The sequence below is a fragment of the Mixophyes fleayi genome, chromosome 8 (genome assembly GCF_038048845.1).
Source record: "Mixophyes fleayi isolate aMixFle1 chromosome 8, aMixFle1.hap1, whole genome shotgun sequence".
NCBI classification, from domain to species: domain Eukaryota; kingdom Metazoa; phylum Chordata; class Amphibia; order Anura; family Limnodynastidae; genus Mixophyes; species Mixophyes fleayi.
Genome location: NC_134409.1, coordinates 12,865,345 through 12,918,713, shown reverse-complemented (window position 1 = coordinate 12,918,713; position 53,369 = coordinate 12,865,345). Strand labels below are relative to the sequence as shown.

At 41.6% G+C, this 53,369-nt stretch overlaps 1 protein-coding gene across 1 annotated transcript; it reads left to right on the top strand.

Annotated features, from left to right (window-relative positions):
- The first annotated feature begins 1,120 nt into the window (after positions 1 to 1,120).
- Positions 1,121 to 35,912, top strand: LRRIQ3 (leucine rich repeats and IQ motif containing 3). The gene is made up of 9 exons (XM_075181909.1): positions 1,121 to 1,161; positions 5,714 to 5,992; positions 12,510 to 12,833; positions 15,746 to 15,879; positions 20,174 to 20,312; positions 22,530 to 22,619; positions 28,981 to 29,113; positions 31,748 to 32,456; positions 35,617 to 35,912. Exons 2-9 carry the CDS (start codon positions 5,738 to 5,740, stop codon positions 35,819 to 35,821), a joined length of 1,989 nt encoding a protein of 662 aa, XP_075038010.1. The 5' UTR covers positions 1,121 to 1,161; positions 5,714 to 5,737; the 3' UTR covers positions 35,822 to 35,912.
- Positions 35,913 to 53,369: the final 17,457 nt, after the last annotated feature.

Sequence of the window (53,369 nt, the reverse complement as noted above, 5' to 3'; positions counted from 1 at the left end):
TTCTGTATATTTGCTATGTAGTTACATTTAAACCATGACTGCTAAAATTCCCAATTGAATTTTTTTTAGATAAAAAATGCCACACCCCTCACCAACACATCGAGAAGATCTGACCAAATCACAACCACTTTGGGTGGGACCACTCCCAATGACTGGCATACCACACCCCTTTCCCTCTCCAAGAAACAGGACTGTCCATGAGAATTGGCAGATATGACATAAGCTATTGTTCCCTGTTGTTAGCCACCAAAAAGTGTCTTTCAGTAGGTTTACTGGTTAAATACAGGAGAAAACTAATCCCAAAGGGGAACCTAAAACTCAGATATGGTTCTGATAATTACAGGAGATTCACTTTTTATGTATATCTAGAATATACAACAAATTATGTTGCTTTCCAAGCACTGAAAATATCCATCACTGCTAATTGTACCAGTCGATGCTTGTGGCTTGGAAGTTTACTTTTCTTAAGAATAAAATACAAATGGAGCCTTCAAAAAGAATGTTAATTATTATTGTTGCAAACATTTGGTTAAATAAATAAGAGGTCTGAGGTAGAATTAAGCAAGAGATGTCTCAAAGATATGTATCTCATACGAGAAAAAAATCAGTATATGAGTGAATGTTGGGTGCACAATTTATGTACACAGATGTAACAACCCATCAGTGTGCTAGATAAAAGCAATCAGCGATCACTTTGTATGTATATGTATATATATATAAATATATATATAAATATATATACACTAATATTAAACACACACACACACATATGTGTATATATATATATATATATATATATATATATATATATATATATATATATATATAGCATTGCAAGAGTGCAGAAATAAGCTGCATGTACATAGTATATTCAGCTTTAACACCTAACACCTCCATTTCTGCTTAGTAATTGTTGTACATGAATACATTGTAACACAAATTGTTTCACAATTAGATAACCTCCTCTTCAGACATTAGTACATTTATATTAACTGTGAGTGTACTGGCAGCAGTGTGAGAATGGACTGGTGCGTTCTGTCACACTGGTTCTGCCACTTTAAAGCTTGTGGTTTCCATAGGAGCAGAGTGTAACACACATCCTGTCTCTCCACCCCCCCCCAGTGAGAGGCAAGCAGGCTGCACAGGAGCTCAGTGCCGCAGGTAATTGTAGCCAACACAAGGCTGCCACTTGGGACTTACTAGCTATAATGTATCTACCTAGCTTTCCTAGAATGGGTGCCCAGGACATGAGGGTGTATGTCTTCCTCTACCATAAGAGAGTGCTAGAATTATGTTGCAGACCAGAAATGAGGAACACTGAGCCTTGCAGAGGTCTCTCTGCCCCCTTCTCTCCTGTTCTCGCTGTCTGCACCCCTCCTCTCTCTCTGCCTCCTTCTCTCCTGTTCTCTCTGTCTGCACCCCTCCTCTCTCTCTGCCCCCTTCTCTCTCTCTCTCTCTGTCTGCACCCCTCCTCTCTCTCTGCCCCATTCTCTCCCTCTCTCTGTCTGCACCCCTCCTCTCTCTCTGCCCCCCTTCTTTCCTGCTCTCTCTGTCTGAACCCCTCCTCTCTCTCTGCCCCCCTTCTCTCTCTCTGCCCCCCTTCTCTCTCTCTCTCTGTCTGCACCCCTCCTCTCTCTCTGCCCCCTTCTCTCTCTCTCTGTCTGCACCCCTCCTCTCTCTCTGCCCCATTCTCTCCCTCTCTCTGTCTGCACCCCTCCTCTCTCTCTGCCCCCCTTCTTTCCTGCTCTCTCTTTCTGAACCCCTCCTCTCTCTCTGCCCCCCTTCTCTCTCTCTGCCCCCCTTCTCTTTTTCTCTCTGTCTGCACCCCTCCTCTCTCTCTGCCCCATTCTCTCCCTCTCTCTGTCTGCACCCCTCCTCTCTCTCTGCCCCCCTTCTTTCCTTCTCTCTCTGTCTGCACCCCTCCTCTCTCTCTGCCCCCCTTCTCTCTCTCTCTCTGTCTGCACCCCACCTCTCTCTCTGCCCCCTTCTCTCTCTCTCTCTCTCTCTCTGTCTGCACCCCTCCTCTCTCTCTGCCCCATTCTCTCCGTCTCTCTGCACCCCTCCTCTCTCTCTGCTCCCCTTCTTTCCTGCTCTCTCTGTCTGCACCACTTTTCTCCTGATCTCTCTGTCTGAAACGTTCCTCTCTCTGCCCCCCTTCTCTCCCTCTCTCACTGTCTGCCCCCATTTTCTACTGTTCTCTCTGTCTGCACCCCTCCTCTCTCTCTGCCCCCATTCTCTCCCTCTCTCTGTCTGCACCCCTCCTCTCTCTCTTCCCCCTTCTCTCCTGCTCTCTCTGTCTGCACCCCTTTTCTCCTGATCTCTCTGTCTGAAACGCTCCTCTGTCTGCCCCCCTTCTTTCCCTCTCTTGCTGTCTGCCCCCCTTCCATCCTGCACTATGTCTGCACCTCTCCTCTCTCTCTGCCCCCCTTCTCTCCCTCTCTCACTGTCTGCCCCCATTTTCTACTGTTCTCTCTGTCTGCACCCCTCCTCTCTCTCTGCCCCCTTCTCTCCTGTTCTCTCTGTCTGCACCCCTCCTCTCTCTCTGCCCCCTTCTCTCTCTCTCTCTGCCTGCACCCCTCCTCTCTCTCTGCCCCATTCTCTCCCTCTCTCTGTCTGCACCCCTCCTCTCTCTCTCTGCCCCCCTTCTTTACTGCTCTCTCTGTCTGAACCCCTCCTCTCTCTCTGCCCCCCTTCTCTCTCTCTCTCTGTCTGCACCCCTCCTCTCTCTCTGCCCCTTCTCTCTCTCTCTCTGTCTGCACCCCTCCTCTCTCTCTGCCCCATTCTCTCCCTCTCTCTGTCTGCACCTCTCCTCTCTCTCTGCCCCCCTTCTCTCCCTCTCTCACTGTCTGCCCCCATTTTCTACTGATCTCTCTGTCTGCAACCCTCCTCTCTCTCTGCCCCCCTTCTTTCCATCTCTCTCTCTCTGACCTCCTTCTCTCTCTTCTCTCTCTCTGCCTCCCTCTCTGCACCCTCTCTTTTTCTCTAGGTAATTATATATATATATGTATAATTTTAGATTGTATATAGATTGTTCGCTCCTTTGAGCAGGGCTCTCCTACCTCCTGTTTCCATCACTTTTAACTGCGCTCTCCAGCTACTCTGCTCACCCCCTCTCGGTCCCTCTGCCCTCTGTCTCCTCTCGCTTCTCTCCGCTCCCCTCAGTGACTCTCAACCTGTCATCCGTGCCCACCCTCTTGGGCCATAGTTACCTGCCTGTACTCACTTTTCCCCTCCCTCCCTCTCTTTCATGCTGTGCCTGAGCCCCCAGAGTTATAGTGCTTACTGTTACTTGTACTGTGCTGTTTCACCTTGTACTGTGCCATTGTTTGTCCTTGTACGGCACTACGGATACTTTGTGGCGCCTTATAAATAAAAATTAATAATAATATATATATATATATATATATATATATATATATATATATATATATATATATATAATGTGCCATTAGATTCAGTAATATAGACAAAAATAGTAACAGTGTTTCTGCATGTGGTAGATTCTGACCACCTTTCATTTAACACAATTGGTGCATTTATACTAATTTGCTAGGTAAAAGGACATCATATACAGTGTGTGTACTTTTTATTTTTATCACAGTCGCAGGGACAAAAAATAGTATTAAAAAATGAGAAAACAAAACTATAATAATGAGTCATTTTTTATGGCTTAGATTGCAGACCAAAGGAAGTACTCTGCTGCTTATATTGTATATTACTCATGTCCTGATTTGTACCACATTTCCACTAAATTCATTTTTGGGATATGAATGTATGACAGTAGAGGCAGTATACAAATAACCAATAAACATTGAGTTGTCTATGATTTTACAACTGGACGCTGACCCACAAGATTTGTAATATAATTAAAACAATATATCCTTTTAAGTACACTCAGTTCTATCTCTGGATACAAGGTTTGGATTTCAAATGAACATATCTTGAATTTAAATAGATTCAGGGCATCGTATCTTGTTACAAGTATGGAAAAAAAATCAGCATACACAGCAGGACTGGTATCTGGAGGATTGTAATTCAAAAACAGTTGGAAAGCTGATGGGGGGACAACATAAATTTGTTTTTGATCATTTTTATTTAATTCTTCTTCACTCTTATGGTTTTCTATCGCTCATTGGTCTGTGCCAGTGGCCTACTTTTCAGTGAATTTATATGGATTTGGGGCATTGGGCAGCGCATCACTTTTGTTCACTTTTTACTAAAATTATTGGTCTAATTATGACCCCAAGTCGAGGATGATTCCTAAACATTACATTGTGATTCTCTGGATGTTCTATGAATGTGCTTCCTACTACCCCAAAAATTAAGGGATATATCATCATCATCATCATCCCCATTTATTTATATAGCGGCATTGTTTCCGCAGCGCTGTACAGAGAACTCACTCACATCAGTCCCTGCCCCATTGCAGGTTAGAGTCTAAATTCCCTAGCATACAGAGAGACAGAGACTAGGGTAAATTTTGATAGCAGCCAATTAACCTACTAGTATGTTTTTAGAGTGTGGAAGGAAACCGGAGCACCCGGAGGAAACCCGCACAAACATGTGGCGAACATACAAACTCCACACAGATAAGGCCATGGTTGGGAATTGAACTCATGACCCCAGCGCTGGGAGGCAGAAGTGCTAACCACATAGGCACTGTGCCGCCCATATAAATATAATTTAACACACAAAGGGGGGTATTCAATTGTCCGCGGGTTCGAGCGCGGAAAAACTAATACCGTTAATATGGTAAGCTCGAGCTGAAATCCAGCGAGTAAATTACCGTATTAACGGTTTTTCCGCGCAGGATTACCGTAATAACGGTAATCCTGCACAGACCGCGGGATTTTCGGCAATCCCGTGGACAATTGAATATGCCCCAAAGGAGGGAATTCAATTGGCCGCGTTACTCTCGAAAGTAACACGGCCTGCGCACTATTACCAGTCATACGGTAATTTTAACCTGGATTTCAGCAAAAATCAGTGTTAAAAATTACTGTACTAACGGTAATAATGTGCACTATTACCGTAGTAACAATAATAGAGTGCAGATCGTGTTACTTTCGAGAGTAACACGGCCAATTGAATTCCCCCCTAAGAGAAGGTATTTTCTTTCTCATAACTAGTTTATCCCACAAAACATGACCGTTTATCATCATCATCAGCTATTTATATAGCGCCACTAATTCCGCAGCGCTGTACAGAGAACTCACATCAGTCCCTGTTCCATTGGAGCTTACAGTCTAAATTCCCTAACACCCACACACAGACAATTTGATAGCAGCCAATTAACCTACCAGTATGTTTTTGGAGGGTTGGAGGAAACTGAGCACCTGTTGGAAGCCCACGAAAACATGAGGAGAATACACATACTCCACACAGATAAGACCATGGTTGGAAATCAAACACATGACCTCAGTGCTATGAGGCAGATGTGCTAATGCTAACCACTGAGCCACCGAGCTACCCCAGGTGGCTTACTCTCCTGGGAGGAACTACTTAAATTTCAGGAGTTTCTTGGACGTTTTGGGAGAGTAGGCTTGTATGCCCTAAGTATGACATCAATTAGGGCAGTTTTGATGCAAATTGAACAAGATCTAAGCAATAAGTTTGGTTAGGATTCAAAAATTGTTAAAATGATTGACGTCTTCATACACACAGCTGGCGTGATTTCATTTATTAATAACGTTATATGAATATTTTATTTTAGGACACTGGTCAATGATTTGACAGCATGGAAGGAAATTATCTGGTATCTGCCTCGAAAAGTATTCTGTTTGATCACGGACTCGCTGTTAATAATGGACGGACTAAGCAGCTTGACGAACTTGTCATTTTACGCTTGAGCAAACTGCTCTTAAAGGAAGTGGATCTTATACAGTATTGTTCATCTCTCACATTCTGCACCCTGGCGAACAACTACATCACAGACATCACAGCTCTAAGGGGATGTGTGCATGTCATAATGTTAGATTTGCATGGAAATCAGGTACTTCATTTGTATTCAATGTATTTTTAGGTACTTCTTGGTATGTCAGTGAAACACAATGATATTCTACTTCCGGTCGAAATCAGAAAACCCAGAAAGGGTTTATGTTTCAAAAAGCACCAAATTTAAATTGTATCCATAATCACACACTGATTTTGCAGACTGAACCAATATTCGTGACTTGTTAGATTTATGAACTGCATTCTTAGGAATAATGGTTTAGTACACAAAATTGTTGCCTCTGTAATGGTTTAGTACACAAAATGGTTGCCTCTGCTGTGTGTAGACTATGGGGTATATTTACTAAACTGTGGTTTGAAAAAGTGGAGATGTTGCCTATAGCAACCAATCAGATTCTAGTCATCATTTATTTAGTACATTATACAACAAGACAGCTAGAATCTGATTGGTTGCTATAGGCAACATATCCACTTTTTCAAACCCGCAGTTTAATAAATATACCCCTATTCGTACACATTAAATAAAATATGTGTTAAATGCTGAGGACACATTACTATTATTGCACATTCCCTCGGTCACAACTCCATTGTATTTCATACCTGACAACTCTCTCGGAATGTTCAGGAAACTCTAGAATTCCGAAGACTTCTCACAGACTCCCAGGAGATTACACCACTCTCCCGGATCCCGCCTCCCCTTCAAGTAAAACGGGCGGTGCTTTGATGATGCAACACTCGTCATGGGTCTCTCCGGCGGGTCCGGTTTACACAATTTGTGTCATCATATCCCTATCCATTGCACGGCAGGTGGCGCGGGCTGCAATGACATCAGGCTCCCCCACACTTGCCGATTTGGAACTCCCCCATTTGGTTGTGTAAGTACCTGTTACTTACACACGGTGAAAGCCACTCATTTTCATGAGACTGCAGCCTATCAATTCACTGGGAACCAGTACCTCTGCCTCACTGGTGTCACTGGTTCCTAGTGAATTGCTATGCGGCATTCTTGTGAATGTTCATCTAGCCCACAAAATGGCTCCTTCCACTATCTGTAGGCTTTGGGTACACCTTAAAAAAAAATAGAAGTTAAAAGCTGAGCACACGCTACAATTTTAGTCATCCATCACTACTCAGATTATAAAGCGTTATCGGTGAGGGACAGAAAGAACTGAGATACTATTCAAAATGCTAAATCTACACTGTTAATTTAAACTAAACTGGTGACGTAACAACGAGGCATACGAACATTAGGAGGTCTGTGCCTGTGGTGAGTGATCCGTTTGATGAACAGAATATTTGCATGGATTTCATATTGCCTGTTTTTAAAAATTCGCAATCAGTTTTTAAAGATGTAATATCCCTTTGTCAGTCGCAGATAACATTTCATTATCCCTGCATCCAACTGTGTGATTACAACGGAGCTGTTACAGAGGGAGAGCCTCTAGTGCGAGGTCACTCTTAAGAATTCCTAGCTTAAAGTATAAAACATACCAACATAGGAAAAATAACAAGTTCCTTTTATAGACATATTAAGGCATGATTTATATTTACAAGCGCTCCAATGTCAGTCCCCACAACAATAGTTTATTTTTATAGTACTTCAGATTAGGTAAGACATTAGGGGGTATATTTACTAAACGGCAGGTTTGAAAAAGTGGGGATGTTGCCTATAGCAACCAATCAGATTCTAGATATCATTTCTTTAGTGCATTCTACAAAATGAAAGTAGAATCTGATTGGTTGCTATAGGCAACATCTCCACTTCTTCAAAGCCGCAGTTTAGTAAATCCAGCCCTTGGGGTCTTTGCATTGTTACTAAATCAGGTGGGGCAGGGGGGGGGGGGGCAGCCATTTTGTGAATCCGGTCTAGCAATTCTCTAGGAAGCAACGATATCACTGAGGCAATTAAACCTAACCTAAATTGTACCCTAAACTATCTCAGTAATGTCAAAAGATTTTAATTAATTAATTAACTACAGTCTCAGTAAGATCGCTTAGACCTACTGAATTAAATACATTCTTTTCTTTTGAGGAGGTGTACCTGTAGAGGGGGCGGGACACAGCAAGGTTTGTCATTTTAGCCCCTCCCTCATTATGAAATGCCGTGTGTGGGGGGAGGGGGGGACGGTGCAACATGAAATGTTTTATTTATTGGAGATCTGCTATGAGTTATTGCAAAATTCTAATACTTTTGTGAAAATGTCCATGTGCTCCTCTGCACTACGAGGAATAACCCTAAAACTGTACCCTCTCCTCTGGTTTATCTCATTTCAATAATCTCAGTGTGATGACAAACACAGATTCCTAGAAGAAGCCTCTAGAACCAGGCTAGTCATGGCCTATAGCAGCACTCTGTCCCTTACAGCTGAACACACTCACCAGGACTTGGTTGTCCCCATGTCTTATTCAGTGGAGGGGCTGACACAGGAAATAGAAGACACTAGATAATTACGTAAATGTCAACTGGCCAAAAGGTATGATATAAGAAGTAAACTGTGCAAATATAAGGAAAATAATACTGATGCTCACAGATGAGAGTCCAGAGTCAAAAACATCCATGTAGAGGTCAGAGAAGATGGCTATCCACAGAATGGTCAGATTCCAAGCAGGAGTTAAGGCAGACAGCTATCCACAGGATGATCAGAGTCTGAGCAGAGCTCAAGGCAGGCGGCTATCCAAAGACTGGTCAGAGGCTGAGTAGAGCCAAGGCAGGCAGCTATCCACAGAATGGTCAGAAGCCAAGCAGTGTTCAAGGCAGACGACTATCCACAGAATGGTCAGAGGCCGAGTAGAGGCCAAGGCAGGCAGCTATCTACAGAATGGTCAGAGGCCGAGTAGAGGCCAAGGCAGGCAGCTATCTACAGAATGGTCAGAGGCCAAGTAGAAGCCAAGGCAGGCGCTATCCACACAATGGTCAGAGGCCGAGCAGAGGTCTAGGCAGGCGGCTATCCACACAATGGTCATAGTCTGAGCAATGGTCTAGAAAAATGCATCTCTCATGGGCAGGCATACAGCTGCCTGCACTATAAGGGTACGGACGACCAGTCAGAATGCTCCCAAGGAGCCCGGTACCCACAGCCATTTGGGCCGTAATTCAGTCGTGTGAAACTTAAACTACTTGCCCAGTCACTCGAAAATGTCCACAGCGTCCGGCAGGAAAGAACTACATGTTGTGGTGGTTCTCGCCTGTGCTACTGACACACGCAGCCAAAATGTTTGTACTGCTCCCCAAAACTTTGCCCACTAGTGTTCTTACTCTGTATTTTGTAAGGAATGCCCTCAATATGCCCAACTCCAAACCTCAACTTGTGCATCCTTCTGCTCTTCAGCGAACGAAGCTTTGGCAGAAATCTAGATGCATGACGCATCATTCGTATTGCACTTTACAAACGACCTCACTTGATACAAGTACAAAATATTTTATTAGACTCTAGAAAAAGTCATATGATAACTACAACATTTCTCTAACTTCTGGGCATAAAACTCACTTAAAAAGTAGATGATGAAAAGAGTTCACAGCATCTCATTTTTTTTTAGAGAACTAACTGGAGAAGTTCCCTGTGTAACTACAATAAGAACTATTTAATTGCAACAGCATAATTTATTATCCCTCAACTTTCTCCCAGCTGACAGTACTTTTAATCAGGTCCATAAGTTTGATTAGGTGACCACATTGTCCATTGTTGCATGAATGGAACAAGCTAAAAATAAAGTCATTTAATTGAAATATAAATTATCTTTAGAGAGCCCAAGTTCTTTCTGCTTAAAGAGGATTCATTCCCAGAATATATTTTTTAGGTAAATTAAATTTAATTAAACTTTAAATTTTACTTAATTAAAAAAAACAAAACTATGGATAATATTTACTGTTTCACATCTTGGATGGCAGCTCTTTGTAATCCGCAAAGAGTCACTTCATAGTTGTCCGCGTAGAGGTTTAATCGCTGACCAACAGCTCTCCAAAGGCGCCTACAGCAATAGTGGCCTACAGACAAAAAGAGTTTGTACCTCATCGAATAATATATCAACATGTGTAATATATATATACAGAAAATTACCAGATATTTTCTGTAATGTGTTTATATATTGTAAGAAATCGAAAATAGTTCTGCTATTTATTTTAACTGGTGCCCTTCTGCTATTCTAATTTAAGGAACATGTCATATTGATAAGTAATCAATGACTAATGTGCGTTTTACAAATTAAATTGTACCCTTGTGGTCAGTGTTGCACATTATCAGGTAATGAACTGTTTCCAGAAGAGTGATGAGCAACCTGAAACATTTAGGGGGCCGCATTGTTGGGACCTGTAACCTTGAAAAGGGCCGCACACTACCCCAAATCTCAATAATAAGTTAAAACAATACATTTAATCAAAGAAAGAGACGTCTACATGTAATACCATATCAGCAGGCATTTTACACAAGTGTTGAAAGCTGTAACAAACACATCTGACAATAAAGCAAGAAGTAGCCCCATCATTGCATTAAAACTTCTGTTGCTTATGTGAATGCCACTGGGCAGCACGGTGGCTCAGTGGTTAGCACTTCTGCCTCGCAACACTGGGCTCATGAGTTTGATTCTTGACCATGGCCTTATCTGTGTAGAGTTTGTATGTTATCCCCATGTTTGCGTGGGTTTCCTCCAAGTGCTCCGGTTTCCCCCCACACTCCAAAAACATACTGGTAGGTTAATTGGCTGCTATTAAATTGACCCTAGTCTGGGGGCCATGATGACATGATTCGTTGCGAATTGCGCCATCATGACCACGTCCTCTGCTGCCTGATGTTCATCGCGCAGCTGGGAACGGAGCAATGATGGCGTGAATCACATCGCCACACCCTCCGGCACTTACCAATTGGATTTTGGGATAACTTGGTGTAAGTATGCTTCGAAAAATGGCTGCCTTTAGTGCTTGTAGGTAACAGGTCAGCACGGTGGCCTAGTTGTTAGCACTTCTGCCGCAGAGCGCTGAGGTCATGAGTTCAATTTCCGACCATGGTCTTATTTGTGTGGAGTTTGTATGTTCTCCCCGTGTTTGCGTGGGTTTCCTCCGGTTGCTCCCGTTTCCTCCCACACTCCAAAATCATACTGGTAGGTTAATTGGCTGCTATTAAGATTGACCCTAGTCTCTGTGTCTGTCTGTGTGTGTTAAGGAATTTAGACTGTAAGCTCCAATGGGGCAGGGACTGATGTGAGTGAGTTCTCTGTACAGCGCTGCGGAATTAGTGGCGCTATATAAATAGATGATGATGCCATGTTTCATTTTCTTAAAAATGTTGTGTTCAGAAGCACGGATGTGACACGCCCCTATTGTATTGCTCCAGTAGTTAAGTGAGGGAAAACACATGTTTTAGTAGGTGGGAGAAAGTAGGGACACAACTACAAGGATCACTTTAGACCAATCCCAGGGCCCCAAAGGCCTAAAACTGCAGCCCTCATATGCATGTTATTAGGCTGATATAGAAAGAATTTTGATTTTTCAGGGGTGTTGAATACCCCAGTCAAGCTCTTAAAGTATAAGTCCACCCGAGACTTAAGATGTAGTTGTGGGTGGAGTTGAATAAGTTATGCTATATCTGAGGTCCAGCATTCCTTCGGGGGCTCCAATGATTCAGAGACGCTCTCCTGTCTATCATCAAGACAAGCTCCGTTCAAACACACCCCAATGTTGTCAATGCCCCTCCCTTTTGGTCTTTCCTTCCACATGCATGGAGCGTTCAAACTTTTTGAAGACCCATAGGATCAGAAAAAAGACCAAGGAAGTAGAATTATGCTCTCTTCATTTATTGAGCTTTTCCCAAAAATAAGGCCCAATTCCCCATCTGTTTTAAATCTTCCTTTACTTAACTGGAAGCGAGACAATGGTTTTTCACCAAATTGTCCATGCACACTTAGGCTGGGTACACACTACAGGTTTTTCACCCGATTATCGGACAATTACACTATTCACCGTTCAGCTCGATATCGCAATAGTGTGTGCTCTCCAACGATGAACGATTATCGTTCCAAAGCACATCGTATTGTTTCATATTGATTTTATAAACCGTCTACAAATCTCCGTCAACAATGGAACATTGTCGTTCCAATTCTGCAATGTGTACGCACTCAGGACCGGCAGTGTCCATTGATCTCCATAGAGTTTATAGTCATCATCTTTTCAGCCGATGGTTATGACAGATGAAGAGCACAGATCTGAAGGTAAATCTTGTAAAACGTGTATATTGTGTACACATGAATCGGCTGCTGATCGGGACTTTCAGTCGTTGGTAAAATCGTTAACTATATCGCATCAGGAGACATTTTCTCTAGTGTGTACCCAGCCTTAGTTCAGAAAAATGAAAATGGAAAAAGCATGATGTCAGTGGGCAAGAAAAATTGAATACTTGATAACATTTTAATAATAATCATCAGTTGATTGTACAGGTCCTTTAAATGGTTCCTGTTTAAGCGCTATGAAAACCTTTTCCTTGATTACTGCATACAATATAATATATACTCCCAGATATGCTATAGAAGCCATTTTGTTTAATGGCCATAATATTTCTCTATTTCAGATACAGAATCTTCCAGGACAGGAATTTTGGAATGTATTAAAAGACCTGAAATTGCTTTATCTGCACAATAATCAGATCAGAATGTTGGATAACGTTGAATCATTGTCCTACTGTTCAAAGCTTACGGGGCTCACACTATACGACACTCCACTGAGCCTGCAAAAGAATTACCGGCACATTGTAGTAAACAGTATATGGTCATTAAAAGCCCTTGATAACTTTGTTGTTTCTGATGAGGAAATCATTGAAGCTTGGGTGCTCCATGGCCGGTTCAAGGCTCTAAGTCCTGATTTACACATCACCCTATTACCTGTGCCCAGCAAGGTAAGAATCTTTTTTCAGCTTAGTCTTTAACTCTGAATATGCAAAAACAGTATGACCTCTGCAGCAATGAAGTCATTTATCTAGTACATTCCAGAAAATGATAATTAGGGGCCTGATTCATTAAGGATCTTAACTTAACAAACTTCTTATTTAAGTCTCCTGGACAAAACCATGTTACAATGCAAGGGGTGCAAATTAGTATTCTGTTTTGCACATAAGTTAAGTACTGGCTGTTTTTTCATGTAGCACACAAATACTTGATAGTTTATTTGTACACTGAAATTTAAAGTTGATATTTGTGTGCTAAATAAAAAAAAAGCCAGTATTTAACTTATGTGCAAAACAGGATACTAATTTGCACCCCTTGCATTGTAACATGGTTTTGTCCAGGAGACTTAAATAAGAAGTTTCTTAAGTTAAGATCCTTAATGAATCAGGCCCTAGAATCTGATTAGTTGCTATGGGCAACACCTCACTTTTCCTTTTAACAAGTTTTAGGAAACATATACTTTAGGAAATATATTCAGCATACTTGCCCACTTTCATGGAATCTCTGGGAGCTCCCGAATTCCAAGTAGGTCTTTTGGACTCAACATCATCATCAGCTCTTTATATAGCGCTACTAATTCCGCAGTGCTCGCTCACATCAGTCCTTGCCCCATTGAAGCTTACAGTCTACATTCCCTAACATACAGACACAAAGACAGAGACTAGGGTCAATTTGATAACAGCCAACTGACCTATTAGTATGTTTTTGGAATGTGGGAGGAAACCGGAGCACCCGGAGAAAACCCACGCAAACGCACATATACAAATTCCACACAGATAAGGCCATGGTTGAGAATCGAACTCATTACCCCAGTGCTGTGAGGCAGAAGTGCTAACCACTGAGCCACTGTGCTGCCCCAGAAGAGCAAGCAATTCTCCTGCATCCATCCCACTTCCTAGTGAAGTGAGCGAGATATGAGGGCCTCCATGACACGATTAGTCGCAAATCATTTAATATTGGGACTGCCGGCCATGACAGAATGATGCGATTGCAATATTGCTTTACAGGGGTGGAGCCAAAATATGCGTTTCGCGACACCACACTCCCTTACGGACTTGCACTTTACCTCCCCTCCGGATGTGCTGGAACGGAAAGAAAAAGTTGAGAAGGATGATCTACATATATGTGGCTAACTACAGCATCATAAAACTAATCTGTAGGTGGTCAAATATTATTATTATTATTATTATTATTAATTTTTATTTATAGGGCGCCACAAAGTATCCGTAGCGCCGTACAAGGACAAACAATGGCACAGTACAAGGTGAAACAGCACAGTTCAAGTAACAGTAAGCACTATAACTCTGGGGGCTCAGGCACAGCATGAAAGAGAGGGAGGGAGGGGAAAAGTGAGTACAGGCAGGTAACTATGGCCCAAGAGGGTGGGCACAGATGACAGGTTGAGAGTCACTGAGGGGAGCGGAGAGAAGCGAGAGGAGACAGAGGGCAGAGGGACTGAGAGGAGGTGAGCAGAGTAGCTGGAGAGCGCAGTTAAAAGTGATGGAAACAGAAGGTAGGAGAGCCCTGCTCAAAGGAGCGAACAATCTAAAGGGAGGGGAAGACAGACAGACACATGGATGAGACGGAGAGACGGGAGAAACGGATCCCTTCATCTAATTCTCTCTTGCTATGTACTGTGTACGGTTGACTTAACATCATTTTTAAATGAGCTTGAGTCAACAATTACCAAAGTTAATGACAAATATCTTCACATTTGTTTGGAGTGTTCATGCCCTCTTGAAAAGGAGAACAATTCATACATCTTCCGACCTGCTTTAAAATCATCCATATTTGAGTTATTATTATATTTTATATATTGTTACATTGATATATATTTTTTTATGTTATTTTATTTATTTTCCCCACTAATTTGCACCAGTGCTATTAGTCACTTTTTCTTTTTTATGTATGTTCTCCCTGTCTTTGCGTGAGTTTCCCCCGGGTGCTCTGGTTTCCTCCCACACTCCAAAAACATACTGGTAGGTTAATTGGCTGCTTACAAAATTGACCCAAGTCTGTGACTGTGTGTTAGAAAATTTAGACTGTAAGCTCCAATGGGGCAGGGACTGATGTGAATGAGTTCTCTGTACAGTGTTGCTGAATTGGTGGCGCTATATAAATAAATGGTGATGATGATGATGATGATTGCCTCAAAGATAAAGATGGCCATACATGTTAAGATTTCGTATAATAGTTCGAAAATCAAAGCGGACGTGGGTGATAATAGATTAATAAATTAAATGCTATCAGATATCACATGTCTGAAAGACAAAATCTGTCAATCTTTCAAAAAATGCCATCAAAATTTCTGTACTGTAATTAAAAATGGTATTGTATATACAAACTTTTTTAAAACATAAAGATGTGTCGCTCTATGGCCAGCCTATGCAAAAGAAAAGACAAATTAGATTGACCAAATGGTCTTTATTTACCAACAACAGTTGGTACATAAATAGAAATATAACATTTTGCTCTTAAAAACATACGTTTGGTCCATCAATTGTTCCCCTTAATTTTTGCCCAGCTCATCCAGTGGACTTGTTATAGGAACGAGACGTCGTTAAGTGAAACATTAGCACGTGGGTAATGTCTGGTGTAAAGGTTAGAATATCCCCTGTAGACCTTACCAGTAAATTGGTTTGTCCTTTCAATAATCCTTTCTCGCCTTCGTTTATTGCTCACATGCTATAGGCTCTAGGCGTAGCACATTAATGGCACCATACTTTATTAGGAACTTAAAACCCATCGAAACTGAAAGCTGTCTGTGTTGCATCTTCAATATTTCATGGTTAAGTCTCAGACGAGCATCTGTGCGCTGATAAACATCACGTGTCCCATTGATTATCCTCATGTTTTGTTGCAGGATCTCAGCTTGCAGAATGGAACGAAAGTAGTCAACGAAATCATTAGAAAAATCAATTGCATTCTGGCAAGTTGTTCCCCGGTGCTAATTGTCCAGAAATGGATACGAGGATATTTAGTGCGCAGGAGATTGGGGTGCGTATAATACTTTCAGCTCATTTTATGTTTGTCTTGAGCGAGACAAAAAAAAAAACAACAACCACATTTCAGAAAGTGGTTTATGTCCCCATAAAGCATTCGGGCCCTGGTGTCTCATGAACATACCACTGTATAACAATAATAGCCTTCTATAAAGAGCCGGAAGCTTCCCTTAGACCCATTCTTTTGGGTGAAATAAAGTCTTAAGTAGCAAAGTCTGGAGGGCATAAGCACATTGAAAAATATTCATTCTCTGTTGTATGTGGACTATAACTGGCTGCAAGAGCAGAAAATGCTGCCTCAGCGTTCACCTCGCTCTGTGCCATCTTACAGGCTATGAAAGATGGTTATTGGGGTTACCAACGGAATGAGGTGCACCATTTCACCAAGTGTTTCGATCCTCTGCAGATCACAATGCATTATTTTAAAGGCCCACTGCCACTGACAAATGTATTTGCCATCCCTTTTCTGTTTATTTGAGAAAAATAAATAATTAAGGCATAATGTTTCTTTCCCTCTTCTTCTAATCCCCAGGGCAGTAACAAGCTAAACTCTGTTGTGTTACTAATTGTCTGCTTCTCTTCCTTTTTGAGTTTGCTCATCTCCGTCCCCCTCTCACCCCCTAAAGAAGACACTGGGGGGGGGGGGGATGACTAATGTCAACAAACAGAATTATTCATCTAGGGCCTGATTCATTAAGGATCTTAACTTGAGAAACTTCATATTTCAGTCTCCTGGACAAAACCATGTTACAATGTAAGGGGTGCAAATTAGCATTCTGTTTTGCACATAAGTTAATAAATACTGCCTGTTTTTTCATGTAGCACACAAATACTTGATAGCTTATTTGTACACTGAAATGTAAAGTTGATATTTGTGTGCTTCATGAAAAAAACGTCAGTATTTAACTTATGTGCAAAACAGAATACTAATTTGCACCCCTTGTATTGTAACATGGTTTTGTCCAGGAGACTGAAATAAGAAGTTTCTCAAGTTAAGATCCTTAATGAATCAGGCCCCTGATCATATAAACGGTGAAAGATATAATCAGCTGCACTCATAGTCTACACCAGTGGTTAAAGTGGATTTAGAATTGGTGGTATGGAAATTTAAAGGGAGATTCAATTTAACGTTAACCAGAACAGTCCACGGAAACACATCACCTTGATATTCGGGATGGAATCTCTGCTAATTTTTCCTCTGGTCCAATAGAGGTGCGCAGGAAAATGAACCGATGCAGGCGGTAATATGCGCATCCGAACATCGAAGAGATATATGTAATATATCTGTGTATTGGCACACAATTTTAAGATTAAAATGAAAGTAGCAGCCGCAGACTTTTGCACCTAAGATCACCCCGCGATAAAGTCGTCGGGTGTCCCTCGTAGAATCGAGAGTCGAACAGGTTCTACGATTCCATGGATCTAACTAACCGAACCAAATAAAGCAAATATTTATAGTTTTAAAAATGTAAACGTTTAAAAGTTAAAGATGCAACTACATTCTTCTTTGTGTATTTTGTAAAGGGTTTTGTTTATATAATCACATTAAAGTAGAAAGATAATAATCTAATTTACAAATACGGCAAAAGAGAAATCTTTAAAAGAGAACATTGACCTGGATACCAAGAGTGTGTCCTAACTTAAACAGCACATAGGAAAACCAATCTGGTCAACAAAGCAAAAAGTATCTGGTCCTGAAGGGGTTAACACGAGGCAGAACTTGTTTATTTATGTATATTGTAATCAGGAATAACAGGAATAAGTTTTTATTATGGAAAAGTACCTGCTGCATTCTCTTCTGTCCATTAAATGTTTTTGGTTTTTTTTATTAGATTATTTCAACTGTTTTGTTTAATTTAATCACGCTGACTGCGGTTTACTTGCAAGAGAAAAAAACAGAACGATGACAAAAAAACCTTATTTAAATGCATTTTGTCTCTACATTGCCTTGTTGTGGTGTTAGAACAGAAACGCAGCCAGCGCCAACTGGCGAGATGTATAGGGTCAAGGATACCAGCTGGGACACCTACAACCTTGCTTCCGTGGTTCGTCTCGTCCAGAAAAAAGTTTACTCTGCTGCTTAATCCTTGAAGCTCTAGTGTATAATCAAAAAGAGTATAAGGGGCAGATTCAATTAGCCGCAATGTTCCTGCTAACACCGCGGCTGCGCATTGTTACCGTTACTACTGTATAATATCTGCTCATTTTTCCTCGCTGTAAAATATCAGCCACGAAGTGTCTCCGCAATGCCCGCGGGACACTTTGTAGTGGGCTAATTGAATCTGCCCCACAGAGTACACCGTGTGATAAGTAGATTACTTTTTAGTAATAAAATGTACTCACCCAGTGTTGACAATATCAATTCTTTAGACAATCTTACACCAATGTCCATCTGTGTTTGCTAGACACAAGGAAGCTGAATTCCATGCAACGTTCGTCAGGGCGGGGGGGAAGGGGGGGGGGGGGGTTCCCCCCCGCCGACCCCCAAAAAAAACAACAAACAAACCCCGAGAGAGAGCTGCTGTGCATGCGCAGCAGCTCAGTTTCGCCAGCGCTGTACTATACAGCAGCCACGGCGCTGTCTAGGAAGCGTCTGCGACGGTGCTGTATACAATACAGCACCGCCGCAGACGCTTCTTTGACAGCGCCGCGGCTGCTGTATAGGACAGTGGCCACTTAGTTAGCGCAGGGGGTGGGGTTTCTAGAGACTCAGAAACCCCCCCTGCGTGTGCCACTGAGGTACCAGGATCACAGTGTCTCTTTTTGTTATATCATTTGTGTTCCAAAAGAAAAAGAAAACATACCCATAGTGCACACTGTGTGATAATTAAGGACAATTTGAAGTCTTTGTGTAACCTGTGCCAAAGACAAAAAAGCTTTGGACATTTATTTTACCAATGTCCGTCGCTATGTGCGATACCACTCGTGTACAGGAAATAGGAAATATATTCTCAGAGGAAAATACATATCAAATTTAATTTGATGCACAAATTAATTTTATTGTCTAAAATGTCCAAATGGTTAACCGCAAGAAATACAACACACTCTTAATCAAAATATTTCAAACACGAAATGAACATATGAAGGGATGGGGGGGGGGGGGGGGGTTTCAATTAGCCACAAAGTGTCTCCGGGACGTCCGTGAGACACTTTGCGACGGAGATTTCACAAAAGTCTCCGATCACTTTTCCTTGCACCCCATAGAGGTGCGAGGAAATTTGAGAGGAGATTTCTCCCGTATTTGGCAGCAACGTTCGACACATCGCCGGCAATTCTATTCCCCCTATAAAAGAATAAGACTATTGCAAATACCTCTTTTCCACTACAACAGAAGCAACGAGTTTCCCAGACCTCTGTCTCCTTCTTCTGCTAAGTACCTGATGAACTTCGCATGAAATTCAGCTTTGTTGTGCTGACAACCACCGGAGGACATCGGCGTTTGTCCAAAGCATTGATATTATCAACACTGAGTAAGTGCTTTTCATTACTAAAAAGTAATCTACATACCACACGGTGTATACTATTCATAGGCAAACCGATGTGGGGTTTCCTAGTGCCTGGAAACCCCCCTCCAAGCCTGGGACACTGTATAATTGAGGTGGCTGGACCCTGCTCTTGCTTCACACGGCTCTACTTGAAAAGGGAGAGCTGCCTGCACCTAACAGTAGTGCACGCAGCATTGCCCACGTATATTATGGGGATAGGAAGAGTTGGAGAGCAGCCAAGCATCTAAAATTATATCCACGCCCCCATGCATGCTGGTCACGCCCACTGGCGACGTGGTGTGGAAACCCCCCTCTACAAATCCTGCGTTTTCCCCTGCTATTATTTTGTATTTGATACCACACTAGAGTTTCAAGATTAGGCGCCGGACTAAAGTTTTTTTTCTGAACTTGTTGTGGTCTTGTAGTTTTAGCTGATAGCCAGGCCGTACGATGTAGTGTCATCTCCCTGCCCATGATCTGGGATAATACTCATGAGTTTTCCTGCGAGAGACTTAGCAGCTGAAGGGAAAGTACAGACAGGGAAGGTGGCTGAGAGATAGCTCACAGCTAAATAGAGCATTGGGAGTTAGGGAGAACTGATGGGGACATAAAAAAGAAAAATAAAGTACCCATATACAAAATAAAATAAGATACAGAAAATCCAATCTTCAGTATGGCTGCAATACGAATCTCCATCATTAATGCACAGGGTCACAATGCGACTTTTCATCCTTCATATATTACCCCGGGCTTAGAATATTTGCAGACTATACTAAAAATAATATGTTGTGTGTAAATTTGCAGTCTTATTTCTCATCTGGAGATGCAGAGGAAGAAATTATATTACCAGCATAGAGGAAGTCTGGAGGAGGGGGAGAACATATTGATAAATACGTTTTCATCCATACCACTGAACAATAGAAAACTCCCTGCGATTAAACAGGTAACTCCGAATCCAACACCCATAGATCACTTAGTACTGAAAAGGACTGCTAAGCCTAAATTATAGACATATATATATATATATATATAAATACAAATAAACTGTCCATTACTGTCAAACATTGTCTGCAAAGAGCCGCTGATTATGTCATTGTTTGTTATGTTGATGATTATGTCAACCCTTTACCTGAAATATCTTCCATTCTGCTAAGCTGCTGAAACTCATACACACACATATTAATTATATACTACATATTAATTACATAACATAACTATACATATATAAATCTCTCTCTCTCTCTCTCTCTTTATATATATATATATATATATATATATATATATATATATATATATATATATATATATATATATATATATATACACATACAGTGAGAGAGAGAGGGGAGAGAGTTATGTAGTTATATATGTATAGTTATGGTATGTACTTAATATGTGGTATATAATTAATATGTGTGTGTATGAGTTTAGAAGTGGCGTCATGGTAAATGCGGCCGAATGACCCTAATTTTAGATAATACTTAATGGATCTCATTTAGAGTCGGACGCAAAGACCAACAAAAAAACACTACCACGCATGTGCAGAAAGCACCAAATCCGCCTGCATCTTGGACGCAATTAACACTTGCGACTCACTACGAGAGAATGGGAGGAACGCGGAATTGTGAAGGCGTGACCATGTAAATACATCCTAGTCGCAGTGAGGCGCAGACACAACCCACATCAAAACAGGGCTAAAGCTGTGCGGCAGGAATTAGGTGGCGCAAGCGGTTAGCCAGCTGCAGGAACTGCTCGCAGCTCGATAGGGTATTAAGAGTGGGACGCAACTGGGGTTTCTTGCCACTCGTAATACCCTACCAAGCTGCGGCACACTCCCACTCCTACACTTCTTACACGGACTTTGCGTCCGACTCTAAATGAGGTCCAATATGTCTTGGTGGTTTACTAGATAGTGTTAAAAATGCATATGTAAATCAGAACATCAGTGAATTACCTTCAGTCAGGAGAATTACCTGTTATTTTACAATGTGTCTCTATTATTGACTAACTTATGCAAGCAGTAGCCATTTTTCTGGAGACCAAAATGCACTGGAACATAGGTAAATAAATCAGCCAATATGTTTTCTGAATTGGAGACAAATTTGATTGTGGCAACTAAGGAATTTTATATTTAACACTCATTGTCTGTTTAAAGTGTTCCTGTCATTTACAAACTTGGCGGCCATTTTGTGGTTATGTGCGTTATGTGGTTATTGACTGAATTTTCATTGATGAATAAATTACATAAATACATTCACCTTAACTGAAACAGCTCATATTTGTGGGATGTCAGTGTTCTTAATGGGGTATATGTAGCGTTCCCACCATTTTTAAATGTGTGTCACCTGTGTTCAGGACATAAAATCCACCCTATGCTTCGCTCTGGGTAGCAAATGTAGTAAAACAGTTATAAATAGCTACCCTGCGAGTTTCCGGCAGGTTTGAAAAGTGGAAATGTTGCCTATAGCAACCAATCAGATTCTAGTTATCATTTATTTAGTACATGCTAAAAAATGATAACTAGAATCTGATTGGTCGCTATCGGCAACATCTCCGCTTTTCAAACCCACCGGAAACTCGCAGCTTGATACATTTACCGCTGGATGTATTATACGTGTTGCTCTTTTAAATATTTAAATAGGAGAAGGTATGTAGTCCTAATTAATATTTAGTACAAACGCTCTATTCGGGGCTGACACTAGAAATTGAGGCGTAGAATATGAAACAAGAGGGTGTTCTGATATTCAGATTTCTTAAACCACCATAAAAAATATATATAAATTTCACATGCAATATTATGTAACAATATTGAAAAATATAGAAACAACAGACCCAGACCAATGCCTTGAAAATTCTATGTGTATTGTTTAATTTGCTCTTTGTTGATGTAATATTTTTTTAAAATATGTATGTTATAAGCTTCCTAATAAAACACAAAATTGAGTTCCATATAAACAAACAAACATAAGTTATTGTTTCTCAAGCACAGCATTGATTTTTTTGTTTTAGTTAATTTCATAGGCGAATGGGGTTTTTTTCAGCTGTACTTTAACATAATATGTAAACGGTGTGACCTTGGCAAACTCATAACTCTGTGTGACATTGCGGAGTGTAAGGACGCTGTTTCATGAGGCCCTTTTCTATCATAAACACTTAACAGCCCGTGAGACGAGTAAATAGCCTATCGGACACTCAGCCAGTGATGCATATTACAGTGGATCTGTGGAAACTACAACAGGACGTTCTGCAGGTGAGGCGATAAGCTAAACTGCAAATGTGTTTTACTTTTGTTGGAGCTGGAAAACAAATGTTGCTTCATATATTAAATATATTTATAATATATATATATATATATACAAATATATTAAAATTAGAGACGTTCACTAACCCCAGTGTTCTGGTTTTAGTTTTGGTTTTGGATCTGGATTAACTTCGTGTTTTGGTTTTCGCAAAATCGCCCTTGAGTGTTTTGGTTTTGGATCCCTATTTTTTTTCTAAAATCCCGTTTTTTGTTTTTTTTTATAAAATCACGTAATTTTGCTTTTTTTCCCCCCTTCATTATTATTAACCTCTATAACGCTAATATCAAGTCATTTGCAGTAAATTTTGACCATCTCACAGGTCACAATATTATTTTCATACACTTTCCAACAAAGACTGCAGCGACCTGGCTGGATGCTAAGTGATAGAGCAATGACACAAACACACGGCAGTTCCTAGCACATCTAGGACACATTGGCACACAGCAGTGGCAGAAAAGAAAAGTGGTGCAAGATGGAATTGTCCTTGGATCATGAAATCAGTTATGGTTCACTTGATCGCTCCACCTGTTCCTTGGATAACTGTGGTAATTCTACAGCTAATACATAGCGACGAGTGCTGACCCCCCCCCCCTCCTGGGATGCGTGCTTTTATCAGATCCAGACCAATTCAGGGGGCCAGACAATGCACTAAGAAGAGTCATTGTAATTCACAGCAAAAAGCAAGTTCATCACTGAGCTTCGAATCAGTCCCAATTCCCAAAAAAGTATAATATAGTTAGGTACCTTTGACGTAAAGTGCAGATTACAAACACTTTGTGCAATACTGATGAAACAGCAGCAAAGTGAAAGGTAATACATATACACATCTATATAGACATCCTTGCTTACATTACTGTGACTTTACAAACGATACAAATCGCTAGACAACTGTTGTCAGAATTTGGGTAAAAATAATTCCACACATAAGAGGTGGATTTTTTGGTCTTATGCCCAGGCATGACAATGGCCTTCTTCTTATCACGTGCAAGAACTGCTTCCACTAGTGCAGGACTTACACAAACAACATCATCCTCATCAACATCCTCATTAGCGCCCTCATCAGCTACACAAATATCCCCCTCATCCAGTTGCAACTCCAAAGTGGCATCCTCAATTGGTGTTTTACCGGCTACACTTGGGCTGTTCATGCACACATCTGCAGAACTGCTGAAAGGGGCCTTCTTTATGGATACACTATCAGACAGGTCAGGATTACACAAAGCACTCGTGGATAGACTCTCCTCAGGAATTTGTGTCATTTCTGAATCTGAGCATACATTTTCCTCTAATGCCTTACTGTTTTCTTCCAGCTTGGCTTTTACACGTAAAAGTATTTGTGCACAACTTTTGGAGTCCGAATGACAAGGTCTTGCTTGGTCATGACTGACCTTACAAGAAGATGCCTCAGTGAAAGTTGCAGAACTAGCACTCATAGAGAAAGGCAAAGGCATCATCCTTACCTTGCCACTGCATGTGTAGATGTTGGCAATTTTATTTTTTTCTGCAGATAACTTTCCCTGGATTACAGGTCTTTTTTTCTTGACCCAGGTAAAAGGTGTTTTTTTACATTTTTGTTTCCCTGACTTAAAAACACTATGCACTTTAACATAGGCTTTAGCAGATAACGTAGAGGAATTACTATCATCATGACTGGTGCCAGCAGCTGCTTGGTGCTCCTGGTCTTCTGTGTACTGCTGTGAATCCATTTTGATAACACAGTACAATGTGACTGCAGATTTATAAGACCATGTCTGCCAGACCTATTAATTGTATTTCAGCAATGACAATTAGCATTGGAGCAATGAAGCTCTCCTCTTTGTATGTTACCTATATAACACAGTACAATGTGTGACTGCAGATTTAGAAGACCAGGCCTGCCTTTCTTTTTCAGCAATGACAATTAGCAATGGAGCAATGGAGCCCTCCTGAATGTCACTGACGACTTTGAAGAACACTGCTACCCCTCCTCTTTGTTTTCTACCTTCGATGCTACCCAACTGCACTAGAGACTGCCAAGAACTGTGCTACCCCTTCTGTGTCCCTCTGTGAAATGGCGCTGGATCGCCATGGAGGGTGGTACTTATAGAATCCAAAACTCGTGAGATCCGATGACGTAGCGATAACGTTTTGTCTTGTTTTCAATTCCGAGGGCGCGCAAAAGTACTGAGCCGGCTCGGTACTCGGATCTGCTAAGTTCGGGTGTGTTCGGTTATCGGGGAACCGAGCCTGAGTATCTCTAATTAAAAGTCATCAACACTATTGATTAAGGACTGTTTGCACTGTGGCTCCATTCCATATATTGTCTATATTTTGGGTATTTACTTGACAAACTTTCGTATCTATAACTGTACTTTACCTTTGAGGTACTAGGCATACTTGCCTATTCTCCCAGAATTTCTGTGAGGCTCCTGAATTTCAGGGAGTCCTGTCTGACTCCCGGAAGAGTAGGCAGCCCTTCCGTATCCTAAAAAATGCAGAAATTCACGGCATTGAATATCGTGGGTGGGGCTTAATCATATAATTAAGCGCCGCCCCCCCGTTATTCAATGTCGTGAATTTAGGCATTTTATGGTGGGGTATAGCTATGGTGACGCAAAGACGTCACCACACCCCCTCCTACCTCTGTCCTCCCGGAGGACAGGTCCACAAAGTCAGGCGACTATGGTATTAGGTAATTAATACATTTGTTAGCAACCAATCAGATTCTAGCTATCATTTTCTAGCATGTGCTCTAGAAATGATAACTAGAATCTGATTGGTTGCTATGGGCAACGCTTCAACATTTCCTTTTTAGAATGTTTCATACTATTATCCTTAAGTTTGAGACTGCCACATTGATCTCTCCCTGCGGATAGCCTAGAAAAGGGTTAGCATACAAACAGGACAGATGTGGATGTTCTGTGCTCTACCCACAAGTCGGATCCCATGGTTTGCACTCTAGTAGACCACAGATAAGAGATGACCAGATCTTCCTCCAGTTCCCTCCAGATCTTCCATTTTCTTCCAGTTATCGCATCGATAGAAATCCTCTTATCACTACTGGCCTCAGAAACCCTGTAATAGATAGGGGAAGACATAATTCTCGTTTTCGCGGCAGATAGAGTTTTTCTCCTTATAATAAATAGACCCATCTAGATCATATTTGCCAACTCTCCCTGAATGTCAGGGAGACTCCCTGAAATAGGAGTGATCTCCCTCACTCCCTGAAGAGTCTGGCATTCTCCCTGATGCTGAGCCAGTACAAGACGTGGTTGGCTTCGCCATCTGTGGCATGATGACACAGTTCAGAAATTGTGTCCTATGTCCATGTATTGATTCCTATGGAGGTGGCCATTTTCATGGAGACCAAGATTTAATCAAAGAATGACAGGTAAGACAACATGACTTCAGTAATGGAGACAGAAATGTAAAAGACACTTCAGTCTCTAGAGATTCATTAGCTGCTTTTCTTTAACGCATAGTTGCCTATTCTCCCAGAATGTCTGGGAGACTCCCGCATTTCTGGGAGACCTCCCGGGCTCAAGGGGAGAGAAGGGAAACATCCCGGTTCTCGCCCCGCAATAGATAAGTGGTGGGGGCGGGGCTTAATGTTGCAAATATCGCGTCATCTTAGCCCCGCCCCGGTTTAATTGTCAAAATTGTGACAATCGAGCCAAAATGATGCGATTCATCAAGCCCCGCCCCTGTACGCCCACCTGCCCCGGGGTCTCCCTGATGCCAATGAGGAAAAGTTGTCAAGTATAATCTAGTTTAGCTTCTTCATTGTTATCTCACCAAAGGAAACTTAAATATAAGACAGAGCCCGTGAGTCACACCGAGCAGCCACAGACTGTTCTCTGCAAGGTTTCTTACCTGTCTCATCTCTCACAAATATCTTTGGCTGAGACGTATGTTTATACTTCTCTATACTAATGCCTCAGAGAGGGACTATTAGAAAACATTCTGCATTGTCTAACCTGACATTATGTACAGCGCACTACACAATAGTCACTCTATATACATTAAATAAACATAAACGTTCAAGCATAATGCCATTCTGTCCATCAGCCATTGTCATGTCGTGGATTAATTCACAAGATTCTGTCTGTATCTTATTGCTAGATACTGATTCACTACTAATATATTTGCTAGAGTTTTTATGCTTGCAGCAGTAGACAATTTAGATGGCAATGAATGGCTTAAAAGCATACAGAATTCATTCTGTGAAAGCTATTTAAGCTTCTTGGATTTAGCAGCTTAAGTTTAAATACGCATTCTGCTTGGTGAAGCGGAACCTGGATTCAATCTATAAACAATAAAATTATGATGAGAGTAAGAGTCATAAATTCTGCATTGTACAGTAAAAACAAGAAATTAATGCATTCTGCATATCTATAAATGATCTCCCGTAACTGCTCCCCCCCTCCTTGGTAGCGCGCCATGATTCTTGATATTGACATAAAAATACATATATATGCATCCTGTGCATTTAGTTAATTTCCCTTTAAAGGGGTTAGAAATCTCTGGCAGCTTCACAATACTCAGTGCTAAGTGTTCCAGGGGATCACATGATGCACAATCACATGATGTTCACATCCAATCCTGGAACCCCCTTTTGTATGCCCCACTAAATGCATATGTAAACTAATGTATTTTAAAACATAAAAAGAAAACATTAATCACTTGAAATAAATGCAACTCTGATGCCCAGTTACTGTCACAATTTATAAGACACTTGAGAGAGGGTTATACAAGCAGCAAATTAAGAAAACCACCCAGATGCGTTTAATTTTAATGGGGTGTCACTTTTGGAAACCCCTCTTTAGTAACATGCTCCTCAGTAAGAATCAGCTCAATCCATTAACACCTCTTCTGTGTTGCTCTATATAACTGTATTTCCTCTTGCTGTTAGTGATGTCATCAGTGTTATCATCATTAGCTATTTATATAGCGCCACTAATTCCGCAGCGCTGTACAGAGAACTCACTCACATCAGTCCCTGCCCCATTGGGGCTTACAGTCTAAATTCCCTAACATACACACACACACACAGACACACACACACACAGACCGACCGAGACAGACTAAGGACAATTTAATAGCAGCCAATTAACCTACTAGTATAATTTTGGAGTGTTGGAGGAAACTGGAGCACCCGGAGGAAACCCACGCAAACACAGGGAGAACATACAAACTCCACACATATAAGGCGATGGTCTGGAATCGAACTCATGACCCCAGTGCTGCGAGGCAGAAGTGCTAATCACTAGACCACCATTTTTTTTTTTATTACATAAAATCCCCCACCCTCCCTCCATGGTCTATGCCAGGGAATCCAAAGTGTTCCAAAACTGTAGATTCCAGCACTTAATCCTTGGGGGTGAAGCTATGTTATTACTGCTTAGGGTATATAGCTTTGTTTACTGGCAGACTCAGTAATCAGTTTGTCCCTAGTGATGGTTTGTATACTTTAAAGCAACAATTGAATATAGATTTTTTTTTAAAAAAATACCAAGTTGAGAACCTTTTAAGCATTCATCTGATAGTCATTTTATTCTTGGCTATCCTACTACTTATTACCTCCTTTTCAAAATCTCTCCAGTCTGCAAACAAAAATGGCTGCCAGACACAGACACAGTCAGTCTGCTACACAGACACAGGCTCACAACTCTCAGCATGTCATGTGATGGCAGGGGGTGGCAAATGTCACAGTGCATAAAAAGCTCAGAGGATTGCTCCAAAGTCTCTCTGCTCACTATATCATGTGCCATGTGACTGTGGTCGCCACGGTAGTCCAAAATCATAAATAATTCATAGCAGCCTGACAAGAACTAACAAGGGAAATGGCAAATACCAACATTCTTCTTATAGCCTGGCATAGTGGTTTATGTTAAAAAACACACTATAAATTTTCATGGGATTACTGCTTTAACTTTATTTTTATGTATGCAAGTTTGTAACTTTTCCTTTTTTTGTATAATTCAATGGTTTCTCTCCTATGTATGTATTATAAATCAAGAAAAATAGATTTGTTTTCATTGTTTGCATAACATTTCCATGCTGTAGGAGAACTGATCATTGTCTGTGGCTGCTTTAGTATTTTGCTGCTCATTAATATTATTCCTCTGTTTACATTTTGATGCTAGTAGCTAGTTATGCAGAATTGTTCTTGCTCTTGGCTACGACCTCATATCTTTGTAAAGAAGTATAAGTCCAAATAGATTTAAAAAAAAAAAATGACATTGATAAAGTTGGACTCCCAAACGTACAGAGTGAGATTATTTAACATTGCGTCTAAAGATGAAAACTGAGTGTGATTTCTGGAAGTAGGTTTTGCCAGAAGCAGAAATTGTTTATGATCTGAGAAACCAGAGTCAGCCACCTGCACACGTAACAGTTTTTGTACAGGAAGAGAAAAGAGCAAAGGACTGCAAATTGAAGGTTCCTGGACAGAAAGATACAGGTTAGTGCTACTCACACAATCTACTTTACTTACACTTTTGTTGTTTACTTAGATGTTTTAAGGTAAAAGAAAAAATCTTATTGGGAGTTTGTAAAAAGTAGTACAGCGGTACACCCAATAGATAGCTGATGAAAAACATCCAACCTTGCTATTGTCCCAATATTATTTATTTTATACCTTTATCTATGATAGGGCATACTTGCCTACTTTTCTTTTGTTAACTCTGGGAGACCCCGGAAAGGGGGCGTGGCTGGAGGGTGGAAGGGGGCGTGTTGTGGGCAATCATGTCACTTTGGCCCCACCCCCAGGACAAAGATTTACATTTTATTTGGGGGGGGGGGGGGGGATATGACTCAATTCCCTGCGGATTGCGTCATTGAGGCTCACATTCTGCCCACTTCACTAGGAAGTGGGCAGGATGCAGGAACATTGCCAGGAGTCTGGGAGACCTACCTGGAATTCGGGAGTCTCCTGAACATTCCAGGATAGTTGGAAAATATGTGTTAGTACAGGGCTTGTATATGCAACTAAAAAATAACCAAGTTGTTGGCTGTTATAAAGTACTAATCTCCAAATAATTGTATTTGAAAGTGTGTGTGTGGTGTAAGGATAAATGTGTTATTTTTGTATATGTTCATGTGCTCATCTTAATTTGAATATGTTCTGGTTGTGTGTGAAACAATGCATATAGTACTGTATGTAGACACTAGTGAACTATATAGTGCTATCTCTTTAAGTGTAAAACACTATGGCCCTGAGTCATTAAGGCGAGCAAGGCAAAAAAAGGAGCAAATTTGAACCTGGACAAACCATGTTACAATGCAAGGGGTGCAAATTAGTTTATTATTTTGAGCATAAGTTAAATACTGGCTGCTTTTTCATCTAGTACACAAATACTTGACAGCTTTATTTTTACACTTAAATTTAAAGTTGATTTAGGACATGCCCGACCCTAACTATAAATCTGTCCCTACATTTTAGATTTACCTCCCCCTCAAATGCAACATGGTTTTGCCCAGGTGCAAAGTTACTCCTTTTTTATGCTTTGCTCTCCTTAATGGCCCTAATATACCACATGTACTCTGCAGGCTATTTGATCCACTGTTGTACTGGATCTGTGTGTAAATCCAGAAGGTATTGTGTTATAGTTGCAGGATGAAGTTTATTTTTAACGTTGCACACAGCATAAGTTCAAAGTTCATAATTCACCCTTCATTGACAGAGATTATTTTAATGACAGACAAATAGTAGGAAAACAGGCAACAAACTCTATAATATAGACCAGGGGTCAGGGAACTTTTTTACCTTTTACCCCCAAATATATTAAGCTACGCCGACGTTACCCCCTTGATTTGAAAGGAAGGAAATCATATATTATTAATTATTGGAATTCTAAATTTTATTGAATCTATTCAAAATTTCTTTGAAAGCTTCAACTTCAAAACTTCAGGTTTTGGAGAAATGATGTTGCTTCATTTTTGATACGAGAGCATCAATATTGGGGCATTTTGATGTCAGAGCAATTTGGATACAGTCTTCAGCATCCAATAGATTTCTCTGCTTTGTTTTTATGTTCGCTAGAGTGGAAAATCCTTGTCCGCAAAGGTAGATAGTTGCAAAAGGCAGCAACTTTTTGACGGCCTCCTCATGTGCAATTTTGAATGTCTTTGCAGCTGTTGACATCCAAAAATATGACAGATCTGCTTTGTTTTCAAATGCAATACCTGCTTCATTATTGCATCGAAGCTCTAGAAGTGCCTCTGCCAACCCTTGAGGCTCTTCTGGTACAACAGTAATTTCATATTTAAAGGGGTCTACAATCCAACTGACAGCATGTGACTCGGCAGCATTACCCTCAGGAGTTTCATTTTTACCCCATTTGGGGTAATTTATCCCTGTTCCCTGACCACTGATACAGAGCAATCACATCATCACTTTTGTTTCAATGTTTTCCAACATTTCAGTAATGTTATTAATGTTTGAGTGTAATTTGTTGAAGTATATATAAGTGTAACATTTTATGTTATTAGCAGTTCAATTATAGCACAACATATGGTTTTGAGGATAAATGCATACTTAATGTTATTTCACCTTAGTCCAGTCTGCTCATAAAAAGAAGAGGAGCCAGGTATATATGTTGACTGAGCAGCTGTTGCGACACTCAGAGAAGAAAGTTTACAGACTTACACATTTTCTTGGACATTGTGTGCAGTGTAGTTTTTTCAAATAGTATAGTAGAGGAGTTATGGGATACAAGTTTTGCAACAAAGACCCTAAAGAGTTGTGTTGCAGTGTGTATACGTACATGTGTTTGTACAGGGGAGAAGAATGGAAGAAGGTGGAAGTTTAAAGATAAGTTTGGTGCTTACTTATAATTCTGGGGTAGTGCAAAAGAGTATGAGTGATTGGCTTGGAGTTCCCTAGGTAACAAAAATGCTTTGTGGACTCACACACTGAGGCATGGCCACTGTTCTCATTAAGCATAACTGACATGCAGTGCTTTAATATTAGAGCTTTTTGTCCAATATCAGCTCAGATTTAGCTACTGCCAAACGTATTTGTACTTCCACACATTATTTGTTAATTACTTCTATTTGTTAATCAATTTATGTATGTACTTTGTGTGCTACTTAGATCAGAGAGAGCCAGCTCCACAAAATGATGCTGAATTTAGTCTTTTTGGAAGGAAAGCTACTGTTTATGACTCAGATCCGTCAAAAGACCTTCTGACGGCCAATGAAAAGTCAGCCAAAGATATCCGCTCTTCGATACGGCAAATTCATTCAACTATACAGTCCAAACGGGAACTCGCGCATGGAGTCAAAGATCCATTAAAGATTAAATGTCCTGGAAAAGGTAGACATTTAGTTAGTCTGTTACCCTTGTATGCTATAGACAGAGCTTATGAAAAGCGTGAGAGATTTAACAGTCAAATGAAAAAGAAGAATTTGGCATTGCAGGTGCAAGCTGATAGAAGACAAGCAAAGTATAATATTGAAGAGTTTCTGGAGGGGAGAAGGAAACATGCCTTAGACCAAAACGAAAAGGATGGTCAGTATCTGCAGCAACATTCACAGTCCGAACTCCTGAACCAGTCCAACTTTAAAGACAAAGTCAATTATAGGCATAGACAGTTTTACCAGCAAAAAGAGGAAAAAAAATCGGACCATTCACTGGTCAGAGAATTTAATACCCAGCACACATCTGTTACAAAGACTTTATTGAGGCATGATCGAATAATCAGACACAAGGAGAAGATGCGGGAGAAGATCGCAGCAGTGCAAAGTTTGAAAGAAAACCAGGAAAAGCAGAAGGAGTTAACAAAATGCCTCCGAAACCAAAGGTACTGATGTGATCTTTAAATTATCATCCTCTTAGAACACACAACAACGTGAATTAACAAGAGTCGACATAACTTAGAAGTGTATTGTTTTATTTTTGATTAAACATATATCATTGCTTTACTTATAAAAAAAAAATGTAACGAAGAGATATATGCTTTGTAGGCTAAAAGCAGAATATATGAATGATATAGAAGAAAAGCTTAGGTACATGAAGTTTGCTATATGTATTGTAGATTCATTTCTGAAATATAGAGGTCAGGTAGGTTCTGTAGCTGATCGAGGACCCGGATTAGCCTTTGCTATAATAACCAAAGGTATTAGGTGAGGATAGGAAGAGATGGGGTATCAATGTCAGGGGCAAGCGCAGGATTTGTAGAGGGGGGTTTCCACACCACGCCGCCAGTGGGCGTGACCAGAATGCATGGGGGGCGTAGCTATAATTTTAGACAGTAGTTGGCTGCTCTCCGACTCTTCCTATTCCCATAATATACATGGGCAATGCTGAGTGCACTACTGTTAGGTGCACGCAGCTCTCCCTTTTCAAGCAGAGCCGTGTGAAGCTGGGGCAGCGTCCAGTCACTGGAAGATGGTCAGAATCTAGTTCACAAAACGTCTTCCAGAAAGGGAGTAGGTGCAATTCTAGGCGAGCAAAACAAAAGCTTTTTCCGCTGCGCATAGAGTGTGCGCTATCAATGAGAGATTCTAGCACCAAATTAGTATCTTAGATTCCCATGAAGTTTGCTTGTGTATCTTATTATAATCGAGTTTTAAAACTTTGGGGGGTAAATGTATCAAGCTGATTGTTTCTGACCGGTTTAGAAAGTGGAAATGTTGCCTATAGCAACCAATCAGATTCTATCTGTCATTTTGTAGAATGTACTAAATAAATGATAACTAGAATGTGATTGGTTGCTATAGGCAACATCTCCACTTTCCAAACCTGTCAGAAACTCGCAGCTTCATACATTTACCCCCTGGTGTCTATTTCAAGACTGAAATGTGGCTGAGATGTCCTGGTGTCAGGTCACTGATTGAATAATGTGACCATGGACTGTCTCTATATTGGTGTGATATGCATTGGGTGCATTTATATATGCATTATATTATTAGTGCTACAACCATCTTCTGTGCCCAGTGATGATTTTTATATATTTTTTAAGAATTTGGGCAGTATTCCTCGGTGGGGTTTTTTTTTAAGGGATGGGGCTGGGGTGTAAATGGAGCACACCTTCATAATATTGTTATATAGAAAATATCTGCCAGTCTCTATTTCCCTGAGAGACAAAGTAGAAGATTCACACTGATCTAAAGGGTCATTTCTAATAAAAAAAAATTAAAAGTGTAATATTGCACGCATATATTTTTGTGCTAGTGCCTAGTATTACCAGAGAGGCGTAGATTTGTGGGCTTATATGGCAGCATCTGGAAAAGTCTTCAGAGTGAAGGAGATGGGCGAATTGGAGGCCTTCTGCAAGCTGGTAAATACGCCCAGTTTTGCCCTGATGTGCAGAAAGTTTTGCCCTGATGTGCAGAAAGTTTTGCCCTGATGTGCAGAATTGAGAGGACTGTCCCATGCGGCTAGAACTTTGTCCTGTTCTGTAATGTTAGGTAGTGCGGAGAACTGTGAGTACCGAAAACTTGTGAGCGCACAACAATACATGAGTGTGATAGAAGGCAGAGTATCGATTGTTAATCACAAGTCACAGCTTCTGCAGGTTGACCACACCCTTCCTTCTACTGACCACACCCCTCCATGTACGGACCCCATCCCTCCATGTACGGACCACACCCCTCCATGTAGTGACTAAACCCCTTCATGTACTGACCACTCTCACTCTTTATCTCTCTCTTCATCCTACCCTCTCCCTTACTCGTTTCCATCTCTCTTTCATACTCACTCTCTCTCTATTGTTCTCTCTCTTCCTTACTCTCTCCCTCATTATTTACCTCTCACTCTTATACTCTCTCTCTCTCTCTCTCTCTTCCCTACTACCTCCCTCATTCTTCACCCCTCTCCCTCTCTTCCTTACTTTCTCATACTCTCCCAAGCTCTCTCTCTCTCTCTCTCTCTCTCTTTTTCTCTCTTCCCTACTACCGCCCTCATTCTTTACCTCCCTCTCATACTCTCTCCCCCCTCCCTCTCCTTTACTAAATTAAGCCACCTTTCTGCTAGACAGGTGAATCATTACATATATATATATATATATATATATTTATTTATTTTTTGGGAGGGGTAAATTGAAATTTAATAAAAAATAAAATAAAATATGTGTGTCATGGACCAACAATAATCGTCACGTTTTAGTTTTCTAACTGCTAAACTTGTCACAAAGGGAAAACTATTGAAAAAATGATAGTCAGCACTGTTAAGGGTAAAACACAAACAAATAATATATTATAAAGCATAAGGGAGATAATTATAGCATGTTATAATCACAATGACACATCCATAAAAATCAGAGCCACAGTTTTTACAATATAGAGTCCCAGGGGGTCCAGACGGGCCCGAATAATAGTCAAACATTTAGTTTTTCCATTTGTTTCACATTTGCAATCCTTTTATGCAGATCTGGGATGACAGGAGGTTCAAAATATTGTTATTATTATCCATTTTTTGTTTACTAACACCATCTCTTGAGTCCCAGTTATTTCATATAGTTTTCTACAGTTCTTCGGTCTCCTGAGCAATCCTATCCTATAATACGATACAAATATAAAGCTTTATATTAGGTACTGCCCGAATAAGGTTCCTTAGCACCACAGAATCTTGCAATATCAGTGGAATTACTTAGCCATTAAAATGTACCATTTATATATTTTTTGCTGTTCTCTACTACAAAATTGTTACCGCATCCTCCTTACACTATAACACACTCTGTCTGGTTATCGTTAGCTCCAATTTAATACTGTGCGCTGTCTACTACACGTCAAAAAACACCAATTAATTCACCGATGAAGCAGAGCCATAAATAAGGTGATTATTATGAAGTAAGTACGGGATGTCATGGAATAATTGCAGTATGTTTAGACAAAGACGGATGAGGACGAAGTATATGACACATCTTGTACTATTACATCGGCTTAGCTTATAGAATGCAAATATAAAATAGTAACGTCAGTTCTAATAAGTAAATCTTTGGGTTTTTCCTTTATTTACAGGCAGCTGATGCTCCAGATTGAAAACTCTTCGGAAAAGGTCACACTCGGCTCTCTTGTTCTTCGGAGAGCTAATGACAGGTTACATGAAGCCCAGGCACATGTCACCACGATGAAGGGTCAACACATCACAGCGGAACCTATGTATAAAGTACCCGTGAAACAGCCTGTTTCCAAGGAGACACATCTAAGACAAGGATGCACTTAAAATGATTGTAGGCAGCAACGCAGTGATACAATATTTTTGCATTTGGAGAAATTATTTCACCTTAATCACTACATAGAGAGAGTGAAGTGAACACATATGTACTCATCCTTTATTTAGCTGAAGTTTAATTTTTAATGCTTCACACTTCCAAAATCATTTTTTCGTTTTTTTATTTTTTTTTACAGCAAAGTAGTAATTTCTAAATAAAGAACATTACTGGGAATGTTCTATAATAGTACTGTAGACTGAAAAGAAAATTCATTCATGTTTATTACTACCTTTTAGAGGTGGCAAAGATTATTGTGTTTCATTACAGTCTTGGCAATCCTGGCATAGATCCTGGGTACTACCAAATTATCCACAGTTTCCATAGCGTTCATGGTCAGTCCAGATGCTCATTTTCATTTCATATACTATACACATATGCTAAAGATGGGAATTATTATAAGATCCGATCCAGGGAAACAGAAATATTGTTTGAAATTAGAGATCCAAACTAGAGAGGCTCAGGCTCAGTTCCTCGGGAACCGAACACACCCGAACTTAGGGGATCGGAGTACGGTCACGTGCCCTTGGAATCAAAAACGAGGCAAAACGTCATCATGATGTCGCCGGATCTCGGATCTCGCGGGTTTTGAATTCCTTTTTAAGATCCAACATAGCGAGGAGTGGGAGGGAGGGCGGACCCCCAATTTTCTTTTCTGCCACTGCTGTGTGCCAATGTGTCCTAGATGTGCTAGGAACTGCCGTGTGTTTGAGTCATTGCTCTGTCGCTTACCATCCAGCCAGGTCGCTGCAGTATTTGTCCGATAGTGTATGAAAATAATATTGTGATCTGTGAGGTGGTCAAAATTGACTGCAAATGACTTGAAATTAGTGTTATTGAGGTTAATAATAATGTAAGAACAAAAAAGAGCAAAATTATGGGATTTTAGCATATGTTAGGTTTTTTTTCTAAAAAAATCCAAAACCAAAACCAAAACACACGAGGGCGGTTTTGCCAAAACCAAAACCAAAACACAAAGCTAATCCAGATCAAAACCAAAACCAAAACCAGTTCACGGGGGTCAGTGAGCATCTCTAATTCAAACTAATCCAATACGACTGAGTTTTACATAACCAAGTTGAGCCTCAGATTGACTCACCATTGCCCCTACTCCTTGGAGTCTGCCTGTGATATAGAAAGGGGGAGAGAGAATGGCAGAGATAGAGTGAAGAGTGCACTAACGGTGTGTTAAGTTAAATCCTGCAATATGGAAACTAATAGAATCTTGTGTACTTTTTAAATTTAAATGAAGCATTTATCTGGATTAAAATCACTCTTAAGAATTAATGTTTTCTTTGAAGTTCTTCAGCTCTTAATGTTCAGAAGATCCTATGATGGAAGGAAACAACAAACCCCATAGTGTAGTAGGTAAATAATATAAATATCAAGAAGATACTGATGTGAACTGGTGATTGCAACTAACGTTCTCAAAACAATATTGTCTGGCGTCTTCGGAACCAGATAGGGAATATGAATAGATGAAGATTTCAGATTGCTATGAGAAAATGTCTTCATTCCTCACATCATTTTTTTGGCATAAGTAATTATCTTTTAGGGAGTAGACAAACAAGAAGTATATAGTGCGATACTGCACGGGAAGCACTTGGTTTGCAAGATAAATAAAAATTTGATTTTAAACCACGCATTGGATAAAGTAAATAGGGGCAAATAGCTGAATACAGCAACAGAGATACAAAATAAATGGTATCTGGAATATTTTACTCAATAAATAATAATAATATTATTATGTCAGATTATTTGTGCATCCTCAATCAATTGTTTGCAAGCATAGCTAATTGTATCAATTAAGGAGCAGGCAACTATACAATCGTCTTGTCCTCCCACCCCACCAAAAAACTGATTGGCGGTCATGTCAATAAATAATAATCAATAGAGTATTGCATATGCAAATTCCACTGTTATAATAATTTCAGGCAGGCAATACAACAAAGTAAATAAATTATATCTAAAAATTAATAACTAGGACAAACAGCAAGTTTAATACCTAAAGATAATTCCAGCGTGTCACTTTAAAATGGTTTTCTAAATCTCCGAGATGTAAGAATTCTGTGGGTGGACTGTGCCTATGTAAGAAAACATCTGGATGTTGCAACTTCCTCTCCAATCCAATGGTTTCAAACAGTCACTTCCACGTTGACATCTAGGCACTCTTTCCTGTACAAGCCTTTAACTGGCTGTTCATTCCCAAGGTTCCAAAACTTCCAGCTAGTTTACCCAAACCGTTTTGTCACCAATAAACTTCATCACACTTGACATTTGTAACAATTCTGTATTTTCTCCTTTCTCTATCTCATTATACAGTCACCTTGTGTGGTTTCAACTAAACGAATATAGTCATTTGCAGTGATAGTACTGTGCACGGCTATAAATCTAGTGAAATGGAGCATTGCATTACTAGTACTGGCAATAATGTATCGACCAGTAAAAAAGATCATCAAAAAAGGTCTTAGACAGGGCCCTCCAAACAATGCTTGAAGATCTCTCCCAAAACATTAGCTGTTTCAAGCATTTAGGAAAAATGTAACGATTGTGAATTTCATAAAAAAAAAGAAAATAGCCAACATTCCATACAATACCCGTAGTAACAAGTAAGGCTCAGATCATGGCCACTATTTACTAGTAATGGTCCTGCTAGGTATTGCTCTAGAATGGCCAATAGCAAAAGAAGTGCCCATTAAGGTAGCGCACCTTCTGAAATTTCTCATGCACCACTTTCTAGCTTTAAGTATAGGTTTGTTGCCTCTAAAACAGGCACATCAAACAAACAGAAGAATCACTGGGGCTAATGACTGTATTGGACCTTCACATAATCTTGAGCAGAGTCTAAGGGTGTCCATGATTCGTGCGTCTGACATTTCTAAGTCTACCACTGCAGAGAATATTACTCTGGAAGTTCATCCTATGCTCGAACTTGAAGGGGTTGATGGTGGAGATGATGGTAATAATGAGGATGACAATGATGGTGCATGTGTTGAGCTTTAACAAGTTGATGAGGATGATTGTGTTGAAGCAAAGCAGCCGCCAATACCATTACATGCCCTAAATAAGAGACTGTCATGTCCAGCTAAAAGGGCAAACAGAGCTACTGCTTGAATGTGGAAATATTTCTATCCCAACCCAGACAACACATGTCAAGGCATCTGTAGCCTTTGTTGGGCCATATTAAGTAGAGGAAGGAACCCAGGGCATCTAGACACCTCCTTCATTTCAACATTTCCAACAAGTTTTTTCCAGGAGATTTCCACAAGCAGAAAAAGTCCTGTATGTTAACAGACAGTCCAGCATCAGCTAACAGCATCGCTGCTAGATACCTGTGTTCACTTGCAACAACACCATGCTTATGGTCATCATTATCAAGTCCTACAAAGTTGTGATTGCAAATAGAGTTCCCTAATGCAACAATGTCTCCCCAAGAAGAATGCTTGGGAGCAAATGATGCTCTTGCGGAATCTTAACCTCTGTTAAAGAGTGTGGGGCTAAAACTAAGCAGTGTCTGCGAGTGAGCAGTCATATTGCAAATCATAAACAATAGTTTGTAAGAGGAACCAAGTATGACATCTAGCACCCTGTTGCACAGCAGATCACTAGAGCCAGGGCTGCTATGTTAGCATTGGATCTGCATCCAATATATGCCATCAATTCTTCAGGCTTCTGCTGATTAGTTGATGTCATGTGTCAACGCAACCAAATGCCATCTCGGTTCTATGTCTCTAGAACAGCAATTACTCAACTGTTTCCGGGGGTTAAAGACACAGTCATGATGTCCCTTAAAAATGCCTTTGTACCAACTATCCATTTAACTATCAATAATACAATAAGACAAGCTGTTCTGATCAAACTAAGGACTACATGACTGTGGCAGCCCACTGGATAGTATCAGCAGGGCTAGTTTAAACATTGTCCTCATCCTCCTCTCAGTGTGGTAATGTCACACAATGTGTCATTCATCATAGGCAAGATACTTTAAGTATCACTAGCTTCACTAAGAAGCACACTGGTGTTAATTTCAGGAATGTTATAGCAATGTGACTCACCTCAGTTTAAAACTCCTCATGATTCCTCATTTCTGATAACGGAGCTAACATTGACTGTGCCTTACAGATAAATGAATTTCAACACATACCATGGGGTAAATTTATCAAGCTGCAGGTTTGAAAAAGTGGAGATGTTGCCTATAGTAACCAATCAGATTCTAGCTGTCATTTTGTAGAATGTACTAAATAAATGATAACTAAAATCCGATTTGCAACATATAGGCAACATCTCCACTTTTTCATTTTTTCTTCATGAATGAAGTTGGTGGGCCAGAATTTACTTAAAACCAAGAGGTACTTGGTTGATTCCAGTAGGGATGAGCTTATATTGGGTGAGTATTTTGGCATCAGTTCTGATACTGATGATAATGAGCATGGTCTATGATGAACATTAGTGAAATGAGAGTCTGAATACTAATCCGTAGTCCAAAATTTTGAAAGATGGTTATATTTATATAAAGATTATGTTTAATGTTAATGTATGGGGGTTTACAGTAATGTGCAAATTACTTTTTGTATCATTCTTTTTTTTTACTTAACATTTTATTATATGTATGTGCATTTTCGTTTTCATATCTAATGACCGCAATACTGCCTAATGTCTGATCAGAATTGTGAATACTATACATTTGTTAGCAGTTATTTACATAGTGTCTACATATTACAAAGTGATTTCCAAAGAATATTTAATCGTTCACGTGGAGAGCTTGCAATCTACATTCCCTACCACACAGACTAGGGTTCATTTTGTCAGTGGCCAATTAACCTGTCTGTATGTCTTTGGAGTGTGGGAGGAAGCTGGAGCACATGGAAGAAACCCACATGAACACAGGGAGAACATATAGACAGGACCCATGACCTCAGCGCTGCAAAGCAGCAGTGCTAACCACTGTGCCAGATTGCTGACCTATATGGACAGCTACACACTCATCTTCATGTCATTTTCAGCAGCTGTTAGCCGTGGACAATTGTGCATCCATTGTTCTGTGTATTCTATGTAGTATTGTACTGGGAGTTGTAGTGTGATGAATGGGACCAGGCTAGATAGTTGCCCTGCATCTCTTCTTCTTTAAAACCGGCTCTCATTCTACCACTTAGAATGATGTAGCGCAGCTTGTTTCACGCTCCGACAGCGCTCCCAGCCTCATCCACGCTTTCACACAGCAGGAACTATCAATGGCCAATCACACAGATCACTGTCAGGTGACGTGGAGCTAAAGAGAAGTCACATGGTTTCCCCCCAGTACGGTGCTAATACTTCTCTGCAACTGCTTCTGTATGAGCACTGGATAAACGGTTGCTAATATTCATTACTAGTTAGTTATATATATTACATACCATCATACACAATGGAACACATCGTGACCAAATTTGTAATTTCCGGTAAAACACTTTGGGCCTGAGTCATTAAGGATAGTAAGGAAAAAAAAAGGAGTAAATGTTCTCCGGGACAAACCATGTTATAATGCAAGGGGTGCAAATTAGTTTATTATTTTGCACATAAGTTAAATACTAGGAGCCTGATTCATTAAGGAGCTTAAATTAAGAAGTTTCTTATTTAAGTCTCCTGGACAAAACCATGTTACAATGCAAGGGGTGAAAAGTAGTTTTCTGTTTTGCACATAAGTTAAATACTGACTGTTGTTTCATGTAGCACACAAATATCAACTTTAAATTTCAGTGCACAAATAAGCTAACAAGTATTTGTGTGCTACATGAAAAAAACAGTCAGTATTTAACTTATGTGCAAAACAGAAAACTAATTTTCACCCCTTGCATTGTAACATGGTTTTGTCCAGGAGACTTAAATAAGAAACTTCTAAATTTAAGTTCCTTAATGACTCAGGCCCTTTGTCTGCAAAAAAGTATCTGCAAAATGCTGAATGCAGTAGGTTCTTGTGTTGCATTGTTCCGAAATCAAGCATTTGCCCCACCTCGAAATCCTGCTGTTGCTTCCGTTACTGTCACTGACGCTCAATGTGCGTTAAACTTATATAATAACAGAGTCTGCTCCCCACATCTGCTACAGATCGGTGGGCACCCAGTAAAAAATGACCCTAGAAATCACTTTGCTGAACACTCGCTCCATATTTAATTCCAGTAAGTTAAAAAGTGCTCTCTTGTCAGTTATTAAACACCGATGCTACACACCTGCTGTACGCTGTGTTTATTATGCAAAATCATATGAAAACATGACAATAAAAGCATTTATGCTATACATACATTTGTATTCATGATTTTGAATTTGTTACAGAAGGAACCGTTGGAAAAGGGGGATAGGATGTCTCTCTACATTGCTGACTGCTGTATCATTTTTATTTGGTTTAATTTCTTATTATAAATTGTATTTTTACACATTTTCTGGTGTTGAACCAGAATTGAAAGAAAATGTCCTAGATAGATATAAAATCCAATGTAATTATTTCAAACAAACACTTTGAAGTTCCTGCTTTTTTTCTGCTGTGAGCTCGTAACAATATAATTGATTCCAAACATAATATATTTTATAAGTTATATTTACTCTTGCAGGATCCTACTTTTTTCAGCTACTAATTTACACTATAGCTTAAATATGGGTGTTAGCATGTCTAATTAACTGCTCCTGCAAACTGAAAATGCTTTGAAACTTCATTTTAAAAATGTGTTATATAGTCTTGTTTTTTCACAATGTTAAATTAATGTAACATATAATATTTATTATTGTCTATTCACACGCAAATTTTATTTGATCTCCTGCTTTGTTGCAGATGGTAATATGAAGGTTTGTCAGTTATCAGAAAGGGTTATGAAAGGGTTATAGTGGTAGTCAGTTAGATAACATTGTCTTTGTGCCTGACCCATAGGCAAACCGAGGGGAAAGGGGGGGGGGGGAAATACTAGTGCCTGGAAACCCCCCTCCAAGCCTGGGGCACTGTATAATTGAGGTGGCTGGACCCTGCCCCCGCTTCACATGGCTCTGCTTGTAAAGGGAGAGCTGCGTGCACCTAACAGTAGTGTACGCAGCATTGCCCATGTATATTATGGGGATCGGAAGAGTTGGAGAGCAGCCAAGCACTGTCTAAAATTATAGCCACGCCCCCATGCATGCTGGTCACGCCCACTGGTGGCGTGGTGTGGAAACCCCCTCTACAAATCCTGTGTTTGCCCCTGTGACCCTTGTTTGGACTTATGTCCATTTGCATAGTGTATCTTGCGTGAAATAGCTGTGCGTATGCTCAGAGACGGACCTGACACCAATGAACCCAACTGCATGCTATTCATGGCCCAACGCAAATGTCACTTATAACTGCCTATGAATGTAGTCAACCACTGTAGTTGACTACATCCTAGACAAGGCAACTTAACCAGGGGCCTGTTGACGAATGGAGGTCCTGCTTGTTAAAGAGGGTTGAAGTCCCCAGTGCCGATCGCACGATACATTGGGATCGGCCAAGACAGACAACCAATTCTGAAGCAGCAAGGTATGTATGGTCGAAAAGGGAGACACAGTGCTGGATGTTCAAGTGGTCTACTCACGTTTACTCACTTGCCACCCTCTTCCATCATATACACCCCCCCAGTGGCAAACGCAGGATTTGTAGAGGGGGTTTTCCACACCACCAGTGGGCGTGACCAGCATGCATGAGGGTGTGGCTATAATATTAGACAGTGTTTGGCTGCTCTCCAACTCTTCCTTTCCCTATAATATACATGGGCAATGCTGTGTGCACTACTGTTAGGTGCACGCAGCTCTCCCTTTTCAAGCAGAGCCGCGTGAAGCAGGGGCAGAGTCCAGCCACCTCAATTATACAGTTCCTCAGGCTTGGAGGGTGGTTTCCTGGCACTAGGAAACCGCCCCTCGGTTTGCCTATGACCCCGGTGCTTCAGAGTGTTTATTCTGGCCCACACAACCATGGTATGTAGCGTAAACAGCATGGTGGATCCCCTAGTGCATTGAAGATTGTAGAGGTATATGTCTTATTTCAATGCTTTGTTAAATATGTTTCCCCATGCATGGGGCAGACCATCGTCGGAGATAACTGCCACCAGTGTTATCATGGCGGGAGTTCTTGATAAATCTGGCATTTCTCTAGTTAATAACTAGACCCTATTATATGTCATACACCCTCCTCGCTCTTCCCTTGTCACATTTGGTTCCTCACCATTCTCCCGTTGTCGCATAAGAAGGGGAGCAAGCACTTCTGTTACACAGGACCACTAAATTCGTGAATCGCCACTACTGAGGGTGTTTTTGAAAATGGTTAATTAAGCAGGAGAGCGCTGCGGGAGGGATTGTTAGTGCGGCGATGCGGCTGCTGCTTGTTGGAGGCCCTCTTGGTTAAGTGAACAGCTCTTGATGAACTGAGTGCTTGGTGATTAATCGAGGGGTCGTCAGTATGATGAAGGTAATTTAATGAGCATTGGGAGTTTTGTAAAGCTAACTGGCTGGGGTTATAGTGATTATTAGAACAACAGAGGTGTTGATGAGGAGAATATGAGTGGATAATTGCTGGGTTCCTAGTGAGAGTGTGTGTTACAACATGTATTGGTAAACAGAGATTATATTAACTATAAGAGTCTTTCTTAATTGTGTGCAAAAAACGTCATCCTCTTTAATGCTTAGTATGTTTATCACCAGGATGGATTATTTCAATCTTCGTCTAGTTCATTTGGAAATCAGTGTTTTAAAGTAAAAAAAAAAATCCATTTTTATTGACGCACAAACAAGTAAATTTCCTCTTTCATTGTATTTCCACTGTGGGTTATGAGGGTCTGCAGAATAATTCTCGCTTTTCCTAAGCATCCATAGCTCAAACTGCCACTATACAAGGACGGTGTCACCCAATCAGTTGTTCCGCTGGAGCAAAGAGCTGGAGTTATTATTATTTTTTTTAATTTGTCCCAAAAATGGTTCTTTGGGTGCAGCACAAAATCTTATGCCTCGATTTGTGGAAGTGCGCCTAGATGTCCTCCAAAGCGCCTAGGTTTTCGGAGCAAGAGGGTGGTGTTTGTGGAAGAGCAGAAGCTTGAATCGCCAACTAAGTGTCAGACGCCGTCCCCGCGCCTCCACGCTAAGCAGGGACGGACGTCTGACTCTCCTGCAGCGTCCCGTTGCTAGGCAACGGAGACGCACCTTCCGGCGGCGGTGTGCGCATGCGCGCCCGCCGCCATGACAACGGGACGCGCTGCTAGGATTTCCTGTCGGCGGCCAGACAGCTGGCCACCGAATCACTGCCCACCAATGGGGATTCAGCTCCTGCTATTTATATCCTGCTCTGACATCACTAGGATGCCAGAGCAACTAGTTTCCTAGCCTCCAGCGTTTCAGACATTCTTAGAGTAGTCTCCTTTTGATTCCTGTGTTTGACCCGGCTTCCTGACCTTGCCTTTGGATTCTCCCTGTGTCCCGCAATTATTCTTCGGTTCTGACCTCGGCCTGCTGACTATCCTCTGCCTCCTGATTTTGTACCTTACCTGCCAGCTTGGTTCTGACTCGGCCTGTACCTCCACGGATTGCCCTTACCTCGCAAGTAGCTACCTGGGAGGGCCGCGACCTGCACGTCGTTCGCCGCGAAGTCCAAACTCCCTTGCGGGGGTCCCTGGTGAATACCGGCGGCGTGTTAGACTCCGCGCCTCCTGGCATAGCTGAGCCAATACTTGCAGGTTTGCTCTGGCCATGTCTACCTAGTCGTCTAACGAACCTTCTGCACGTGATCTACTTCTCCATTTGGCACACAGAGTGGAGAAACAAGAAGCCGAGCAAGCCCAGCTGCTTCATTGTGTTCAAGGCGTCGCCTCACGTCTCAAAGCCCTCCAGACCTCCATGACCGCAGCTCAGAATGTTCCCGTGACCACTCCTGCGGCTGCAAGAACTTCCTCCCCTCCTGCCATGGCACCCACTGCTGTTTTGAGACTTTCCCCGCCGGAGAAATTTGACGGAGAGCCTAAGAAATGCAGGGGGTTCCTAAACCAGTGTCTTATTCATTTTGAGTGTAATCCTGCTTCGTTCCCCTCGGAACGCATCAAAGTGGCTTTTATCATCTCTCTATTATCCGGACAGGCACTTGCTTGGGCTTCTCCCTTGTGGGAGCGAAATGACGCACTGCTTGCTAATGCTGCTACCTTTATTGAGACCTTCCGTAAGGTCTTCGATGAGCCAGGCCGCGTATCCTCTGCTGCCGCCAGCCTCCTTAACCTCTGTCAAGGGTCCATGACGGTCGGACAGTACGCCATTCAGTTCCGCACCCTGTCCTCTGAACTCAGCTGGAACAACGAGGCCCTGGTAGCGGCCTTCTGGCAAGGCCTATCGGATCGAGTTAAGGACGAGTTAACGTCTCGGAGCTTCCTACTGATCTGGATTTACTAATCACCCTATGCAACCGCATTGATCTTCGATTCAGAGAACGCACCCAGGAACGTTCCGCCTCCAGACGGGTCCCTACTCGCCTAGCTCCCATGTTCCAAAATCCGATTCTTCAGGAGGAACCGATGCAGATTGGCCGATCTCGACTTTCTGGTGAGGAACGTCAGCGACGCTTTAAGCAGAATCTGTGCTTATACTGCCGGGATCCTGGTCATACCATATCCTCTTGCACTAAAAGACCGGGAAACGCCCCCTCCTAGTCGGTGGCAGGGAGGCCGACTTAGGAGTTGGAGTTACCACTCCCTACACTACTACTAGCACAGATTGCCTCATGCCCATCTCCTTGGACTCAGCTGCGGCCCCTTTGAGACCCTAGCCTTTGTGGATTCCGGCTCTGCCGGGAATTTTATATCTGCCACTCTGGCATCGCAACTCCAATTAAATACTCTAAAATTGCCTCAGCCGTTATTTCTCACCGCAGTTGATGGGGCTCGGATCTCCAACGGGTCGGTGTCCCACATCTGTTCTCCTATTCGGCTGACGGTAGGGGTGCTACATTCTGAACTTATCGAGTTTTTGGTTCTTCCTCGTTCAGTCAACAATGTCATTTTAGGATTACCTTGGCTCAAGCTTCACTCACCCCAATTTGATTGGAATCGTGCTATGGTCACCTCCTGGGGCCCACAATGTTCCAAGTCCTGCCTGTCTGGTCTAAAGTCTGGCCACTCTGCTCTTCCTTGTCGTCAGACATCTCCTCAAATTGAATTACCTTCTGCATATAACTCCTACCGAGATGTGTTCTGCAAGACTGCAGCCGAGACCTTACCGCCTCATCGGGCCTGGGATTGCTCTATTGAACTTCTTCCGGATAAACCGCTTCCCAAGGGCAGGATTTACCCATTGTCTCTTCCTGAGACTGCTGCCATGTCTACTTATATATCTGAAAATCTCCAGCGTGGATTTATCAGGAAATCTACCTCTCCCGCAGGGGCGGGATTCTTCTTTGTCAAAAAAAAAGACGGGACACTGCGACCTTGTATAGATTACCGGCGATTGAATGCCATCACTGTGAAAAACAGATACCCGTTGCCTCTCATCTCGGAACTATTTGATAGGATCTCTGGTTCTAAGATCTTTACTAAATTAGATTTGAGAGGAGCATACAACCTCATCCGGATACGCTCTGGTGACGAGTGGAAGACTGCCTTTTGCACTAAAGAGGGTCACTTTGAGTATCTCGTGATGCCCTTTGGATTGTGCAACGCCCCTGCTGTGTTTCAGTCTTTTATTAACGAGATTTTTCAAGACCTTCTCTACGTTTCTGTTGTAGCTTATCTTGACGATATTTTAATCTTCTCTCCAGATTTGGCCACCCATCGTGCTCATGTTGCTGAGGTTCTTTCTCGGACTGCAGATGGATCCTGTGAAATTATCCGCTATACTCGAATGGCCCAGACCAGTGGGACTAAAAGCAATTCAGAGATTTGTCGGATTCGCCAACTACTATCGACAGTTTATACCGCACTTTTCGTCCATTATTGCACCCATTACCCATCTGACCAGAAAAACAGCTAATTCCCAAGTTTGGTCTCCGGAAGCCATTACTGCTTTTGAACTCATCAAAAAGGCCTTCTCTTCCGCTTCAGTGATTGCTCAACCTGATCAAAACAAACCATTTCTAGTCGAAGTTGATGCCTCCTCGGTTGGTGTCGGGGCAGTCCTGTCGCAAGAGACTATCTCCGGGAGACTAATACCTTGCGGGTTCTTCTCTAGGAGATTTTCCCCTTCTGAATCTAACTACGGCATCGGGGATAAAGAGTTGTTAGCTGTAAAATCTGCACTCGAGGAATGGCGCCACCTCCTGGAGGGTGCTCTCCACCCGGTCACCGTACTTACCGATCACAAGAATCTAATCTACCTTCGGGAGGCTCGGTGCTTGAACCCCCGTCAAGCCAGATGGTCCTCATTCTTTGCCCGGTTTAACCTCAAACTCACCTACCGTGCTGGTTCACTAAACTCCAAGGCTGATGCTCTGTCCCGTTCCTTCGACACCTCTGATACTCCTCACTCAGTAGAACCTCCACCGGTCTTAGAACCTTCGTGCATTGTGGCCGTCACTCGGACACCGCCTGTCGGTTGCTCCTTTCTGGAACCACACCTTCGCCTGAAGGCGCTCCGTTGGGCACATACTTCCAAGTTTGCTGGACATGCCGGATCAGAGAAGACTCTTTCACTACTCTCTCGGCAATACTGGTGGCCCAACATCCGTACTGACGTCCGGGAGTTTGTAGCCTCATGCACCACTTGTGCTCAGAACAAAGTACCTAGACAACCCCCCGCTGGTCTGTTACAACCTCTTCCTATTCCTGACCACCCTTGGTCTAGCATCTCAATGGACTTCATCACCGACTTACCACCCAGCAACGGCTACAACACCATCTGGGTCACTGTCGACAGATTTTCTAAAATGGCTCACTTCGTCCCCCTCAAGGGCCTTCCTACTGCTAATAAACTAGCACAAGTCTTTATTAAAGAGATCTTCCGCCTACACGGTTGTCCTCGGGAGATAATCTCGGACCGTGGCGTCCAGTTTGTTTCTCGTTTCTGGAGAGCCTTCTGCAAGGACTTAGGCATCAGTCTTAAATTCTCCTCTGGGTACCACCCACAGACCAACGGGCAGACAGAGCGAGTTAATCAAGATTTAGAATTATTTCTTTGTTGCTTTTCTTCACACAACCAATCCAATTGGAGTCTTCTGTTACCCTGGGCCGAATTTGCCCACAACAACCACAATCATTCTTCTTCTGGTTATTCCCCATTCTTTACTGTATATGGGACCCATCCCATGCTTCCCTCATTTTCTTTCCCCCCCCACTGTCCCTGCCGCCCACGCCATGACTCAAGATATGGCTAAACTATGGGTTTCCACCAAACAGAATCTTCTCAAGTCGGGACGTCATTATAAATCCTCCGCTGATATTCACAGAAGAGTCGTGCCAGCCCTCCAGGTTGGGGACAAGGTCTGGTTGTCCACTAGGAATTTGAGACTTCGGGTTCACTCCATGAAACTGGCACCCCGCTTCATTGGACCTTTCTCAGTTACTCAAATTATTAATCCAGTTACGGTTAGACTCCAACTTCCTCGGGCACTAAAGATTCATAACACCTTCCATATTTCCCTCCTTAAACCGCTGATACTCAACAAGTTTTCCCACGTCACCCCTGTTCCTCATGCTATTCCCACCACTATGGGGGACGAATATGAGGTTAGTCAAATCTTGGAAGAACGTAAATTTCGTGGACGTTTACAGTACCTGGTACATTGGAAAGGCTTTGGTCCAGAGGAGAGGTCTTGGGTTTTTAAAGAAGATTTGCATGCTCCAGGATTACTATCCGCCTTTCTTAAACAGCGCTCCTTACCAGAGAGGTCTTCTGATTGTGAGGAGGGGGGTACTGTCAGACGCCGTCCCCACGCCTCCACGCTAAGCAGGGACGGACGTCTGACTCTCCTGCAGCGTCCCGTTGCTAGGCAACGGAGACGCACCTTCCGGCAGCGGTGTGCGCATGCGCGCGCGCCGCCATGACAACGGGACGCGCTGCTAGGATTTCCTGTCGGCGGCCAGACAGCTGGCCACCGAATCACTGCCCACCAATGGGGATTCAGCTCCTGCTATTTATATCCTGCTCTGACATCACTAGGATGCCAGAGCAACTAGTTTCCTAGCCTCCAGCGTTTCAGACATTCTTAGAGTAGTCTCCTTTTGATTCCTGTGTTTGACCCGGCTTCCTTACCTTGCCTTTGGATTCTCCCTGTGTCCCGCAATTATTTTTCGGTTCTGACCTCGGCCTGCTGACTATCCTCTGCCTCCTGATTTTGTACCTTACCTGCCCGCTTGGTTCTGACTCGGCCTGTACCTCCACGGATTGCCCTTACCTCGCAAGTAGCTACCTGGGAGGGCCGCGACCTGCACGTCGTTCGCCGCGAAGTCCAAACTCCCTTGCGGGGGTCCCTGGTGAATACCGGCGGCGTGTTAGACTCCGCGCCTCCTGGCATAGCTGAGCCAATACTTGCAGGTACTAAAGTCACCTCCGTGACACTAAGTGGAGTTGGATGGAGTGAGGACCAGAGTAGGATCTTCAGTTTGACTTATAAGATAGTTAAAATTATATAAAAGGGTATAAATGGCACTTCTAGGACTGTGTTGAGAGGCATATAGTAATGTCCACTCCGTTGAATGTCTTGATCTCTGCCCGTGATCTGAGCTGGCCAAAAGTCGGGTCTCATCTTGTACTTTTAATGGTGTGCAATCTATACCCGGTTGAACTTTGGTGGAAAAGTGCATTTCTAGGTCCACTTAGCCCCATGTAAAACAAAGCTTCAAACACAAACTTTCCACAAGGTAAGAATCTCCTAATGACTCATTTTTGTCATTATCAATTAAAGACATAAACGAGTATTGTAGGAGAAAAATGGAGTTAGGTTGGTTCTAAACCCTAGATGTAGCTATTAGAGATGGGCGGGTCCGGTTCTCCGAGAACCGAACCCACCCGAACTTTGGGTATCCGAGTACCGAGCTGAGCAGCTCGGTACTCTCCCGCCCATTCCGAATCCAAATCGAGGCCGAACGTCATTGTGACGTCGTCGGATCTCGGGACTCGGTTCTCGCGATACTTCAACTTTATAAATACACGCCTCCACAGCAATCCATCGCCATTTGACAGAGGGAGAGAGCAGGGTGTAGTCATAGGCTAATTAGAGCAGGGACAGAGAATACCATATTGTTCTTGCAATTGCTCTAACCAAAATCGCTAGTGCAGAGAGGAGGATAGAGGTTTATTATTTTTTCTTCATATTTGGCACTCCCCAGCGCTTTTGGGGTGTCCCCCATAATTGTGCATTAATATTTCTGGCTGTCAAAAGTCATATCTGTCAGCAGTATCTACTCAATAATTTGTAGCACACCTCAGTGTTTTTGGGGTGTCCCCCATAATTGTGCATTAATATTTCTGGCTGTCAAAAGTCATATCTGTCAGCAGTATCTACTCAATAATTTTTAGCACTCCTCAGTGTTTTTGGGGTGTCCTCCCTAATTGTGCATTAATATTTCTGGCTGTCAAAAGTCATATCTGTCAGCAGTATCTACTCAATAATTTTTAGCACTCCTCAGTGTTTTTGGGGTGTCCTCCCTAATTGTGCATTAATATTTCTGGCTGTCAAAAGTCATATCTGTCAGCAGTATCTACTCAATAATTTGTAGCACACCTCAGTGTTTTTGGGGTGTCCCCCATAATTGTGCATTAATATTTCTGGCTGTCAAAAGTCATATCTGTCAGCAGTATCTACTCAATAATTTTTAGCACTCCTCAGTGTTTTTGGGGTGCCCTCCCTAATTGTGCATTAATATTTCTGGCTGTCAAAAGTCATATCTGTCAGCAGTATCTACTCAATAATTTGTAGCACACCTCAGTGTTTTTGGGGTGTCCCCCATAATTGTGCATTAATATTTCTGGCTGTCAAAAGTCATATCTGTCAGCAGTATCTACTCAATAATTTTTAGCACTCCTCAGTGTTTTTGGGGTGTCCTCCCTAATTGTGCATTAATATTTCTGGCTGTCAAAAGTCATATCTGTCAGCAGTATCTACTCAATAATTTGTAGCACACCTCAGTGTTTTTGGGGTGTCCCCCATAATTGTGCATTAATATTTCTGGCTGTCAAAAGTCATATCTGTCAGCAGTATCTACTCAATAATTTGTAGCACACCTCAGTGTTTTTGGGGTGTCCCCCATAATTGTGCATTAATATTTCTGGCTGTCAAAAGTCATATCTGTCAGCAGTATCTACTCAATAATTTTTAGCACTCCTCAGTGTTTTTGGGGTGTCCTCCCTAATTGTGCATTAATATTTCTGGCTGTCAAAAGTCATATCTGTCAGCAGTATCTACTCAATAATTTGTAGCACACCTCAGTGTTTTTGGGGTGTCCCCCATAATTGTGCATTAATATTTCTGGCTGTCAAAAGTCATATCTGTCAGCAGTATCTACTCAATAATTTTTAGCACTCCTCAGTGTTTTTGGGGTGTCCTCCCTAATTGTGCATTAATATTTCTGGCTGTCAAAAGTCATATCTGTCAGCAGTATCTACTCAATAATTTGTAGCACACCTCAGTGTTTTTGGGGTGTCCCCCATAATTGTGCATTAATATTTCTGGCTGTCAAAAGTCATATCTGTCAGCAGTATCTACTCAATAATTTTTAGCACTCCTCAGTGTTTTTGGGGTGTCCTCCCTAATTGTGCATTAATATTTCTGGCTGTCAAAAGTCATATCTGTCAGCAGTATCTACTCAATAATTTGTAGCACACCTCAGTGTTTTTGGGGTGTCCCCCATAATTGTGCATTAATATTTCTGGCTGTCAAAAGTCATATCTGTCAGCAGTATCTACTCAATAATTTTTAGCACTCCTCAGTGTTTTTGGGGTGTCCTCCCTAATTGTGCATTAATATTTCTGGCTGTCAAAAGTCATATCTGTCAGCAGTATCTACTCAATAATTTTTAGCACTCCTCAGTGTTTTTGGGGTGTCCTCCCTAATTGTGCATTAATATTTCTGGCTGTCAAAAGTCATATCTGTCAGCAGTATCTACTCAATAATTTGTAGCACACCTCAGTGTTTTTGGGGTGTCCCCCATAATTGTGCATTAATATTTCTGGCTGTCAAAAGTCATATCTGTCAGCAGTATCTACTCAATAATTTTTAGCACTCCTCAGTGTTTTTGGGGTGTCCTCCCTAATTGTGCATTAATATTTCTGGCTGTCAAAAGTCATATCTGTCAGCAGTATCTACTCAATAATTTTTAGCACTCCCCAGTGGTTTGCGCTCAGAATGGATTCAAAGCAGTCCACATATGATCTAAATGAGCAACCAGGTTCTGTCACCAGTCCTGATGTTAGTGTTCCCAGTACGTCATCTGGCCAAGGCGATGTCAAACAACAGAGTGTTTTCAAATTAGTGCAAAAAACAAAAACCCAAAAAAATTTTACTGTATTGAAGCGAAAAAGAAGTGTAACTGAGCAAAAGTTAAGTGACGATAAAAAAAAAATTGC

Excerpts from the sequence above, each read along its gene's own strand:
- LRRIQ3 (XM_075181909.1), top strand. The coding sequence starts at position 5,738 with ATGGAAGGAAATTATCTGGTATCTGCCTCGAAAAGTATTCTGTTTGAT. Across the intron at positions 15,880-20,173 it reads TTAGTGCGCAGGAGATTGGG|TCTTATTTCTCATCTGGAGA; the intron begins GTGCGTATAATA and ends GTAAATTTGCAG. Across the intron at positions 32,457-35,616 it reads AAATGCCTCCGAAACCAAAG|GCAGCTGATGCTCCAGATTG; the intron begins GTACTGATGTGA and ends CTTTATTTACAG.